The sequence below is a fragment of the Malaclemys terrapin genome, chromosome 10 (assembly GCF_027887155.1).
Source record: "Malaclemys terrapin pileata isolate rMalTer1 chromosome 10, rMalTer1.hap1, whole genome shotgun sequence".
In the NCBI taxonomy this organism is placed as follows: Eukaryota; Metazoa; Chordata; order Testudines; family Emydidae; genus Malaclemys; species Malaclemys terrapin.
The window spans coordinates 79,416,203-79,487,916 of record NC_071514.1 but is presented as its reverse complement, the minus strand read 5'-3'; the positions used below and the strand labels follow the sequence as shown (position 1 = coordinate 79,487,916).

At 48.8% G+C, this 71,714-nt stretch overlaps 1 protein-coding gene across 1 annotated transcript; it reads left to right on the top strand.

Moving 5' to 3' along the window:
- The first annotated feature begins 13,349 nt into the window (after positions 1–13,349).
- LOC128844916 (ATP-sensitive inward rectifier potassium channel 12) lies at positions 13,350–24,662 on the top strand. Its single transcript, XM_054043059.1, has 2 exons — positions 13,350–14,707; positions 24,445–24,662. Exon 1 carries the CDS (start codon positions 13,365–13,367, stop codon positions 14,676–14,678), a length of 1,314 nt encoding a protein of 437 aa, XP_053899034.1. The 5' UTR covers positions 13,350–13,364; the 3' UTR covers positions 14,679–14,707; positions 24,445–24,662.
- Positions 24,663–71,714: the final 47,052 nt, after the last annotated feature.

Here is a 71,714-nt window from a genome sequence, read left to right as displayed (position 1 = left end):
TCAATTCAGGGAGTGTTTCCAAGGCCTTGGGCAATGACACAAACCAATCCAGTGACCTATGGCGGAGAGCAGAGCGGGAACTCAGGCAGCTATTTCAGACCCAGGGCAGGAGGAACACATGGATGAGAAGGCCACCTGAGGCCAGCAAAAGGCAGGGTGTAGTGGAAATGAGCAGATGGGATGCCCAGCAGTGCAGATGTATTAACTGTGCAAGGGCAGAAAGCAGGGGAGGCCGGGTGCTGCAGTTTCTCTGTCAGTGATGCCCCAGGAGGCAGAGCCAGCCCCAAACTTCCCCTGTGCCCATGACTTAGCCATGCTTGGAGAGACAAGGAACTGGGATCCCGGGGGGGAAGAGGGGAAGAGCTAGGAAGGGTTGGGGAGTGGACAGACCAGAGGTCACCGGGCAGAGAGAAGCCACAAGAGATAAGGCTGCTGGGCAGAATGGCCACCAATGAGAATTGGTCCTGAACGCTGACATAGACACAGAACAAATCCATCTACGAAGGCAGGGAAACAAAGGCATGGAGCAGAAACGTCTGGGGGCTGTTATATGTGTGCCGAGTTGAAAAGGGAAAGACGGCCCCACTTACACAGAGAGACACAAGCTCACCCTTACTCTTGGTTAGTGGGTGAGTTGGTGGGTTGCAGCCCCAGGGGGGCTGTGAATGGCAATCAGCGGGATCATGAGGCATTGGAAATGTTATAATCTAAAGCAAAGAAACTCTCGCTCCTCTGGCACCCTTCCCCTGCATGGCCAAGGGTTCTCTATCCCCCAAGCGAAACACACCCACAAAACAATTGTGGAAGCCTTGAGACACCTTTTCACTCTTATCTTGGCCGTAGGTTCTGCAGTGACAATAAAGATTCCCCCCCGTTAGCCCAAGCAAAAGGGATTTGTACTTTTGGAACTAAAAGCCCTGGGTTCTATCTCCGTTGACGCCGTGTTGATTAGACAGCTGGGGTGTAACCGCAGTCACTAAGGGAAGGCACTGTCTCCTAAACAAGTGATTTTGCTGGCCTGTGTCAGATGAGAGCCCTAATATTGATCAAGCTCGCAAAGGTTCTCCTTTAGCTGCAGTGGGCGGGGCTGAATTCTCAGAGGAGGAGGAGCTGAGTTCTAGTTGTTCTGGGAGTCAGCCCAGGGACCAATGCAGATTTGGGGCTTTACTACAGTTCTGTGTATTGGGCGTTGCAGGGATTCCTGTGTGCTCAGATTTTCTTTCTCATTCAGGAAAGGGGCCAACCTACCTAGAACTGGCCTCTTCGGGTCTTTTTAATCCTCTGTCACTTGGCTGTCGAACAGAACAAATGCATCCAAGCCAGGTGCTTGCATTTAGGGGAGATCCTTCTCCTTCCAGAACATCTACCTCAGCCTAGGCTTGGTAGCTGTCTGACAACACCCCAATGGGCTCTAGGGACAGCACAGAGCAGGTCACTAATTGCCTCTTGAAACCAGTACAGCCCTTCTCCCAGGTGCTGTTCTCCCAGGGTCTGCGCTTCAGGTGTTGAGCGACCCTGGTTACCAGTGAAATTAACAGGACCTGCAGGGGCTCAGCCTCCCTGAGCAGTCGGCTGTAAAATCCCCTGGGGAGAGCACAGCTGCAAAGCATTAACTCCCCGCATGTTAAGATCTGGGAGCTCCAGGAGCCGATCCGGTCTTCTGGGCAAAGATGCTGCATTTGCTGAGCCTAGGCCAAGGCCCAAATCCCAGAGGACTGGTCACTGACGGCATTGCCAGGCTGGGAAATCTCCCCTCCCCCATGCTAAATCCCTTCTGCTCAAGGACAGTAGGCTCAGGGAATTTACAAGAGGTTGGGTTTAAGGCGATTACTTCTCTCAGGGATAATCTAGAAATTCAATTAAAACTCCCTGTGTCTCTCCTGGTCCGCAAGCAACGCTGAGGGGTGCCCTGGGCACGATAACCCTGGCTACGCAGTGCTGGGGCCTGTGGCAGAGAAGGGAGCCCCTCACTTTTAATGGGGCTGTGGGCAAATATCTGTGATCATTAGTGGGCGTTAGCGGATCTCGTTCTGCTCTGGCCATTTTCAGTCCCCTGGCCCTTCCTATGGAATCTTATTGGGCACTAGCAAGTGTACTCCAGGCCTGGGCAGCCTGCCGGTGTGGTTGGGAAGGGACTCCCCTGTGAGCAGGGGGGGTCAGATCTCAGCGAGGATCCGGGGCGGGAACTAGATGGGCCTGGTGGGAGACAGGCACCATTGGAAGCTCGGACACAGCAGCCTGTTTTGGGAGAACATTCCAGCGAAAGGCTCATTTAGCGATGTTTTCCCTGCGCTTCGGCGATTCCCACCACTGCTCGTCCAGAGAGCACAGCTGTTCCTGCTAGCCCTGCCGGCAGCCCCTTCCCTTGCCCCAGCCCTGCTCCAGATGATTTCAGACATGTATTCTGCTCGCTGCCTGCCAGCCACCCTGCTTCTGCCTATGAATGCAGCCTCTGGATAGAGCAGTGGGGCCGTGGGCAGATTGACAGACAGGCTTCCTGCCCTTAGGTAAAGGCTTTTCAAAGAGCCCAGCGGGGACAGAGCCAAGACCACCCAGCCTCCGAGCCGCATCTGCAAGCCATGGAAGGAGACGCCTGGCCTTGGGAAATCAACCCCACTCCTAACCTGCCAGGCCAGGGTACAGAATGGTACCCTGTTTGCTCTGGGCAGTGAGGGAGCCAATGAGGTCACTCGATGCCTGCCCGTAGGAGACTCTCTTGCCAGTTTATGGCAGAGACATTGTAAAGCCTGCTGCAGGCTGCCCCCTGCATGTGATCCAAGCTACGAATGTGGCTTCTTTAGTTTGATCCCCTGAGGGAAGCCCGTACTCTGTACACACACAGATGGGGGAAGTTCAGGTGGAAGACAGAGATGCAGGAGAGAAGGAAATGATGGATAATTTTAATGTAGTGGGGGTACCTCCGCTGTACCTTTCCTCCCTCCCCAGCCAGGGGGAAACATACGACAGCAGGGCAGACAGCTGTGGTCTAGAAGCTTGACCACGGATACAGGAGACCTTAGGTCTGTTCCCAGTCACTGATTTGCAGTGTGACCGTGGGCAAGTTCTTCAGTGGCCCTGCTTGTAAAATGGGGGTAGGAATGCTCACCCATGTGAGAGATGGAAAGGCACTAGCTGAGGGCCGGGGAGCCGTGGTAAGGACAGACCAGAAGGAGGGTCAGCTGGCCTTGGAACAAAAACCAACCCCTTGGGGTGACTGACTTATCTGCTGAGCTCATCACCGACATAGACAATTCAGGAAGAATCCAAATGTCTTTCTGTCAGAGGCCACCCCAGTCCAGACCCCTGGGGTAATTCCGCTCAGTGTATATCTGGGGGGGGGGGGTGTAGAGCTGATGTGAAACTCCTGGGTATTGGGAAGGGGCTGGGGGAGCAAGAGGAAGGATAGTGCAGTGGTTAGGGTGTTAGCCTGGGATTCAGGAGACGTGGGTCCAATCTCCACATCTGTGACCTGGGCAAGCCGTTTGGGCCCTGATTTTTAAAGGTGTTTATTTAGGTGCCTAAAGATACACATAGGCACCTAAATAAACGCTCTAGGAGTATAACTACCTCTAAACATCCTTAGCCTCTCTGTGCCTCTGCATTTCCTTGCCACGCTGCTGTCTACTGTGGTAGTGTGGGCTGCACAAAGCCCTTCGCTAGAGAGAGGGGAGGGAAGCGCGACAAACTGTGAGGAGTTGCTCATGCCCAGGATTACGTTTTATCCTTGTTCCTGCTGTAATTGATCGGTTTCCTCGCTCTTCAGGAGATGCTCCTGCCTGTCCCCTTGGTCTGCTGAGAGTCGTTTATCTTCCTGAGCACACCGGGGCCTGGCCTGCTCCCATCTGCCATTAATTTAGTGGAAGCGTGCAAACACGGAGTGGCGGAGGGAGCGAATTAGTCAGGTGGAAGTGCTCCCCTCGGCACCGGGCAGACAGCCCCCTGGCTGGCTGCCGAAGGATTACATCTTAATTGCGGAAGGTTGGCTGTTATGTCTCAGCTCCTCTGCTTTCACCCGTCCGTCAGCAAGCGGCTTGGGGGCTTCTACCCCTTTCCCTCCCCTATATTTAGTTGCTCAGGAACGCTCCACTCAGACTCCGCATCTGGCTTCCCTGATTTGCGCCCTAGGCTGAATGGGCACAAGGCGGTGGAGTGATTTGGATCACAGCGTGAGTGTCAAAGTTGGACTCGGCTTGGTACCAGGAGAGATCTGGGGACTGTTTGCTCTACGCACTAGCCCATGCAGATGCACTAAAGAGATGGGCAGGGCACGGTCATAACTGAGGTGCAGATTAATCCTCTCCAGCTCCTGCTAATCTGAAATCTGAGCATACGTTATTGTTTGCATTGCAGTTGCATCTAGCAGCTCCAGTCCTGGACCAGGAAACTATTGTGCTAGGCCCTGTACAAACATATAACTGCCCAGAGAGTTTACAATCTAAATAAATATGGGAAATCCACAGGGGAAAATCCATGCTTTGGATTAGCTCAGGGGTGGGCAAACTACGGCCCACAGGCCGGATCTGGCCCCTCAGGGATTTGGATCCGGCCTGCGGGTTTGGCCCCCGTGGCGCTGCGGGCCCCGCGTTGCTCTACAGAAGCGGCTGGCCCAACATCCCTGTGGCCCCCGGGTGGGGGGGGCAGAGGGCTCCGTGCGTTGCCTATGCCTCCAGGCACCGCCCCCTGCAGTTCCCATTGGCCGGGAACGGGGAACCGCGGCCAATGGGAGCTTCAGGGGAGGTACCTGGAGGCGCGGCAAGGGCAGCGCACGTGGGGCCCTCTGCCCCCCCTCCCCTCCCCTCCGCCAGGGGCCGCAGCGCTTCCTAGAGCGGCATGGGGCCGGGGACAGGGCAAGTGCGCCGCTGTCACCCTGGAGCCCGAGCCCCTCCTGCACCCCTCCCCCAACTCCCTGCCCTAAGCCCCCTGCCTGCACTCTGCACCCCCCTGCACCCCAACTCCCTGCCCTGAGCCCCCTCATACATCCCACAACCCTCCTCTGCCCCAATCCCTTGCCCTGAGCTCCCTGTTGCACCCTGCACTCCTGTGCAAACCAACCCCCTGCCCTGAGCCCCCTCCGGCAGTCTGCACCCCTCCTGCACTCCAACCCCCTTCCCTGAGCCCCCTCATACATCCCACAACCCTCCTCTGCCCCAATCCCTTGTCCTGAGCGCCATGCTGCACCCTGCACCCCTGTGCACCCCAACCCCCTGCCCTGAGCCCCCTCCCACAGTCTGCACCCCTCCTGCACCCTTCCTGCACCCCAACCCCCTGCCCTGAGCCCCCTCCCGCAGCCTGCACCCCTCCTGCACCTCAGCCCCCTTCCCTGAGCCCCCTCATACATCCCACCCCCCTCCTCTGCCCCAATCCCTTGCCCTGAGCCCCCTCCCGCACCCCCTCATGCACCCCAACCCCCTGCCCCGACCCTGCATACAATTTCCCCACCCAGTTTGCCCACCCCTGGATTAGCTGCACTGGCCACTAGAGAGCGCGGTTCTGCTGCTGAAAACACAGGGGCAAGAGCACTTTTCTGGCTGTCCTGTGAGGGGATTTGCAGGAGGCGCTTCCTTGTGCTCAGCTGACTTTTACCTACGACTGTTATAGGGCAAGTTAGATGACAGGCAGAGGATCCATCCTGTCAAAGCTCCTTTCTCATGGACATGCGAATGAGCCCAACTGACAGCACCGGTTTGGCTGGTACAGCCAGGGTCTGCATGGTTGGCACAGCTGTGCTAACATCTGGTGGAGCAGTCTGTTCCAAACTGGCTTCTAAAATGAGGGGTATCTCCCATTTTAGTAGGGGTATCTACTACAAAATAGACCCTGAGATGTCACTCTTGTAAGCGGCGGTATTAAGGGCCATTCTGCAGGACGTGCTCGTGATAATAATACTTAGTACTGGCGCTTTCCATCGTCCACCACCTCACACACTTCAGCTCTAGATCTCAAAACTCTCTTAAAAAGTGCGCGTCATTATCCCTATTGTACAGAGAGGGAAACTGAGGCACGCGAGGGGTTAAGTGATGTTATCAAGATCACTCCATGGGTCTGGGTCTCACCTACGCTAGGTTTACATCAGTGTGACAGGGTGTGCACAACCCACACCAGACAGGAAGGGGTTCAGACGCAGACATGGGCTCCGTTAGCCCCCTCCTGCTACACCAGCGCTGGGTGAGATGGGCCGGGAGGTGGACGTCAAAGGAAGGAGGGATCATTGGGGAGGAGAGCAGACAGGCTGTTCCTGTGTGGGGCTAGAGGTGGGCTGGGGATGGTGGCCCTTTGTTGGAGGCTGGACCTGGCCCTGCCCAGTCTGACGGTTGGTTTGGTTGAAGCCCAGGAACCTGGAGCTGGATGTTAACACAGGCCGGTGCCGCTGGGGGCCTGCTGGTAAAGAAGGGGGCTGAAAGCTGAGCCTGGCTGGCCTCCTTGAAGTGTCTTGACTGAAGAGCTAAGCCACATCTGTGGCTCAGGTGGGCTGAAGAGAATGTGGAGAAACTGAGGCAGAGCTGTTGCATCCGTGTCATGCCATGAGGGTGTGCGCTGGGATGGCAAGTCTGTTATACATCACTAAATGCAGCAGTGTTACCTCTGATTTACTGGTCTCCTGTGTAAGCGAGAGGAGACGCACGGCTAGCGCGGCCATGGCAAAAGCAGAATTCACCCTAGGGCTCCTAACACCCAGCAATTCAAGATGTAGAAACGCTCTTCTACCCCGTAGATGCGGTGCAAGGTAAGACAGTAAATCCTGTAGGCAGGCTCAGGTAATTATAACTAATGACCTCCTCTGCACCGAACACCTTCTCCAATAGCGCTGGGTGCTTAATAGATTGTAGCATTTACTCCCATTTAAAAACTATAAAATTAGCCGTTCACTTGGCAAATTGTTGAGACACTTGGTTGGAAACGGCTCAGCCATGGGGGGTTTTGTTTGGTACAAGGTGGCAGATGTCATTAGCTTTAAGCTTGGGCTATAACTTGATTTAAACTTGTAAGCAAACATTTCTGCATTCAACATCACTAGCCCTGTGAGAGAGCTAATGTTTCTTCTCTCAGCATTAATATTATGATTCTGTTTTATTTCCTGAGTGCTGACAGTGGTGTCGGCACTGTGCAAAAGACACTGCTTCCGAGAATTTACAATCTAAGGCCCTGATCCGGCAAACCCCTGCTCATTAGCTTAACTTGACTCACCAGGAGTAAACCCATTACAATTAAGAATAAGCGTAAGGTTTGTGGGGTCAGGTCCTAAATGATCGCTAGTGACTAGTGGAAAGGTTGAGTTTCTTCTCAAGGAAAATTGTGGCAACCACCAGGATGAATGGACTTTGACCAAAAGAGACACATGGCTTGTGTCTCCTATTGCATTGATCTTGCAAGGTACTGGGCACTTCAGCCCAATTCACGAAAGATACAAATATCATCCAAATCTGAGAATAACTTGTGCCTTGTCCCCACTGAACAATCTCCCTAACCAAACCCAGGCCCCTAGTCTTCTTATCTGGCGTTGGTCCCTCGTACCCTTTCCACCAAGCCACGTTCTAGGACGGGTGGCCAACCTGTTGCTCCGGAGCCACATGCGGCTCGTCAGAAGTTAATATGCGGCTCCTTGTATAGGCACCGACTCTGGGGCTGGAGCTACAGGCACCAACTTTCCAGTGTGCCTGGGGGGTGCTCACGGTTCAACCCCTGGCTCTGCCACAGGCCCTGCCCTCCCCCTCCGCCCCTTCCTGCCCCCTCCCCTGAGCCTGCCGTGCCCTCGTTCCTTCTGGCTCCTTCTCAGGCTCAGGTTGGCCACCCCGATCTAGGAGTTGCCAGTCCACACATTCCCATAACGGGGTCTACACAGGTAGCCAGCTGGTCTGCTCCCCTTTTTCTATATGTGGGGGGCAGCGTGGTAAGGCTCACATCCTGCTGCTCCTCAGTGTCTTGACACCAGCTGGGGAGAAGGCTACTTGCCTTCTCAGGAAAGGTCCCTGTGCCTGCCATTTTCATTTCTCACTGAGCAGGGTGTGCCCTGAGGTGCCCCAGAATGCCCCCCCACAGTGGGCTAGGGTTTTATCCAGTGAGTTTGTTCAACTAGGGAACCCCGCAGTCAGCTCCCCGAAAAGCATGAGATTCATGCTGCTTGGCACATACTGTGTTCGCCCATCCCTACCACATCCATCCTGCATACAGGAAGTGAGTCTCCCATGCCAGCAACGCAGGGTTCACAGGGGTGCAGATGGGCTGGACTGTCCAGAATGCTCAAAAAAAGGAGGGAGGGAGCAATATTCCATTTTGACGGCCAAGTTTCCCTTCAATCAAAAGGACAGTCTCAAAATAATAACACAGCACGTGCCCTTCTAATAAGGCTGCTTCTGATTGGTACCACTGGAAGAGTTGGAGAAACCTGATTTGCTTTTCACCCATCAAGGGTGTTGCTGACTGTTTTCGCACGTTAGTTAGCTTGAAGCTGGACCTGGTCAGTTTCACTTGTAGGGGCAAATTTTCAAATACTCATCACCCACAATTAGGGTTGCCACCTGTCCTGGTTTTGCCAGGCTGATCCTTTTTGTGAAGTAGCGCGATGGCCAGGAAACCTGTAAGGGAGCTCAGTACACACTGCCAGCTCTCCAGGTTTATGAGCTCAGGATCATCCCGGATGTCCTGGTTTTTTTACACCTCAGAGGTGGCAGCCCTACCCACAACTGGGGCCAGATTGACAAAAGCATTCAGCTCCCAATTAGGCACCAAAGTATGTGGCCGGATTTTCAAATGTGTTCGGTCCCCAGCAGCTCCCAGTGTCACATTTGTGGCCAGGTTTTCAAAAGAGATCAGTCTCTGATGTCCTGAGCTGTTTTGAAAACCTGGCCCTGATGGTGAGCACTGAGCTGTTTAGAAAAATGCTGGCCACAATCAGTTTCCCTGCCTGTGTTGCCGGCACAAGCACAAGGCTCCCCTGTTAAAATGTAAAAAGCGCTCCACTTAACAGTGACATTTTGTTCAATCTTCTTTATACAAAAAACCCAAGCTAAATGAAGTACTAACCACAGATAATCAAAACTGTGGGGGCACTTTGTATGATAAATCCAATTCAGATCCATTTTACTTTCCTTTATTTAGCTGTGGTTTAATTACACCACTAGATGCAATACTGAAGTCTTGGTATTGTTCAGCCTGATGTTGTTTTTTCCTCCCTTTATGAGCATCTTTGACTAATTTTTAATGGCTTGTCTTGAGGCCATTTCTCTTTCTGACCAGAATTTGATAACAGACAGGGTTTGATTTTCCATTGCGGGATTTCCATGGAATTGTTGCATTGGCATAAAACCAGCAGTGGAGAACCAGGGCCCAAATTCTGAAATGTTATTAGCTATTCTTTATGAGTCTTAGCATGGAGGTTTTCTAGGATTTTAATAGCTCCTGAAATGTATAAATAATTAGTAAATAGAGCAGCAAGAGCTCAATGTAGTAGCCTAATTGACATTCGCTTTAGGTAAAACCCTTTATTTCCTGGTATGACGAATACCTACTCCAGCATTTCCTAAAGTGTGGGTGCTTCCCCCTGGGGGGAGACGTATCGGATTAGCTGAGGGGCACAGACTAAGTCTCTCCTTTGTTCTCCAGGGTCTCAGTTTTCCTTTAGAAAAAAAAAAAGAGAAAACCTCTAGCTGTTATGGTTGAGAAGAAAACTTTGAAAACGTGACCCAAGTGCGACTGACACGGTGATGTCTGCCTGAGTCTGCAGGGAGCCTGAAACAGTAGCTCCGTGGATTGATCTACCATGTTCATTTCAGTGGGCACTAACTTAGATGCCAATGATGATGCTTTAAACACCAGCATTGTTAACTGTCTCACTGCTCATCACAGCATGTAAGCAAGGAGGAGACAGCTCAGATTAGGAAGATCTACACAATCTACTCTGAGTGACCACTCCATTTGTGTAGGCTTTTAACAACACATTAGGATGCTAAAGATGTGTGGGGTTGGGGAGGAGGGGGAGTGTTTGGTTTCGTTTTCCTGGATGGGAGCTCAGCTTTCAGAAGGTTGGGGAATGCTATCTCACTCTATTGACATTTTAAGTAACAATATCATTAAATATTTTTATCTTTCAGGAAGCAACACTCTTGTCTCTGCATCTAACCTGACCCTACATAGGGATGGTTGACCAGGCATTCCTATCCTTATAGTTTTCCATAGACCATGACCAGTGCATGGATGGAAAGGGAGATAGTGAGTGGGATTACATGTTTCCTGTCCAATGGAAGCTGCAATGTGCCATTTTACTGTGTGAAAGAAGGAGAGGAAAATACGAGGCTAGATTCTCCACTCAGTTACATGACCACATTGGCTCCCTGTAATTTAGTGGATGGGAGGCTAGACTGGGAGTTGGAAAGGGGGTTCTAGCCCCAGCTTGTCCACTGGTTTGCTGCTTGGGTAGGTTTCTTCCCTTCTCACTTTCTCCATCTGTAAGCTGCAGATCATGATATTTGGTAAAGCGTTTTGAGACATCTGGAAGATAAGCACCATATCAGAGTTCAGTATTTACAACCAGGTCTATGGACTTATACTGGTATAAGTGAGAGAAGAATCAGACCTGTTATATTGTATGGAATTATTTTAGTAGTATAGTCAGATTTCCTCTTCTTTTGGGCTGGTCTACACTGGGGGGGGGGGGGGGGGGGAAATCGATCTAAGATACACAACTTCAGCTATGCGAATAGTGTAGCTGAAGTTGAAGTATCTTAGATCGAATTACCTGGGGTCCACACAGCGTGGGATCGACGGCCACGGCTCCCCCATTGACTGCGCTACCGCCACTCGCTCTGGTGGAGTTCCAGAGTCGACGGTGAGCGCGTTCAGGGATCGATATATCGCGTCTTAACAAGACGCGATATATCGATCCCGGATAAATCGATTGCTACCCACCAATATGGCAGATAGTGAAGACGTACCCGTTAGTGGTATAGTCAGATTTGCTCTTCTTTTCAGAAGCGGTGTGTTATAAGTGTAGGATTTGAGAAGCCAGGAGCTCCTGAGTTCTAATCCCCCTGACACTAACACAGACTCCCTTGGTGACGTTGGCCTGGCTGCCTCAGTTTCCCCAACTGTAAGATAGGTGTAATAATAGTGATGTGATAGGGCTGTTGGAAGGCTTTGTTAAAGATGAAAAGTTCTAGGTGTTGTGATTTAGGCAGAGGAATTTTTTTTTAAAGCATTTTGATGACAGTCCCCAGCTATCTCTGTCTGCATTGCAAGGGTTCTCACAGACTGTTCTGATTCTGAACTGCTCCCAACACCTGCAAAGCCCAAGTGGCTTGCCTGAGGGTGCCCGCTGAGGATCTGCCGGTTGATAACACTGCAGATGCCTGGTGCCGTGTTTCTTTGGCAAAGCTGGGGTCCAAAACTGGACACCGCAAAATGCAATTCAAAGGAAATCGTTGGATCCTTACGAGATGGGTTGATTTAGCCACAGGCAGCTTGCGTCTGGCACTGCTCCTCTAGCTGTGATGCCGGGCCAGCCAACCAATCCCCAGCCTACAATGTGATGGAAAAGGGTGTGCTTGTTACATTGTATCCCCGGGCACCAGGACTGATTGCAGGAATCGACTGGATCGATTGGTCTAGCTGGCCCTGTGAGATAAACACTGACACGTACAGCTTGACCAGCTGAGCTCCATGACATTGCTCCTGTCTCAAGGCATCAGCTGAGCACTGGTGTGTCTGGAGGGAATAGGGGTGTCAGGAAGGATCCCCCACTCCACCTCTCTCTGTGTACTGTAGTGCACACAGGGCCGGCTCCAGGCACCAGCCCTCCAAGCATGTGCTTGGGGCAGCACCTGGAGGGGGGCGGTGCTCACTCGGGGAGAGCGGGGCCGCGGCCGGGCTCGCCGCCCTTCCCCCGGCGCTCCGGCCGGCTGGGAAGAGCGGGGCCACGGCCGGGCTCGCCGCCTTCCTCCCCCACCCCTCCCCGCTGGGGGGCGGCGGAAGGCTTTTTTGCCTGAGGCGGCAAAAAAGCCAGAGCCGGCCCTGATTGCACAATTGGCTAGTGCCCAGCCAGAATCCTCGGTACTGGTCTCTGGCCAGGGCAGGGTGCTGGACTAGACGGCTTGATGAGCTGACGCAGCATGGCAAATCCATGTTGTTGATTAGCAGGAGAGCAAGTAGCACCCAGTGATTTTGTGAATGGTGCTGCCCCACCGCCAGCGCCTGTTTGATTGTTGACATGCCCAGTGGATGAGTTGTCAGCACTAACCGGGACTGATCCGGTCACTGCCTCCCCCGGGTGTCATGTCACTGGGTGCTCTAGGCACTCGGACCCTTGCAGGATTAGACTTTGCTGATACCCACCGTCTCACTGAGGCCTTCTCAAACCACTCGCAAATTACGTTGACCCGCAACCACCCCCCTTCCAATTGCTCGGGCTGCCAGGTGGGTTCAGGCAGCTCCCTGTGGATTCCTTTGACCTCACGAGAGCTGGTGCTTGGGAAGTCAGGGGCTTTGTTGCTGTGCTGTGCTTGGGTAGATGGGAACTGATGGGCTGTTTTTTCAAGGGCACCTCCAGAAAACGGTGTGGGCTAGTGGATAGTGCACTAGACTAGGTCACAGGAGAGCTGGGTTCTATCCTTAGCTTAGCTGCTGGGTGACCCCCTGGGCCTCAGTTTCCCCATCTGTAACATAGGGATATGATCCTGAGCTCCTTTCTAGAGCACTTTGAGGTCTACTGATCAACAGTGTTATCTAAGAGCTACAGATTATTTATTAATATCTGTGCACACTCGTGGAGGAATGCATGCTGGCCTTCGGGCTTCCCTCTCCTCTTCCTCTCTTCAGTACCCTTCCCCCAGAGGCCTCTGTGTGAAAACAGAGAGCACTAGAGGGGAAGAGGCAGTTTTGAAAGAGCCGTCCTCCTGAATCTGCATGCATGCTGACCGGTCTTTGTCCATTTGCATGGCTTAGACTCTCAAATGTCTTCCCAGTTAAAGTGCTCACTTATGCAGTACAAAGGAGCAGTCTTTGGACCTCTTAATTTCTCTCTTTGAATTCATTAGGCAAGGCCCAGAATGCCCCTAAGAGCTAGAGTAAGTCACTTCACCCACCACTGAAATGCAGCCGCCTCTGGGGAGGAGCACACAGCTGTTTGATACAGCAACACTGCAGAACACATATTTGTTTCCATTTTGCCCTGCTCCGGTTCTGTGTCTGAATGGTAACGTGTGTCTTTGTTTTCTCATTGCAGAGTCTCTCACTGGATCTGTTTGGTGAAGTAGCAGCAAAGACTTTGCAGCCTTGGACTTCTCTTCTGCAACAGCTGTATTTGGGGGGGAGGGGGGCAGGGAAGGGGGGAGGGGAACATCAGAAGGAGTCAGCAGACCTTTCACGTTCTCTACATGCTTGACTCAGGGATGAGCACAGGCCGAGTCAACGCATACAGCATAGTATCCTCTGAGGAAGACGGGCTGAGGTTGACCACCATGCCAGGAGTCAACGGCTTTGGGAACGGTAAGATCCACACCAGGAGGAAATGCCGAAACAGGTTCGTGAAGAAGAATGGCCAGTGCAATGTTGAGTTCACCAACATGGATGACAAGCCTCAAAGATACATCGCTGACATGTTCACGACGTGCGTCGACATCCGCTGGAGGTACATGTTGTTGCTCTTCTCCCTTGCCTTTCTGGTGTCCTGGTTATTATTTGGGCTGATTTTCTGGCTCATTGCACTTGTCCATGGAGACCTAGAAAACCCAGCCGGGGATGACAACTTCAAGCCTTGTGTTCTTCAAGTGAACGGCTTTGTGGCTGCTTTTCTGTTCTCCATTGAAACTCAAACAACGATCGGCTATGGATTCCGCTGCGTGACAGAGGAGTGCCCGCTAGCCGTCTTCATGGTGGTGGTGCAGTCCATTGTGGGGTGTATAATCGACTCCTTCATGATTGGGGCAATCATGGCAAAGATGGCCAGGCCCAAGAAAAGGGCCCAAACGTTACTTTTCAGCCATAACGCTGTCGTGGCCATGAGAGATGGGAAGCTCTGCCTGATGTGGAGAGTTGGGAACCTTCGAAAAAGCCACATAGTGGAAGCCCACGTGAGAGCTCAGTTAATTAAGCCTCGAATCACCGAGGAGGGGGAGTATATTCCCCTCGATCAAATAGACATTGACGTTGGGTTTGACAAAGGCTTGGACCGTATTTTCTTGGTGTCGCCAATCACTATTCTTCATGAAATCAATGAGGAAAGCCCGCTGTTTGGAATTAGCCACCAGGACCTGGAAACAGATGACTTTGAAATTGTGGTGATCCTTGAAGGGATGGTAGAAGCCACAGCCATGACGACACAAGCTCGGAGCTCCTACCTGGCTAGCGAGATCCTGTGGGGCCACCGCTTTGAGCCCGTCCTGTTTGAGGAGAAAAACCAGTACAAAGTAGACTACTCGCACTTCCACAAAACCTACGAGGTGCCGTCAACCCCACGATGCAGTGCTAAGGACTTGGTGGAGAACAAATTCCTGCTCCCTAGCACCAACTCCTTCTGCTACGAGAATGAGCTTGCCTTCATGAGCCGTGATGAGGAGGAGGAGGAGGAAGAGGATGATGACAGCAGGGGTCTGGATGACCTGAACCCGGACAACAGGCATGAATTTGACAGGCTTCAGGCCACGATAGCACTGGATCAGAGGTCATATAGAAGGGAGTCCGAAATATGACCCAGGGCCCCTTCACTAACTGTTCTGAGGTTATTTTTCCTCTCATCTCTTCCCCTACCACCTGCTCAAATTATGCAGAACAATGCAAGTGCCATAGGAATGCTTGAGAAATTAGTATTGTTTGTAGTTTTAAGTTTCATTGCAATAACCACTGAACGGTCTGTGATAGGAAACCACAGCAGGCCACAGAGTGTTTTGAACTTCCAGTGTTGATAAAGCTATTAGAAAACGTACTGGAAGCAGATTCAATATGGCGGCACAGCTAAGGGAGAACACCGGGGGTGGGCTATGCAGGACTATCGTCTTTGCACGCAGAGAGCTGGTGATTTTGTTTTCTTTCACTCTGTGAAAATGAAAGCATTTTCATGAAGCTGAGCTCTGCGAGGTTCGAAAGGAGGAAATATCAGGAAACAAATCCTTTTTTGGTTTCGTTTTTTTTTTAACGGAACACAAAAATTATATATATTTCTGGCAGGAGATGTGGTTCAGTTGCACAAGACCGACACTTGAAAACACGTACCGTAAAGTACTCCTTTTTTAATTCGGGGCAAGGGAAATGAGGTTTTAATTTGTCAACTTCGTGCTCGGGAGACTGTTTACCAATAATAATAATGTAATAATCACACATTCAAAATGCGAGTCAATATATTTTTAAAACAAACAAGGCAACGATGAAGCCGCATGAATTGTTTTAGGGCAGACTCCCAGGGTGCTCAGCAGGCCGCCTCCTGGTTATTGGCTGGCAAAGCTTTGTAACCAGATCGCAGCACTGACTGGCTGAAGCCCAGTGGCAGTGAAAGCCAGGAGCACAATTACTGGCGACGTAACACAGGGAATGCTAGATTAGACTCTGGGATAAACAAACAATAAGAATAATAATTAACACGCCGATGGAAATATTTATCTGGGGGCTGGGGCGGGATTGGGCGTGGCCGCTGGGTTAACATTTTGGAGCACTGATATTTTCTTTTTTGCACCTTTGGCTAAAATGAGCTGGATTCTCGTTTGGGGTTAATCAGCTTTGCTCCGTTGAGTAGCTAAGGCGCAAGCGTTCTGTTCTGAGTCACTTGCAGGCAGTGGGGTTGTGACTGAGGATGAAATGTGGCCGCATGGGCCAGCCTTTAAATGGCGTAAATCTCATTGACTTCACATTTACACTCGCTTTGGATCTGACTCCGTATCTCCAGTGGGACCATTCAGAATGTTTATTTTTTTAAAGAATTGAATGGAAGTTCTTGAAGTCAGGTATTTCCCCTTTTTTCAGTGAACCTGATTCCCCCCCCCCCCCCCCCGCAAACAATTCAGTTGTTTTAAACATGAAAACCTATGTTCAATATATATATTTTTTGGTACTTTTGCACACAGCAAAATTCACAAGGAGTTGGTTGCCCTCCCTCGTATTAGCATCTATTCTATTCTTGAGCATGTTTGTAACTGATGAATTGCCCCAGCATTGGACAGTGCTACGTGCAAAGGCCAAAAAAGGGAACCAATGATTTCTCTGATTCAAACCTTATCTACTCTCAAACCAGGGGTCCCATGCCTTAGAGATGCAAAATTGTTCAGCTGTACACAGCTTTTCCCCAGCACCAGAATCCCTGCTTTGAATTGTTTCCTAGTCAAGCGCTCTTCCTCCAGCCTTACGGCATGTCATGTGTCGCTCCATATGGGTTCAGCCATGCAGCAAGAGCACAGAACAAATCATATGCAATAAACAGGGCCCACACTGCACACATTACAGGCTATTATTGATTACCGGCTGTTTGTTATTCCAAAAGGCACAAAAGATCATGCCTGTACTTGCGTGGGAGCTTTTGCTCCCAGAGGGAAAGGACCTCAGGGGCTCTCCGGCACTGTGCAGAGAAAAGATCCATCTCAAATCAGAATGAAATCATTACCGGGCCTATCATTACCTGTGTCCCAATGGCCTAAGGTTCATGTGGCCAGCTGTCACTTTCCTACATACTGAACTTCCCAGTGACAGCTAGTGGAGAGCTCAGAAACTCCTGCTCTAAAAATCCAGACTCCTGCCACTTCAAGTAAAGGAGAAACTCTAGTAGCTATTGGCAGTGTAGCGCCTATGACACACAATTGTGCAGCTTTTATTTTAGCCAACAGAGAGCAGCGGTGGGTGCACAGAACCACTAGCCAATTCATTTGCTATAGCATCCAGATCAGCGAAAGAGGCAATGAAAGGGAGGTGAAGGACCTGAGATATGGTCATCAGCCAAATCATTCATGACCCACACTCAGCTCTTGTTATCTTTCCAGGGCACTGCAAACCGTAATGAACGTAGCCTCCTCCAGTGCATGCGAGGAGTTAAGTATTGTCATCCCCTGCGGCACAGAGAGGTTAAAGGACTTGCTCAAGGCCACCGAGGGAGTTGGTGTCAGAGACAGGATTAGTCCTGTGCTCAGACCACCTGTGACTCTTGAGAGAGCTCCCACCTTTTCCTCAGCAGACCTGCTTCTCAAGCCAGAGTGCTGCACGGGCCCTCCTGTACCGCTGCGTTCTAAGCACTGGCTGGAACGTGCAACTTGGATGGTAACAATTCGCTCTAAGGAACAGGAGGGGTCACCAATACAGAGGTTACCTCTCCGGGGAATTTTCCTCCAAGTCGTCCTGGTACCATTTCCAGCGTCCGTGAGCCTTTCCAGCAGTGATTGAAAGCTCCATGCTGCTCACTCAAGGGGCTGCTTTATTTTTGGCTTCCTCTAAATGATGTGCAGTCCTGCTCTGTGGGGGAAGGGGGGAGAAAGCATCTGCTTCTCCTTGACAAATGTCAGCACTGCTGTGACTATTTTCGGCTGGCCTAGCGCATGGGCCTCCTGAATTCTAATCCCAGCTCTGCAAAGGACTTGACATGTGGCCTTGGGAAAGTCTCTTAATATGTCTCCCTCATTCCACCTGTAAAATCAGAGCGCTGCAGAGGGGAGATTGGAAAGATTAACTGGTTCATGTGACGGTCTCCCATGCTGCAGTGGTAGGGTTGCCAGTTTTGGTTGCACGTATGCCTGGAGGTTTCATCACATGACACCATCTTTAATTAAAGATGAGTCTTTAATTCCTGGAGACTTCAGGACAGGAATGGAGAGTTGGCAACTGTTGCGATGTCACTGATGTCATGGGAACTCTGAATCAGTATATGCCAGTGCAGGATGAGCGATGTTTGTCCAGTGCCCTGAAAATGTTTCAAAGCTGAGAATTTGTCCCCTGTGTAACTGGAGCATATGGACACACCATCAGAGATGGGCATGGCTGCCTAGAGATATAGTCACACCTGCCCTGCGAAGCCCCAGGGCAGAGGCATAACTTTTTTGTGTTTCTAAGGCAGAAAATGTAGATGTGATCCCACCCCCTTCCCTGCCCGGTTCCAGCTGAACCACACAACTTCCTTTCTTTGATTCGAGGGACAGTTTTGGTGCCTGCTTCTTGAGCAACAGTGGGGATGGGGGAGGGGAGGGCAAGGTTCTTTTCTTGCGGGTATTATTTATTTATTTTTCTTTTTTTCTAACATGCTTTTTTGGGGGTGGCTTTAGGTTCTTTTGAGAAAGATGCACAACTTTGCTGCTGTCGGGTTCCTTTCGTAATATGTATCACGGTCAATATTTGTATATAAAACTGAAAAGTGAGAAAAAAAATAGAGATGTCTTTAAGTAAATTATTGCTTTTAAAAAAAAAAAATTATATAATTGTACAGTCCCACCTGGGAGAATAGAATAATATATACATATGTATTTTTAAACTACTGCATAGGAGGATGTGAACTAGCTTGTGGAAAACCCATGCAGCCCTAGTGAATTGAATTTCAAAGACTTTTCCTCAGTCTTGTTCACACGCCCCCTACCCCGAACATCTCGCTAGTGAAGCACTAGCTCTGGAGAATAATGTTATATATAATGTATAGTTCTAGAGATGGAACGTGCTGTTACATAATGTATAGATTTTTTTTTTTTTTTTGCCTAACTGTGAGTGCTATAGTTGATCAGTCTTTTTACAACGATCAGGGAGCAATATAAGGATGTCCCTACAGTTTCCTCTAGGCTAACAAATAGTATTATTGCAGCAGAACGCAAACACTCAAAAAGAAAAGACGCCAAACAAAGTCTGGGTATTTGACGTTTGTAAAGAGGACCATCTCCCCCACCGTCGAGAAGCCTGCAATGCAATGAGCCGGCTACAGACTAAGAGCGCTCTTCGTGCGCATTGTATGTGTCGACAAGCCATTCATGCAAAAGTGTTTTGCTCTTCAAAGGGGTGGTCCTGGGTATGGTGGTGGGTGTGGCCAACCCATTAATGAACCGGGGGTTGCCTTTAAAAGGCGTGGCCTTCTGAAAGGGATGTGACACCACACCGCAGGGCTGAAGTGGAATAGGTCAGGAGTCACTGGACGGAGTTACTCTGGTACGGGTACATCGAAAGCAGAATTTGCCATGTGAAGAGATACTCTATCAACTTCAGTCCTGGTGTCTTCAGCCTGGATTCCACACAAATCTCAGCCCGACTCAGGGATTTCCTGACAGGCCAAGCAAGACAGGATTCTCCATGTGATTGGACAATGTTTGATCCAATCTCTGCCAAGCTTTTTGTGTTTCTTTGGTTGGTGTGTGGGATTGTTTTGTTTATTTGTGTTTAATTTCCTGAGTTCAGGGACAAGTAGGAGACCTTCATAGCCAACCAGAGACCGACACCTTTCTGGAAAGGGCTTTTTGAGCAGAGCAGGTGAAGTGGTGGGTAGGCAGAACACCTACCAGCCATTTCCTTGAAGCTTAAAACCCCGGTTATATCTAGTTAACTCCCTCGTGAGACTCTTGGTCCTCAGAGAATCTTTGACATCAGAGATGGAAAAGACCCACCAAGTCCTCTCTGTCATCCCGTCTGTATATAACTAACCCTCCCTTAGTCAGGGTTTGAGCAAACCTACATAAGTAACAGCTCCTTTGGAAAGGAATCATTTTGATTGGCTGGCTGGGACCCTGGGCCAGATCCTGCTCTCATTTTTGCTGGTGCAGCTCCAGTGAGGTCAATCCAGTTGCACTAGTGAAAGCAGAAACTGGTCTCTATCCTAAGATCCCTGGTTCAAGAGCACATTCCCTGCTTCCTCAAATACAGCTACACCCTGAGGCTTTGCAGAAGAACGGCAGAGGGAAAATTGAATCCCCATCCTCCCACCCAGGGGTTGGCAGAAGGTCTCCCTTCCCTCCTTGGATAGTTTCTGGGTGACTCTTAGCCCAGCTTTCTCCAAATGATAGATGATTCAGCTGTTGCTTGCATACAGGGAATGGAAACTGTCATGATAAGCCTTAGCTGCTTCTTATTTAATCTAGTGCACTTAGTCTTTGGGGCTGGGACAATCACTTACCTGTAACCTTTTGAGATTCGGTGCCTGCGTGACCTTCAAACCTTTTGTAGGAGACGAATTCAAAGCCACCTTTTCTATCTTTAATAAGGCAGAACAAATGTGTTTATTTTTAAACTTTCCTGCTCTTTTCTTTTCACTTGTGCTGAAGACCAAAAGAGTCGCTCCTCTTTTCCTTGCACTTCAAAAGGGAGCGCTGATGGGAGGAGTGTGTTTATAGAGCGTGTGTAACAGAGATAGGCCTCTCAAACCCCTCGCAATTCAGGGATGCTGGGATCTGGGGTGCGGCCTGTCCGGTTGTAGAATTAAAGCTCAGTTGTGAAATGTGGATTTGGGTTTGGGTCTAGGGAACCCAAACTCTCCAAAATGTCAGGTGTATTTAGATCTGGATATTCGTTTTAGGCCCATCTTCTAATAGCTATCAGAGCAGAATCCTCTTCGAGTCCCCCATTCAGCAAAGTGCTTTAGCATGTGCTTAAAGTTAGGTGCCTGGTTAAGTGCATTGCTTCATCCTGTGAATATGCCATGGGTGAATCAGAGCCATAGGGCCAACTCCTGAAGCCCTTACTCATGCCTTCTCAAGCTGACGTCAATGGGAGCGTTGCCTGAGCAAGGAACGAGTAAGGAACATCCTGATTTGGTCCATCGTGAACCATTTTCCTCCAAAGAGCGCAACTGGCAGATGGTGATGCACAGAGAGAATTCGCTGAATTTCATGTTCTTCTGTTCTGAAAAGAGCTTCGTTGTCTTTCACTTCGCCGTTTCTCTGCTCCACTGTCTGTGTGCCTGTGTGTATGTGTACACTGAAAAGCCAAGTGGAAGTTTTCTCAAGACCTTGCTGCCTTTGGCTAGTGCTTTAATGGTCCCCAGTTGACAATGAAATCTGGAACTGATTCTCCAGTGCCCTGATTCACAACTGAGCCTCGTGGAGTCACTCTCACTAGTGCAAAGTGAGTGAACAATCCCACCATTCTGACCTGGAGGCATTTGATGCTCACTTTGCACTGGTGTAGGGATTTGTCTAGACGGTGTGGCAATGCGCACTTAGAGGGATCTGAATTGTAAATCGCACCAATGTGTTATGCACTAACTGGCCCGTGTGGACCCTGCTGGCATGCAGTAAATGTTCCCTAAGGCATGTTAACATAGTACAGTTTCAACAGTACTACATCAATGCGAACTTCAATGCACACCAACAGAGTCAGATAGGCCAGTTAGTGTGCAACACGTTGCTCTTTAGAATTCACACCTCTCTAATGAGCATTGCTGTGCTGTGTAGACAAGGTGCCAGGTGCTGGAGAATCAGATACTGTATGCTCAGGCAGGTCAGTTGCCAGAGAACATTTGCTTCCTGGAAAATAAAAATTAAGTGGTGATAGAGTCCATTCTTGGAGGATTGTTTTTATATATAGTGGTTAGAGACGTTGCTGGGCTTTCTGGGCATATCTGTATCGGTTCCATCAGCACTGTTTGTTATGTGTTTCATAGCACATATATCTGAGATATATGTGACAATATACATAGAGAAGTAAAATGTATTTCATGCGACAAAACTGGCCAATTTTCATGTTCTTTTAAATATATATAAATATAAAAGTATCCAAAAGATATAAATAGCATAGAGAAAATAATCTAAATATGTAATAAATGTATTTTGATCTGTTTAAAATATGCTGTATATTTTAAAGTTCATAAAAAAATTGTCTGGTTGTATCGTATTTTAAATATATTTTATTACCTTGTTACTTGTCACATATATAATTTAAATGCGCAGCAAACTTGGTCAGACGTTGAGCAAAGATCTGGGCAAGCTATGCTGATCAGTAGGACGTTAAAATGAAGAGCATCAAGCCAGCAAGAGCAAAGAAGGAAGAAAGTATCTTAAGCTCTTCGTGGCGAGGTTTCCCTGCATCCTCTCTGTCGTAGTAGAAAGCCCAGTGATTGCTTGAAGCACTGATCTCTCAGTGGAAAGTTGGCATTCCGAGGTGATGGATCTGGTTCACGGGGGAGCAGCTAAGGGTTTAAAAGGGACTTGCTTGTGCTAACAAAACAGAAAATCCCCACGAGCTGAACAGATCTATCCACTTGCTGGTTTGATTGAGATAGCAAAGTTTCAAGGGCTGGGTTTGGGGTGGGGGAGGAGCATTGTCAAGCTTCGATGACAGGAAGCTGATGAAATATTTTTTTGGGACATGACGTTCTAAGTTTTTTAAGCTTTTTAGGAGACTGTAAAAATGGGACATGGCTTAAGAGATCTTTAGAACCCCAAGGCCCAACGATGGTCTCATTTACTGGTGTAAATCAGGAGTAACTCAATTGACGTCAATGTGGTTATGCCATTGTAGACGTGAGATCAGCATCGGGCCCTACAAAACAACAGGGAAAAGAGTTTCAGCCAACTCTTCTTTCCATCTTGCTGGAAGGTTAAAAATCTCCCTCACTTTCAGCAGACACAGGGAAGGGGTCACAGGAAGAATCAGTAGGGCGGAGAAAGGCAGCACAATGCCAACAAAGAGACGCTACTGAAACACACAGAAGAGAACCTACAATAGACTGGGTCTCCATACTAAGAGGAAAAGATGTGGAAGCAGAGAGGAGATTGGGAAATGTGTATTGAGCCAGAACAAAAATAGCCCAGCTGTGAAGATGGCCGAGTCCAAATCGCTATCCAAAAGTTTCTCCAGAGCAACAATATTCATTGTCCCACATGGCAGCATCAAGGGACCATTTGTCTGAAGTGTCCTTGAATTCCAGTGGGAGCCGTTTTCAGAGTGCACTGCTTCCATGAAAGGTTGTTACGTGACTTGAGCTCACATGAAAGCTCTCAAGATCTTTTAGCAACAGAAGGGAAATATGCTAGAAAGTAAATAATACATAGAGATTTATTACATGGTGGGCACAACGACACTGGGTCAGCCATTCTGGGTTTTCCTCTTAACTCTTGTACATGAGTTTTTGGGGGCCGGAGGGCACAGGGGTTGCTGATCTGATCTGGAGCCTTTGCCAAATAGGTCTGAGATCTGAATCCAGGCCAGGTTAGTAGTGTCCAAAAGTCAACATGCTTAGATGGCTGCTTGTTTGGTAGCCTGGTGATTTCAGTCCAGTTCCTTAGTAGAGAGCTCTGAGCATTACAAAAACCAGGGCCAACAGCTGGCTCTAATCAGCAACCTTTTGATCACCTCAACAGAAAGACCAAGAACACAAACAATTCAAGGGCTGGAGAAAATGCCTGGCAGTGAGAGATGTAAAGCACTCAGACTGTTTGGCTTATTAAAAAGAAGACTGAGAGGTGACTTGATTACAGTCTTTAACTAACTTCCTAGGGAGCAAATACTGGCTACTAAAAGGTTCTTTAATTTAGCGGAAAAAAGCACTGTGAGAACCAATGGTTGGAAGCTGAAGCCAGACACATTCAGATTAGAAATTAGGCACAAATTGTTAACAGTGAGGCTGATTAAACACTGGAACAAACTGCCAAAGGAAGTGGTGGATTCCCCATCTCTTGACCTCTTCAGAGCAAGACTGGATGCCTTTCTGGAAGAGACGCTTTAGCCAAAGACAAGCTCAGTACATGGGTAGCTGGGTGAAATGTAGTGATAGCCTGTGATAGCCAGGAGGTCAGACTAGATGATCTAATGGTCGCTTTGGGCTTTAAACTCTGTGAATGAATCTATGTCAACGAAACAGCTGCACGCTGAAGCCCCGAAGGGGAGAAGTGTTCAGGACGGCCGGTGCTGTACCTGTGTTGTGGATAAACAGAGAATTTCAGCCTCAGATCTGGCCCCCTTCAACAAAGCAAACATCCACTCCAAAGAGCTCTGGGGCCGGCGCTCTGAGTGTTTGCTTTTCTATTTAATCGTAATGAATAACGAAGTCGCTTGCACTATAAAAACCTAACTCCAAATAAATAAGCACCTGTCTTAATAGCACAGAAGCTAGGAAAGCCCCAGAGGAAGCTCACACTTTGGACCCAACTCGTCCCCTTGCATCTGTGTTGGAACAGGTATCTCTGCGGCATGGGGATGACTTACCTATTGAAGCAAATGTGCTGCAAACACATACTCTGCATTTCACTTTAACGCTACATTTCTGGGTCCTGGTGGGTTAAACCTGGACCCCATTTTCCAAAGCGGATGCACCAGTCGAAAGATGAATATGCCTATAGCAGCGGCAAAAGCTGGGTAACTGCACATCTAGTCACTGGTTCGGACTCCTAGCAGGCAGGGAAGTTAATTTAACTGGAGAGACACCTGATTTACATGTTCAATTGCAAGTTTCCACAGCGGATGGGGGTGTGCGTGTGCATTCGGCACATGGGTTGTTGTGGGAGTGGCAGGCTCATGCATATCTTTTGCAGCCACATCCACTGAGTCCTTGTTTGGTTCTTTTTTGTTTTCCCAATACAGATGTTCGTGGATATGCCTGGGAGGCTAGATGACTTATATCAGAGAACATGGGTGAAAGGAAGAGATTGAGCCTTTGAAGAAGGATGGGGTCCTTGTTCTGTAGGAGACAACCTGTGCCCCCTATTGTCACTCACGAGGGAGTGGACAAAAAGAACTTCTATCACCACATCCAACTTGCCAAGCACCATGGCCCCAGCAAATAAATTAAATGCCTATTAGCTGTTATACATGTGGTGGTTTCTTAAATATGCTAATAGGAAGCGTCTGTGTTCAGTCCAGTGAACCCTCAACAAGTTTTGAGGGTTAAGAATCTAATTACATTGCTGATCAAATGACTGTTACATGGCGAGCAGAGGCATTTGGGGCTATTAATTACACCACCAGAAAACCTTTTCAACAATCAAGGCCTGTTTGGCTGCTTAAACACTGACTAGGCAGAGAAGTTTTATCCATTTTCTATTAATCACCACCCTGCCCAAGGACCTTCCGACCTAGATCACAGCCCGGCTTCAAGTAAGTGTCGAGTGCTATTTATTCATGCACCACTATCGGTACACATAGAACAAAGGACCCAGGGCCTGATCCAGACGGGAGTCTTTCCTTTGTCTTCTATCGATTTTGGCTCCCATCCACAGTGAGTTTCAGGCAGGCTGGAGTTTGGATCAATATTGTTGTGGATAGCAGGGCTGACAGGCAGGCAGCCATTACTCGCTAACATATTGTAACTTCAGTTGATATTTTTTCAAGCCTTTCAGTCCCTGGAGATTCTGTTACTCCCAGGACAGAAGGGTTATGCCCAGTAAAGAATACTCATGTGATGCCAGGAACACACCTTAGCATCAGTCCTGACATCCAAGGGTATAGCATGGGAAGGGTTAAACTGCAGCTTTTCTTGGTATGCTCTGTCTCATGCCCAATTCGCTAAAAGACTGAGAAGGCAGAAGTGGCTGTGTTAAAGTGAACAGGCTGACCAAAGAGAGCTCAGTGTCCTACTGCTAACTGCAGGGCAGGATGGCAGAGTCCAGCAACAAGGGGAGAAGATCTTTTGTTTTAATCTGTGTTTAACTGTGTTGTCTTCCTGTGGGAATTATCATTAGAGCCAGTACTGGGGCTCTTGGACTTAATGCACCAGACAAAGTCACCCAGGAAATGCCCCCTACTAGACCAAGGTTGCTGGAGGGGTGCGGGGAATCTTTGTGGAAGGAACCCCACCAGGGAAATCCACAACTGAATTCCCACCACCAGGCCTTACAGAAGGGAAGCGGGGGTTGCAGCTGATGCGAAAGCCAGACGCTTCTCTCAGTCACTCCAGTGTAAATCTGGAGCGACTTCATTGACCTGCGTGGGAATTCTGGATGCACCAGTGTGTGTCTGAGACAAGAATCTGGCCTAACCAGCAAGCACACAGAATGGTGTGATATGATCAACAGCATTTCTCTGACCAAAGAGTCCTGAGCTAAATAATAATAATATAATTAGTAACGTTGCACTTTGGGCGGGGGGGGGGCGTTGTCAGGAGGGCAGGGAATAAGGTTTATTAAATTTCTCCCTGTCTTGAGATTGGCTTCCTCTGTCCAGCCTGGAGACAGGTTGAAGGTTGCTTGTTTACTGGGCACAGCTGTGTCAAAGAGAACACAAACCAGAGCTTTCCTTTTTGCCCCAGCCCTATTTGTTTATGTCTTTGCAATGCCTTCTGGGAAGGCCCGAACAACCTGTTGTGTGAGGATCTTTGTATCTACCCTAGGGTATGATACCTCTGGGATGTTCAAGGCATGTCTCACATGAGGTAACCATAGTAACGCATCATCAGCTTCTCTCTGCTTCTACTGTCAATTTTGTTTTTCCTCTTGTATTAAGGTGGAACCTCCCTGACTTTCTTTTTCTCTCTCGCTCTCCTCCCCTTCTGCCTGCACTACCAAAGGCAAGAAAAACAGCCGGGGCTTGAGTCGCCATTTCCTTACACTAGTTTTACCCCGGCATAATTCTGCTCCTACTCCAGATTTGCCCTGGTGTATTTAAGAGGCAAATCAGGCAATTAGAGTCCTTTGCCATGATAATGAAAACCTGGCTGCTTTAATTTCTCCATCCAACCTTAAGAAGCACTTAAGTATGACTGGGACATAATTAAGGGTTTCCCTTATATTTGTTGCTAACAGGTCACTGTCAGGGTAAAAATCTTCAGTATGCTTTTTCCATGAAAACGTCCCTTATTTCTATTAGTAATAACCCTGTGCATTATTCAAATGGAAGGAGTTTTAAACATCTAATTTAATTCCCACCCTTTAAGTTCTTTGTTCAATGCTCACATTTAATTTAGCTTAGATAGAGAAAACAGATGAATCAGTTGCTCTTTGTTTCTTGTCAGTCTTTAGTCAGTTTTGCTGACAGGTCTCCAGGAATCAGCAAAAGGCTGCAAGGTTTGGGTCTGGTGCACTGAAGGGGGAGTGTTTCTTTGTTTGAGAAAATCTGTCTCCCTTCGAATAACTTTTAAAAAAAAATGCAATGGAAATATTTCTACTGGTCTTTTAAGTAAAAATTAAATTTGGGCCAAATTTGCCCCGCCAGTACCCCTTTCAAGAGAAGATCAGGGAAACAGTAGCCAATCAGTTATCATGGAGGGTAATTCCTGTGTCACTTACAAGTTGCCATTCACTACTCCACAAAGTGGACTCAGTGCCCTTTAGAGTTTTTAGTTTTTCCTTTTAGAAAGGGAAGATTATAAATGGCCAAGTTAGTTATGTTGGTAAATGAATGTCTGTGCACAGACAGCTGTTTTCTCCTCTCCTTTTTCTTAAGGGGCACATCTGCATTTGCAATGCCTGTTTAGTACTTTCAGAGCAACTTTCATCTTCAAAGCACTTTACAAACAGCAACTAATAACTCCTCACAACATGCCTGTGGGGTAGACAAGTAGCCCCCATTTTACAGAGGAGGGAAACTGAGGCAGGGGGAAGTAATTTGCACAAGGGGGCATGAGTGTCAGAGCTGAGACTTGAACTCAGGGGTTCCTGGCTCCCTTGTGTGTTAACCACTAGATCTTGTTGCGGTGTAATGAGAGAAATACAACACCAAAGATGGGGTTCCAGGATAAGACCATAAAAGCAGAACTCAAAGGCTGTTGTTGTTTTTTTTAAAAAAACCAAACTGTTTATAAAGAGAAAAGCATTTCTACTTTGTAACTGACCTGTCCATTGGGGTCCTTGGCTGGCTCAGTTCTTGCAGACTGCTAGATAGCCCTATTTAGGTCAGACGATTTTTAAGGGGGGGGATGGGAGGTTGGTCTGGAGGTCCTGAAGATTAGAAAAGTGGAAACCGTTTCAGAGTTTGACTTCAGTTGCCTTGGGGCTGAGGTTGCTCTGAGGCACCTTTTGCCACCGGTTGTATTAGAGGAAGCAAGACATTAAAACTTGCTGTGTATCGGATTCTGAGCCACTCCTTTACCAAGGTGACAGGGGAAGGGAATGGCATCTCTTGGACACCTCCCAAGTCTCAGTAGCTCCTAAAGCCATATACTTCCAGATTGTCCAGCAGTCCATACCCAGCACCATGTGGCTTTTCATTTCATTTCTCCCTCCTTACCACCTGCCCTTTAAAACGTCTCTTCACCGCCCCCACTCGCTATCCCGTTCCGCCTGCTGGCCCTGGGCCCAGGGCAGGGCAAATGGAGCGATGAGCCTCCACACCTTGTGGGGGGGGAAAGTGCTGTGGGTGCGCGTCTTTGGCGCTAGGTGTGTTTTGTGCGCCTCAAACCCTGCTCCGCCCCTTTTCCACTTCCGTGGGTCCCTGAGCACTAAGATCTGCCAGTAACTCTTGCCGTTGAGTTTTCCCGTGTTCTTAGAGCCATCCAGGTAGGCGGTAGCCTTCTGTTTATAGAGACACCCTCTTGATACATGGGCCCTGAAAGGACATTCAGTTATTCAGCTGTAATGTGGTTCACATAATATCATAAAATTACCCCTGGCCCCGCCCTTCAGTTATTATTCTTTGTTTTAGTGTTTCATTGTTTTAGGGAGGAAGGGGGGCCTCTTCACATCTGCAGACCGATGAGGGGGCCATCCTCCAGGCATGCCCCCTCCCCCTGTGATTGTGGCACTCGGACCTTAGTTGCATTCACACACAACCCCCCCTTAGCCCCCACCCACCAAAGCCCTTTGGGCGCTTTCTCATTAATCCCCTCCTGCTTCGTTGGTTCACAGTGTCCACCAGCACAGAAGTTTGTGGTTGTACCAGAGAAAACGGATGTTTATTTCTCTTAAAGGGATGATTGGTTGACCTTTGACCTCTGTAGAAGTCTTCCTCTTTTGCCCGGTTTACGACTTACATGTAAACACAAAGATGATCCTTGTTTTTTGGGAAGTTTTATTTTAATGCTATGGAGATTTAATAAATAAAAACAATTCTAATATGAATGAAGTGGTTGGTGCTGTGCCCTTTGTTTGAAGGTCAGATCCTAGGGTGCTGAGCAGGTTCTAATGTTAACTAACACAAAAACATTGATTTCACTGGGTGCACCCCCCGGCCCATTGGAAAGTTGGCACCTGTAGCTCCAGCCCCGGAGTCGGTGCCTAGACAAGGAGCCGCATATTAACTTCTGAAGAGCCGCATGTGGCTCCAGAGCCACAGGTTGGCCACCCCTGGTCTAGATAGCCACTCCCCGGCTCCATTATTTCCAGGTGGGGTAATGAGCCACCTGCTTCAGTGATTCAGCAGAAGCCAATTACCGTTCCCCAACAGGCTCACCGCCTGCTACCAGGGTGCGGGGTGTTTGAGGCAAACGTATCCATTCCCCTTGACTGCATAGACACCTGCGCACGCACACACACACACACACACACACACACACAAGCTCAACCTCTCTGCCAAGGGCTCCTGAGCTAGTTCAAGAGTTATCTGTTTTGTAGACAGGTGACTCCCAGACTCTTGTGCATGTCCAGGGGACTCTGAGTTTAATGCTAATCCCAAGAGCCCAGTGGCAGGTTGGATGAGCTTCTTCTCATCCAGTGGAGGATGAATGGTGGCTTTATAAACGGTTGTTATTAATTATTATTACTACTGTAGTGCCGGGGATCAGGACTTCATTGTGCTAAGCACTGTACAGACATGGAACAAAAAGACAGTCTTTACCCCAGGGCTTCTCCTCCTCTTTTCCAACATATGGACTCCACCAGCCTGAGTCTCCTTCCACTTGTAAGTCCCAAGAGGCGCTCCAATGGAGCAAAACCCATGTGAGAGGAGAATCAGGCCTTCAAGACTCGTGACTCTGAACTTAAATGCCTCCTGGAGACTAGGGGAGCTCAAATACGAACTGAGTGTCGTTCTGAAGAAAAAGCCCAAGCCACAATGTCCACATTTCTCCAAAGACCAGGAGAGTTGGGACCCAGGGGTTCAGTCCATGTTGGGACCCAGGGTTTCAGTCCATGTTGGGACCCAGGGTTTCAGTCCATGTTGGGACCCAGGGTTTCAGTCCCAGCCTTTCTCTGGACAGGAATGAAGATAACTGATACAATTTCAGCAGCTGGGGAGCAGCTCCCATTGAGCTCTTGTTCTGACCAGCAACCGCTTTCCCTGTCCATGGTCCTGGTCTTGGAGGTGTTTGATGCTACAAATATTACTGGGGCAAGTTGAGAGCTGCAATGAGCTGAGGCAGGTTTTAATGACAGGCTGGGACATGTTTGGGTTTGTTTCACCATGGGAGATGCACGACACTGTATGAACAATACACGGTAACAGCGCAAATGGGAGCAGTGGGGCTCGGCCCCACAGCCCCCTCGTCCTGTCCAAGAAACTGCACCAAGTGACATCCAGTCCTGGGCGGAGGCCTCTGCACCAGGACCCTCACTGACTGGGAAGGTGATATTGATGGGCAGCTGAAGGCTGAACTGGACATTCGTGCCAGATTGTGAGAGGACTGGGAAGTCTGCCTGGAAAACCATAAGGTGCTGTGTCATTACAGAGTTGGAATGAACCTGTTCTACTGGAGTGCAGCAACAGGCACTGGGCTGAGAGATACCGACCCGAAGATCCTGGGAAATGTGGGGGTTAAGGGCTGGATAAAGGGGCAGGGAATGTAACCTTGGTTTAGTTGGATGGTCCATTGGAGGCTGTGGCTGGCTTACCTTAGACTTCCAAAGGTGGCCGAGGTCGGAGCACCGTAGGGCTAAGAGGCTCAGCAACCAGAGGGTTGAGGTGCTGAGGCAGGGAGTTTTGTGTTGCTCCCCCGCCATGGCTGCCAGCTGATCAGGAGAGGTTCAGCCAGTGTCTGAGGCAAGCTCTGTTTGCCTCTCCCAGCTGGTGGGTAGTGGCAGTCCCATGCTGGCAGTTTGCAGGGAGGTAGGCTGTACATGGAGGGAGAGGACTACATGAAGACCCCTCCCCAGCCCATGCAGTGCAGGATTTTAGACCCAAACAGATTCTCTTCTCGGAGTCCTCCACTGTTTGGCTGGGCTGTGCCCAAAGTGTGGGGAGACACTAACTACAAAAACTCATACATCTAGAGCATCTTCTCTCCAAGGATCTCAAAGCAATTTACAAATGTTAATGGCCTGAGCCTCTCAATAGGTAGGGAAACTGAGGTATGAAGAGGCTAAGTGACTTGCCCCTGGTCATGCAGTATATCAGCGTCACAGCTGGGGAGTAGAACCCAGAATGCCTTAATGCTAGTCCAGGGTGTTAATCACTAGGCAACACGCCTGCCACCAAACACATGGGAAGCAGAGGGAGACTAGAAAACACCAAGCAGAAGAAGCGGGCTGGCACTCGACCCGAGCAGCTGCGGCAGATGCCTTGTCTGCTGACGCCCCAGGCAAATATGGAGCTGGTAATTAAGAGATCACCAAGGTTAAACACAATGCCCTGCGTGAGGCTGGCATTTTAATGAACTTTGCTAGATTACTGAGACATTTGTACACCTTACAATGATTCAATAATTGTTTTCTTGCCCCAGGCAACTGGAAGCCCAAGACCCTCTGCCTGGCCGGGTTCAGATGATTTCCCTCTCTGGCGAGAAAGCAGTAGTGCCCTGCGGCTCTGCAGAAGTCTAGACCCAGGGGTGCTTGGGACTCAAACCTGCCTCCAGCCCCTACACTGACTGCTGTGGGTTGAAAGAGGCTCTTTATTCAATGTGACATGCCTGGTAATTAACCATATGCTGCAATTCACAGGCTGGGCTAAGCACCAGGGGTGGCTTCTATATCACCCTATTGTATATGTGCTTCTCTCTCAAGCGACTTTCACCAAGTGCTCGTCCCCTCGGGCCTGGCCCCCAAACATGGAATCTGGCTCCGTATTATGGCACCGGTCTGCTCCCCATGGGTTCCCTGGGACGCAGCCGCATAGCTTACTCGCAAAAGTACACTCCCGCCGGCGTCAGCCCTGCAGAGCCACCCGAACTCCCACGCCATGAGCTGGGCTCTCCTCAGCTTTACGCACCTTCAGCAAACCGTCCCCAATGGCTGCGTCCTCCCATGCTCAGGAACGCAATGAACACAGCTCAGTTTCCCAGCCTGGGAACTGGGCCAGCAATGCTGGCAGTGGGCAAAGGCCAGGAGTCACTTGCAAAAGTGAAGGAAAATCACCCCCGAAGCACTACAGGGAGAATAGGAGAGTTGGCTCCTGTTCTAACAAAGTCACTTTCCTGCCGACAGCCGGGCTTTGGAGACTAGAGATGGGCTCAGACCACAGATTTTTTTCTGGATTTTGGGAAAGGAAGGGTTAATCTAGGGGGTGGGGGTTCAGCCCAGTGTAGAGATGGGGGCCTCTTGCAATAGCCAAATTCTGAAAAATCCCTATTCACACTTTCCCCACCCTCCTTCAAAGGTTGGGGTGTTCAGAGCAGGTGCTTTTAAGGACCTCTCCAAGGCAATGGAAACTCCCCAGTTTTTCGCTATACACACAGATGTGCTTGGCCAACCTGAACAACAGAGCCGCAGGGCTGCACCAGACAAACACTTTGGCACCTGCCATCATCTGCTGGTATTTAGGAGCAGTTAATAACTCACTATCCATGGTGCACTGGGGAGAAGAGAGCCTAGAGCTGGGCAATCAAGGTTAAATGCATCAGGGCGTTCGCCATGTGGCAGCCTGTAGGTTGAAATGAATGTGCAACGTTCCGAGCAACCAGTGCTGTGTGTGAGGAGCTGGGTTGGTGGGAACCTGTCCCACTGCCATGTTCTGAACGAGCAAGACTTCCTCTGGAAAATCGCTCCATAAGGCATTGCCAGAATGAAGCAGTGAGGGGGCGAAGGCGAGAACAAGCTAAATGGTATCAGCAGGAGACAGTAGGAGCATTTCAAGCTGAGAACACCACTCACATGGCAGGGGAAAGTCCAGGAGGCCTCCTGAGGCATGGGACAAAAGATTAAAACAAGCACCTTTAAAGACAATGGAGGAATCTGTTCATGCCTCAATTAATGCCATTGATGCATTTATGCAGCACCTTCGATCCCAAAGCACTCCTGCAAATTGTCTCTCCTAGGAATCCCCTTGGCCAGCATGAAAAATTCCAGCCAGAGCTCTTTGACAGTACCACCGTGCACCAGTTTAGGACAGGAAGTGAAGATGCATACTTTATGCCAATAAAAGCCCAGGTGGAATTCTAGGAAGGTAAGAATGTCATGAATACAAAAGACCCAGGTGTGAAGTAAGGGCCAACCTTGAGCGTCAGGGCTAAATGTGGGCATGCTTGGCTATCGACTTGGTGTGGGCATGATAGGGCATAGCATACAGCCCTGCCAGTGGGCTTGCCCATCCTCAGAGCCACAGAGATCTTTGTGTTGTGCCCAGGAGAGCATCATACAGAGAGTCTCCGAGTCAAAGAGAACTGGATTTATAGGGAACTTGAATCTGGGGATTATGGTGCCACAGCCTGACCAGCCAAAAAATGTTAAAAATCAGAATATCTGTAGCTCAAATCCAGCTTAAGAGTCAAACCAATGATCCAAACCATCTGCCTCGCCTCTGAAGATAATGCTACTTTTATTGTTTCCATAAGCTGCTAAGCAGCTTTTCAGCAAGAAGAAATCCTTCTGCTAGGGCATTTGTTGCTGCAGGACTGCATCCTCCCAGGCTGGCTGAGCCAGCTGAGACCCTGTACATCTTGGGGCTTCCTAGGGGCAGGGAACAACCCAGTGGGATAAATGAACTGACGGACGCCATAGGCTATGTCATGGTGAGTGCGACAGCATTGGAGGGGAGACAAAGACTGGGGCAAAGACAAAACTCACCTGCTGCACCGATGAATTTACCAGGTCGGTCCAGAGTATGGCCATGTAGAGTCTCAGACACTCTGCCTGGAAAGGAAGTGAGTGCTCACCGTGCCATCCTGGGATAGCATTCCAGAGCCATCTCTGTCTCCCTAACCTCCCCAGTGTCATTCTCCGCCCCCCTTCCCCTGTTGTCCGCACGCCACCTCCACCAAACCCCTGCTTTGTAGGGACTGAGATGGCCAGACCTCCTTGTAAACAAGGTGGGGCCAGATCTTCAGCTAGGATAGATCAGCAGAGCTCCACTGAATGTCAAGGGAACTTCACCAGTTGACACCAGTTGTGGATCTTGCATGCTAGTGACTCCGGAATGGCATGAACTTTGTCACGCTGTGTTTCAGTAAGTGGTGGGCAGCCTGGGTGCGTGAGCTCAGAGCTGGTCGACATTTTTCAACTGAGAAATTTTCCCAATGGAAAAATGTGGTTTCCTCAAAATTGACATGTCCCACTGGAAACTGTCGGTTCTGATGGAATATATATATTTTTTATTTTCCATAGAGATTTCTTTCGGTTTGACTCGACATTTCAAAAATGCAATTACGTTTTGCATTTCCAAGTGGCGATATGAACTGGCATTTCGACTGACAATTTTTTTAAGTTGTAGCATCGGTTCGAGATGAACCATTTTGGAAAGAAAAATATGTGTTTCAAAATGCTCGGGATATTTTGTTTCAATCAAAAATGCCAAAAAAGGTTTGTTTCCAAATAACAAATTTTCAGAACGTTTCATTCTGCAGGAAGTTTTGATATTTCAATTCCTCATCCTGATTTGGAAGGAAGATGTCAGAATTTCCCATGGGAGTGAAATCCCATTTTCTGACCAGCTCTAAGGCTAACTCCAGCTGACTGTCATGTGACTTATCCCTTCCTTCCTCAGTGGGAACTATCCCTGGCAGGGACAGTGGTGTATAATAAGCCAAGGGAGGCTAAGTCTCCTCAAACAGGATGCGGTGCACCTCCCTTTGGAGATGTGCCGCCGACCCACCGCCTTTGAGAGTGCAGACACCTGGCCCATGGCTCCACCTGCGCTCCGCCCTGAGGCCCTGCTCCTGCTCTTCTCCCATGGCCCCATCTGCGCTGCTCTTTTTCCTGCCCCCACTCAGCCCTTCCCCCCAGTCCCTGCCGTCACTCTGCCCCTTCCCCCAAGGCCCCCACCACCTGCTCCTCATTGAGTCGCTCCTCCAGGGGGGCTGGAACAATTTGTATTGTGGGGGTGCTGAGAGCCATTGAACCAAACTGTAAACCCTGTATGTGATGGAAATCACTTCAAGCCAGGGGGTGTGGCAGCCCCCCACCCCCGCACTCCTAGTTTCAGCACCTAGGTGCTCCTCTCCTTCATCCCCTCTCCCCCGAGACCCCCCGCCTGCCGCTCGCTCCTCTGCTCTGCAATGGATTGCCAGGCTCCGTGGAGGGTAGCCACTCTGAGTTCAAATGGTTCAGCCCACCACTAAACATCTGTGGCTGCTGAGTCCAGGGTCAAAGCCAGGTCTGCAGAATCCATTTGGACTGCCCCAGTCCAGTGGCGAAGTGAACCTAATACAGATAGAGCAAGTGAAGCCCAAAGCTGGGAATCAGCAGCTGGGCCTTGGTGCCATTGGCAAATTACTGGGTCATGTGCTCTTGAGCAATGCCAGATGCTGACCTAGGTATGTCAAGCAGGAAATCCCGCTCCCCGCGGCACAAGTCTGGGCAGGTCCTGGCAAAAGAAAGACAAGGACTTGATGGGCCACAGGTTGTGTCCATCCCAATTTCCTATGTTCCTGTGGACACCTGAAAAATCAGTAACACAAAACCCAGGCTGCCCTGCTGCTAATTCTGTCTTTGGCGTCAGCACTTTGCAGCAGGAACAGCACAGCCAGTGATCCTTTGGGCATGATCACCCGTGGACGCCCGGCCGCTCTCCACCGCCACTGACCAAACAATCTGGAACGGCTACAGCAGAACCATTCTGACAGCGAAGGGCTGTGCTGGGCCCATCGTTCCAGTGAGGATAATGTTAGTTCCAGATGACTGAAGGGTGAGAAGCACCCGTAACCCTCTTGCTGTGCCTCTCAGGCCTTCTACGAAGCCCTAGCTCACCCTGCGAGGGTACTGGAAGCACATGCTGAATAGGGCGGGTCAAACATTTTTTCCCTCTTCACTTTTTTTCGAGAGAAAACTGGGTTTTGGATGAAATGAACATTTCCACAGACGGTTCCGGCTCGCCTTGGAAATGGTCAATTTTTCTTCAGAAAAGGGAAAAAAAACCTTAAAAAAACAAACACGTCCAGTCAAAAACTGGGGCGGGCGGGGGATTTGCAGTTTTTGGTCCTAACACTTTTGGGGTTTAGCTACAAATATTTGCCCAAAACCAAAACATTTAAGGTTTTCAGGGTTTTCCAAGAGAAGCAGAAATTTTCTGCTGAAAATGAATTTTTTGTTTTTGTTGAAATTTCCTGTGGAAAAAAGCCCATTTTCCCACTAGCGCGAATGCTGATTCTATGAGCACAGAGACCAAGCACCAGGTTTCTACATGGGTTGTCTTACTATAATACTCAGATCCTTGATCCTACACTGATGGATGCATTAGAAGTACCTGAGATAGACATTGGGATGGGGAGTTAAGTGTATTGTGGCAGCATAGGTGATGTCGTGTCCACAGGGAAAAAGCACAACTTGAATGGGCCTGATTTTCCATCTTCAGTGGAACTACTGACAGATCTTGTGGGGCTCACCCTCTTGAGCAATGGCAGGTGCTGACGTAGGTGTACTTGATGTTTCTGTCCATCCCAATTTCTTTGGCTTCTGGGAACACCCAGTAATGCTAAACCAAGCTTGCCCTGTTGCTCATTCGAGAATTGGTCTAAAAAAATTGGGCCAAATCCTCCACCTTCAATGGAGCTCTGCTCACTTACATCAGCAAGACATGAGAAGTAATTCTTCCGCTCTACTCCATGCTGATTAGGCCTCAACTGGAGAATTGTGTCCAGTTCTGGGTGCCACGTTTCAGGAAAGATGAGACAAATTGGAGGAGAGAAGAGCAACAAAAATGATTAAAGGGTTAGATAACAGGACCTAAGAGGGCAGATTGAAAAAAAATGGGTTTGTTTAGTCTGGAGAAGAGAAGACTGAGAGGGGACATGATAACAGTTTTCAAATATATAAAAGGTTGAGCTAGGAGCATGACAGCTGGCTGCCCTGGTGCTATGCGGGGTGGAGTTGATTCCAAGGCCAAGGGCCTTTGCCGGGGAAAGCGAAGCGTCACACCAGCTGATGTGCACACGCACAGAAACTGACACAGGGCCTCAGTCTGACTCCAGAGGAGTCACCCAGGAGGGCGGAATTTGGACCACAGCCTCTGAGAGAACCCTACACAAGTCGCCTCCACCTACCAGCTGAATGCTACTCTCGGGAAATAACAAAAGAGGAGGCTAAGTGGAACCTGGCCTCTCCCTCCTGGCTCGGGTATTGTGGAGCAAAGTCTCAGCTGCCCGACCCCAACCGAGCTCCCCAGAACCCTGGATCTGGCTCTGTCATTTGAAGCCAGTGCGATCCCATTTGCTATTTTTAGCCAGCCCGCTGCCTGAGTAAAAGCAGAGCTCACACTAGCTTTTGTCAAAAAAATGCATTTTTATTATCGTGTGGGAAAAGATGCCTGGGTGTTTTTTTTTCCCCTCTAACTTGGAGATCTCCCAAGGCAAACACTGTGGGTAACTGGAAACTGGGATGATTCACCAGTCCCATGGGCAGATGGTACCAAGGGCTTCTGTTCTCCAGCTCTTGACAGATGGCAAATGCCCCTTTTAGGGCTTAAAATAAAGAGCCCATCCTAAATTCACGGAGGGCTCCATTTTCCAAAGAAGGTGTCTCTCGTGAGTGCCTGTTCAATTTGAACAGACACTGCTTTCACCTGCAAACTTTGCAGCTGCACATGCAGATTGGGTACCTGGGCATTGAAGCACCTGTTTGGAATCTGTAGCAATAGGTTGGTTTATGGTCCCCACCAGAAGAGGCTGAGGATACTTGAGGTCCCCGCCTTGAACCCCAGAACTCAACCGCCAACGCTCCGTGTTTGCTCCGTTCCATTCCTGTTCGGTCACTCATCCACATGGCTCTGAGGCTGTGTGCAGGAGGCACCTCCTCCCTACAGCATCTGTCATGCTATGCCCTTGCTTCAGGGACTGTCAGACGCTGCTGACGTTGGGAAAGACGGGCCAGGAGGTCTCCTACAGGGTTCCTCTGTGGTACTGGAGCAAGAGTGCACTGCTTGTATTTTCTCACCTGCCCAAGGGCTGATCCCACCTAGGGCCATGGTTGGGTGTTTACACCACATGGCTAACAGCAGGCCTCTCAATCCCCATATGGAGAGCCCAGGAGTCAGCTGTCCTTACTGAGCAGGGGCAGACCCTATTTTTAACTATTTTCCCAGCCTCTCCCCCCAAACAGCTCATCCAATCCAGCGAAGGGTCATGCCAGGGGAAGCCCTTATTTTCTTATCATGAGGTTCCCATGAACAGCCTTCAAATATTGAGCTCTATGGCACTAGTCCTAATGGGTATGTCTGCACTGCGATTAAAAACCCGCGGCTGGCCCGAGCCCGCTGACTCCTGTTTAACTGTGAGGCGGGAAACACTCTCATTTCCATCCTGCACTAAAAGCCTCACGCCTAGACCTCGCGCCAGAGTAAATCCAGAGTCACGCCACTGACGTCAGTGGCACAACACTGGTGTGAGCGCTGTGTCTCTTAGGCACCGTCCCACAGTGTTAAGAATGCTAGTGGATGCTCTTCCCGGGCCAGGGCCAGAGATGCCAGGAACACAGAGTAAGAGAGAGGGAGAGAGAGCACGAAGAGCTGCAGCCACGCTTCACTGCCGGGGCGGAGGAGTTGGCGCTGCCTGGCCTGACTGTGCCCGGCTATCGCTCAGGGCTGGGGAGGCATAAGGAACTACACTGCTCTCCTTGTGACGTGCACTCCCAGCCATTCAGCCCAAGCTGCGGTGCTGTGTCACAGTGCAGGGAAGGGCTTTCCCGCAAGTGCGCTGCAAAAATACACGTGAGAGAAAAGCCGAACGAAAAGATCAACTCCCAGGGCTGGAAAATAAAAAACAACCCTCTGAAGCAGTTCAGCTGTTTGGGGCCTTGGTTATTTCTGGTCTGCCGGCAGCACTCACTTGGTGTATTTTTCACTTGCTTAGGACAAGAACCAGGAAGGCCAAAGATAACAGCTTTATGTCCCCATCCCTAGCCTCCTAACTCAGGGAGGGCTTCATTGTACTCCCTGACATTGGCAAACAGCAGACTGGCTGATCCACCTATCCTCAGGGCCAGAGAGAACCCCACCCCAGTGCTTTTGACCGCATGGGCCCCAAACTACTAAAGTGTGGGTGGCTTGGATGGAAGGGAACTCAGTCTGTGAATGGCTTCCCCCGCTTGCTTCCCTTATCCAAGGGGAGACTGGTCTGTGACGTGGGAACAGAGCTCATGGCCTCCAGTGCCGTAAATTCCAGCTGGTGAAGCTAACCAAGGCCTCCTGGTTGAATCTGCGCTACGTGGCAGCCGTCAGGTGACATCTCCTCCCACAGAGGAAGGATCCAGGGTTTGCTAGTGGTTTCTTTCTTCTTTCAGGCCACTGCTGGTGAAGACTTCCACTACTACGCTGCCTGCCCCACCCCTCTTCTGGGGCCTGCTGTCCAGCATCTCCATTGGGTCGCTGCTGCAGCCAGAATTCTGGGTACAGTAGGGAGCACCCAGAGAGGATGCCAAATATCACCTGTGTCTAGCTTGCCGCTGCCAACGCACCGAGCCATCTCAGGACAGAGGAGGATTCTTGGGCCTCCATCAGAAAGAAGATTCTCAAGCCGGGCTGCAGCCAGAATTGACTGGGCCCAAAGCAAAGTCCTCCAATGTCTCCTGCAATGGCCCCATACTGTAGCAGCTGCTGCTAGGGTGACCAGACAGCAAATGTGAAAAATCGGGACAGGGGTGGGGGGGTAATAGGAGCCTATACAAAAAAAAGACCCATAAAATCGGGACATCTGGTCACCCTAGCTGCGGCTGGCATCTCCCTCAGCTGCCCCATCATCTCCTGCCAGGAGAGGAGACTCCCCTGCAACAGGTAATTTCATTTTCCCCTTTCACTCAGCCAGACACCTACACTATCCCAGTCAAGCACCCATGTTCATCCATACTTGTCCCCTCTCACTCCAAACACCCCTACCTGGCCACACCCAAATGTAGCCACCCAGGTCCCCACACCGACCCCTCTGATCTGCCTGAGACTGAGCCTGTTGGATCTTCGGGGTTTCACTGGGGATGCAGGGAGGGGAACACACCAAATATCTTCAGACGATTGTGCTGTTGCAGGGCAGCAATCTAGAAACCAGGCGATATTAACACATGGACTCCGCATCAGTCAGGTTGCTCTGGGTTCAGAAAGCATTTAATTTTGAGGGTGGAAGAAGTAGGGGGCAGCTGAGGTCATTCCTTCCACTTCCCCCTCTGGGGTTAGGGGATCTATCTCTTGGCTCAGCTAAGTCCCGGCCCCAGAGATCTTTCTGATCCCACAGATAAGCATTAGCACAGAAGATTTCAGAAGCGTGGGCAGATGGGTGAGGCTTGGCACTGAAGGGTTCACCCTTTAAACATCCCACAACCCGCCCCCACCCCCCACACACAAAAAATTGTTCAGCTGTAAGTGCAGCTAATGGGCTGCAACCCATGCTCCTCCAGTAGCCTCCCACACGCTCTCCCTGCTTCTCCGAGCCAGCTGAATAAGCACCCGAGATCCTGCTATTCATGCCTTAGGGGTTGTCGGGGGGCAGGGAGCTGGAGAATAGGCGGGGGGGCGGGTGACACCATGTTGATCTTTTGCCTGTGGCACTGCACTCCAGCTCAGGGCCACTGGGGCAAACGAGGTTGGTGGTCTCAGCCGACGTAACCCCGAGAAAGGCAGGAGGAGATCACGCAGGACCTCACAGCACCAGTGCGCAGGGATCAGCCAGAAGTGCTGGGGCCAAAGAGCTGGAATTCAGGCCAAGCTTGGAGTCAAAAATAAAAGGCAGGACCCGCCCCAGTGAGTAGCTAAACCGGCCATGGCTGCAGCTGAGAAAGCAGAGCTCTGGCAGCAGAAACCTGGGAGCTGAATCAACCTTGCAGTCTCAGAACTTAAGCCATGTTGCGAAGGACCCAGGGTCACAAGGCCTGGCCTGCCCTGACAGGCAGCTCCACGATTATCCACGGGTACCCTACCAGCCACAGCACGGCATCTCTGCAGACAGTGGGTCTCCCCCAGAGAGCTCTCCATGGGCTGATGGATTAGGAGCTTCCCTGCAGTCAGATCACAGCCCAGACAGTCCAAGGCAATTCCAGTGGGAGAGGCGTGATAAAAGCCACTCAAATCACAGTTTCCCCGGCTTTAGCACCTTTATTTGTGACTCTGAGGCTGCACGTCGGGAGACCAGCAGGCTGGATCTCTGGAGCCTGCCTGTTTGCCGTGTTGTTGTAGCCAGGTCGGTCCCAGGATATCAGAGAGACAAGGTGGGTGAGGCAACATCTTTTATTGGCCCGACTTCTGCTGGTGAGAGAGGCAAGTATCAAGCTTACCCAGAGCTCCTCGTCTGGTCTGGAGCTAAAGAAGCGCTCTGTGGAGCTCGACAGTTTGTCTTTTTCACCCAGATAAAAGATACGACCTCACCCACCTTGTCTCTGTAAGAACTCCCATTGGCTGCCAGCGTTACGACGCTACCAATCAATGCTCACTGTCCTGAGGATGGTCGGTCTGGGCAGCAGTGGTGGTGCTTGAGGGACCTCTGAGCCTGGGTCCTGAAGAAGCACTTGTGGTGTGACCATGATACCAACAGTGTGCTCTCAGCCCAGCTCCCAGGGTAGCAATGTCTATGCCCAAAACCATTGCTACATTTGGAACATCTTGTTGGCAGTTTCATTGAAGAGGCCAGGACTGAATGGGACTGGGATGAGGTTTACAAACCTCATGCTAAGGCCAAGGCAGGAGAAAGGCTGAAGCAGTCCTGGCCTGGGCCAGACCAGCTCCGTTCCTCAGGCACTGTTGAGCAGGCTCCTGGGGAAAGGAGCAGTACAAGGAGAGCTCGAGCATCCCAGGCAAGGGGGAGGAGAGAAGTTGTTTCTAGGAGGAACACTAAGGAGTTACTGACACGGAAGTTGACCCAGCTAATCCCAATAGAAGGGGCTCTGGACTCACTGCACTAAAAGAGAGATTGGAGCAGCAGGCCTTCACCACTGAGCCTGCTGACCGCACAGATAACCCCACTACAGGGACACAGAGACTGACCTACTCTCTCACCCCTAGGCGTGGTCCCTATGAGTCAAGGTTGGGGGACAATAATGGGCATGGAGGGAGCTTTTCCCCTCCAAACCCTGGACAACAGACCACCCCCATAAAGCTCACCCACAAATGGGCATCAACTGTACAGCCCACTAGCACCCCTCACTGTCACATTTGTTGCTTCCATCTGCTGCAGCTCCTCCATTTGTAGCTATTGTTGTTCCTCTGACAACAGATCAAAAACTCAGGAAGCCCAGGGCTGGCTCTAATTGGATCAAGAAGGATGCTCTTCTCCACGGATCCAGAACCGCAGAATCAATCCGTCTCCTGGATTTAGTGTCAAAACTGCATCATGGGAAATAGTATTGATCTGACAAGGGGAAGATTTAATAGGAGGGCTCCCTAATGAGCCAAGAGACTGATTTAACATTATTACCTAAAGGTAAATAGAGCCACTGGGAACCAGTTCCTGGAGCCAGGAACTTTGCCCTGGGTGTTACAGAGAGCTGAGAGCTCGGTTGCAAAGGCTGAGAGGGGGTGGGGGGCACACGTTATCATCTGAGATGAGCACTCAGGCTGCAGATTCTGGAGCTGTATTTGCACCTGCACTCTGCCCATGCTCAGAAACAGAGTTTTCGTTTGGGCCCTGTCCCAGGGTGAATGGCCCCTTTAAGGGGACCATAACTGCCTCTCAGCCTGAGCTATAAGTAACTGCCTCTCAACCAGAGGGGGTGGGACTGTTGGGGTCAGGTGTGAGCCGGAGGAACACCTGGGCCTCATAAAAAGGGCTGTGAGAAGTCAGATTGAGGGAGGAATGGCAGGAGGTAGGCTAAGCTTTGGTAGGAGGCCGTGATGGTGGGTCTGAAGCAAGGTCCTGGGGAGAAGTTACCAGAGTCCCCTGGGAGGGAAGCCTGTTAGGAAAAAGGGGCTCCAGGGAGAAAGCCCTGGGGGTCAGTGCTCCAGCTAAAGGGGCAAGGAGGAGCTTTGCAGGGCTGAGGAACAGGGCAAAGAACAGGGAATGAGAGGCTGCCAGAGGGACTCCAGGAGCAGCCTGAAAGTCAGTGCTCTATAATGGAGCAGCACAGGCTTAACTGTAGCCTAGAAGGGGCTGAGAACTGAGCCTAGAAGGTTGGCTGAAGAGTAGGGGCAGAGGGAAGTTTGGACTCTTTGTTGGAAGGGTTAAATTTGTTCAATGACTTGGCCAGCAGGCCATGCCGCATCACCAAAACCAACCCATGTGGAGAAGGTCAAGGGGACCCCCATGGGGAGGGGGGGAAACTGAGGCAAGGCTGCTGTTCTAACTCCTGAGCTACGGGATACTCTGACAGGGGCCTCCCCTCAGTCTCTCGTGGTGAAGCTGTTCCACTGTGGATAAACAATCAAAACGTGATTGGAGCCAAGGGACGGGGTCTTTCTCTTGCTCACTGACTGTGCCACTTTGGATAAATACTTAAAAAGCCCCGCTCCTAATCTACGGCTAATGAGAGTAATTCAGATTCCAGAGCCATTAATGCAGCACCTTTCACCAGACTTCAAGAAGAAGGGCCTGTTGCTCCAAACTCTTCTCCCAGTGTCCTATAACATAAGTGATACTCACACCCGGAGGAAGCAGCCACATGCACATGATGATCTGATTGGCCCATGCCCTCATATGTGTTTCTCCCACTGCTGGCTATGAGTGGGCAACAGCACACATGGCATCTGCATCATTCTCCTCATCAGCCCTAAGCTACTAATGGTATAACTGGAACACACTCAGGGGGGTATGCTATTGCCAATCATTCACTGTAGCTGGGATGACTGGCATATGCCCATAGGGATGTGTCTATCCCCAGCCATAAACAGATATTGCCATAAGCATTGGCATAGCATTCAGATACCACGGTGATGGGCCCAGGCCAGACAAGACCCCTCCAAGAGCAGGGCTATACCTAGCTCTGAACAGGCCGTAGGTATGCTGATACGTGTCAGCCCAGCAGGCTGTGTGCAGGGACTGGTGGTGAATGTTAATTGTCAGAGTAGTTCAGGTTCCCCTTGCCTATGGCAATGTGTGATATTTCTACTCTTACCAACTGCCAGAGTGCTGGGAAGTGATGACAGGGCCCACCAGAGCCGGAGCTAGTGTTGTCTTTTGTTTCCACACCTTTCTCATAAAGCTGATTGCTCCTTCGGGAGCTGTTTTCTCCGAGGGGCCCAATTTACCCCTCCCCCCACACTCCAGACGCACACACACTGCTGCCCGGCCATCATCAGCTGGAGCTCAGAAAGTGCTGCACAGACCTCGTGTGCATACACGCTGCATGCAGTGCACGCACACGCCGAGGCCAAGCATGAGTTAAAATGGGGGGGGGGGATATATTAAGCTCTCTCATCCTTCTCCCTTCTATACTCTTCTGCCTTCCTATGACATCTTTCAGCTGCATGTGCAGTCTCAAGCAGACCCCAAACTGGCCTGTCTCCTACCGAATCTGGAGTAACTACGGCACCGCTTGCTCACATGCAGAGGAAAAGTGGATCACCAAGTACAGGGGCTGGAAGGAGTTTTTCTCCTCTCCAGCACCATGCCAACCGTCGCATTTAGTCAGGACATTGCAGGGTTAATGACCTTTCTCTGGGAGCACCCCCCCCACACACACAAACATGGAACCCCCAGACATACACACTCATCCAAACCCGCTCCTTGCTCCTGCCTGACACGCATAGCATGCATGTACCCCGCCCCCAGGTGCAGAGACTCGACCATCACCCGGAAATGACCAGGGAGGAGAGCTGGTGGGATGGGGGCAGCCCTCTGGCCTGTGTAGCTCACCACATGCAGCAGGAGAGGTGCAAGGATGTGCCCTAAACTCAACCATCTCTCCTATTGCGAATGCACTCAGTACAGTAACAACTCATGAGCGGAGCAGCAGTGCCAGAAGGAAAGGGAAGGGGAAAGAGAGAGAGAGAGAGAGATTGGAGAGTTGCTGGCCTCCCAGATTCTCTGACAGGTAAATTTCATTTGCTTTTAAAGGCAGAACTAGGAATCTTTACCATGACTATGTGGATTCTGGGATAATAGGCCAAGGCCAGGGAGCAGCTGCCCCCTGCAGGCAGCTTGGGATCTTACGCCTGAGTGGATCACACACCTAGACTATTAGCAGTCCTCATGATGAAATAAATCGGTACTGGAATTCCCTTGCAGCCTTCAAAGCTGGAATGAGGCGGTGGGGGTTGAACGTTCACTTTAAGGGCAAATCAAAAATCCTCGGGGGCTTCAACTTCGCAGTTCATAGAACAATCTGCCAGTGAGAGGAGTATTTAAGAAGTCTTGGCGGGGAGAAACAAGAGAAGCCGAAAAGGACTGTGAGGAATGGATGACTGAATGAACGCCTGGAAGGGGGCCTGGGTTTTCCAGCCCCTAAGCTCACACTTTTTATTTTTGCCCAAGCACGTTTTGCACGAGGCACCTGTTTGATCATTAGAGGTTGCTCAGTAAATGATCCTATTAAAAAAAGAACGGGATCAAATGGAAATTCCAAAGGCTGGGGGGGGGGCAAATCCCTCTACAACTGACGATGGGGAGCAGAGGGGATGCTGAGCTGAATTCAGTCAGAGCTCTTTGGAATCAGGAAGAAAGACTTCACTTCTTGCACAGTGTCAATAAAAGAAGTGCCTGGGAGGGATAGATTCCTTCCCTTCGCCTTGAGGCTCGATCTGCTTTGATCCTGAACTATCTGTTGAGTCTGTGAATCCTGCTGGGGATAGATGGAATCATGATTCTGGCACGGGACGCCAGAGGGTGTCCTGTCAGGGTAATTATGGGGGGGTGTAACAGGCAAGACCAAGCCTTCCCCCCGCATAGCATTTGGCAGTGCTCCTTTATGTAGAATCATAAAAATATTGGGCTGAAAGGGATCTTTAGACATCATCCCAGCTCAGCCCCCTGCACTAAGGAAGGACCAAGGAAACCTAGACCATCCTTGATGGGTATTTATCCAACCTGTTTGCACAACCTCCCCTGGAAGCCTATTCCAGTGTTTAATTACATGAGCCTGGCTTCTCCAGCCGTGCCATACTCCCAAAGCATCAGCACTGGTTATATTATCCTTGGGCTTCATTCTGATCCCACACCAGTGTCAAGCGGGAGAAATTCCATTCCAGTTCCCCCGTTAAACCTGGTGTGAGTGAGATCAGAGCTGAGCTCCTAGGCGTGTGACTTGACTCCAAGGCTTTCTGGTCCAGAAGGAAGAGTGCCATTGGCTGAGCTCTCCTGACGCTGATGTAGTTACGCCACCTTTGGAAGTCGTTAGTCAGTTTGTAGCTACTGATCTGGCTTTGTTATTCATGCTACCAGAGCACAGCCAAGTGGGCTGCCTGGCTATACTGACTACAGTTCAGCAGGGTGCCCAGACATAGATTTTTGCCCACAGGAATCTAGAAATAGTTTGCTATTTTCCTGCTATGCTCAGTGGAAAGATAAAGTTGATGATCAGTTCTCGTGTGATAATGAGAGGAGCGAGAGCTGAAAATGTAGATAGAATTACATGGCCAAATTCACTAAGGCACCATGCCAGTGGCTTCAGCTGAATGGCCCCCCTCTCACACCAGGGTGGAGTTTAGCCCAGAATATTTAGAGGTGGAAAGGAGCTGATAGGGACATCAGCTCCATCTCCCTCTCAATGTAGCACTATCTCCTACTCTTCATTTTCCAGCGTATTGTCCAGTCTAGGTTCCAGTGTCCCAAATTATGGGCCTTCTACCATTTCCCTTGGGAGATTGTTCCACTCCCTAGGAGAACTTATACTCAGGAAGTTTTCCACAATATTCCCCCTATATTGTCTCTTCATTAAGCTTCTTTGCATTATTCCTGGTCATTCACCCTAGGTTTTAGGAAGCAGGAACAAGGCAACCCAGCCGTCTTTCCAATGGTTCCAGCTTTTTGACTTTGCTGACCTGGCTTTGCACCTCTGTCTGGACAAGTAAAATGAGTTTGCTTCCTCTGTTTTGTGCCTCAAAAGATATGTAGAGCCACATTTTCAAAGCAGCACCAACCTAGCTTCTAAATTTGCTCACCCAGCATCGCGGGTGATCAGAGAACTAGGTTCTATGCCCCCAAACTACATTTGGGTGCCCAAGTTGGATAGTCAGATACTGAGCTCCCCAAACAGCACTTTTCAGTGCACAAGCAGAGTTTTGGGGGTCCCCACAGTTGTCTGTCCATCCAAATATGGGGTAGTGTCATTTTGTGGTGAATGAGTTGGAGGCTGCTTTTGAAAAATTGGCCCCATTATTTGCTTTTCAGAACCACCCACAAACTGGCAGGCTGTGTCCAGCAAGGCCAGCTGGCTGAAGATCTGGTCTGAAGTGCTTTGGCCGAGCTGTGTTAGTGGGAGCTAGCGTGACAGCTGGCTGCACGAGGCTGGCTTCTAAGCTACTAGTCAACACTATTAGTCCCATTTCACAAGCACCACAAATGTAAAAACAAGCGCAACCTTCCCATTGGTTTATCTATGAAGCACAATCCGCTACACCAGCCCCCTGAAAGCCCTGTTATTTTCAAGAAACCAATATCACCCCAAAGATAGCTTTAAAGACTGTCAGAGAGCATGTGTCCTTGTTTTGTAACAGGTTCCAAACGAGAGTATTGTAAAGTAGCTCTAAAACTGAACAAGTTACTGTTTAACTAAGACTGTGGAACATGGCACATGTGTCTAGCATAGTTAATGGTTTCATCCTGTTTTCAAATTCATGGAGCATAGAGACATAAAAATGGGAGAGGGGAGGAATAGCTCAGTGGTTTGAGCATTGGCTTGCAAATCCAGGATTGTGAGTTCAATCCTCAAGGAGGCCCTTTGGGGGATTTAGCTGGGGATTGGTCCTGCTTTGAGCAGGGGGTTGGACTAGATGACCTCCTGAGGTCCATTCCAACACTAATATTCTATAAGACTAATGATGCAAGTTCCTTGAAGTGTACTCTATTTATACAGTTTGTCATAAATGTAGGAATTTATCTTAGGTAGTTAGGAGTATTAATCAAATCCTGTGCTTAATATAACTCACTGGGAAGTAGGTTAAAAGGGTTGACTAGTACAGATCCATTGGGAAGGAGACCTTGGTGAACTGGCATGAAGGTAATTGACCCATTTGTCTTGTGAGCTAACTTTGGACTGTTTTTCCTCTGTTGTGTTAGCAACACCAGAGTTAATAACCAACTGGCACCAGTGAGGCCCTATTCTGAGGGGCCCTTAGTCAGAAATCTAAAGTCAGCTTCCCAACATAGTGATTAAGTCTAAGTGTTATTTTCAATTGTGGTTGTGTAATTTGATTCTAAAAACCTAAATGCTTATATCGACCAATTTTCAAGTTTGTCAGCCAAATCATAGTCCACTGCTATTTTTGTCTTCTTATATCCTATACTATTAGTTTCTGTTAAAGATATTTAATCAAACTCTATAAAATTAAAATTCAACTCTGAAGTCCTTTTCTTAAGTTAAGCAATCAAAATTAAATGAACACTCAGACGGGTAATCTGAACAATCGGTTAAGCAGTTGCTTAACTAAGGTTTGTGTAAGAAAGAGAGGGCATTAAACCTCACTTATTAGTCTAACTCCACTGACTCATGCGCATGACAGATACTAGCCATGGCAATTCATAGCCTTTTGGAGGGCACTCAGGTACCACAGTGAGGGCACGGTACAGCAAAGGAAAGCTTGGCATTGGCGTGAGATCAGAATCAGGCCCCGTCTTTTGGCTCAGGGCCATTTCTAGTAAATATATTTCTATTCCAGCAAATGCAGTATAAATGGATTTTCTCCCCCGGCGTCCCACTTCAAGGACACCGAACAGCCTTTCTTCCACTAGCTACGACTTTGCTTCCTCCATCCTTTGAACATGTTCCTTTGATTAAATAACTTCCACCCGCAACCCACAGAGCTCGTTATTCACACTCCAGATCAATCCCATCACAGCGGACTGGCTGCTGGACACTGTTGGTTGTTGCAGAGATTTCCAGCCACCCTCGCAAGCTTCCTTCAAAAAAAGGAAAAGGGAAACCGTAGTCTGCACCAATCCCCTCTGCAAGCAGAGTTTTGACATTTCGTGTGCAGAGCAAGGAATACAAAGCCATGCACTGGTCTGGCTCAGCCCCTTCATCTAGTGACCATGCAGGGGATATGAACTCATCTGGAGCTCTCCAGATTGGCTGAAGCTGGGAGCACCACAATGACAATGAGCTCAACTGTCGATGGCACCAGAGGCCTTTCATAATACCCTTAAGCAACCCCTTCTGTTTGGTGCATGGGGTGAAATTGCTGGGTTCTCCAGCTCCCCTTGGTGGGAAAAGAGGGCCATTGCAATACAAGAGATGGGATAACTGATTGGAAATGAGCCTGGAGGTGCATGCAGAAGAGCTAACACTGGTGGAAGGAGAAGGGCTTCAATCATTGGTCCAAAGCTTCCAAGTAGGAGAGATGATAACGTCTCCCTCTCATCTCCTCCTGGGAGCTCTGTGCTGCACCCACAGGCTGCTGCTAGAACAGAGATGGCTGAAATCACAAAGTTCAGATCTTGATCCAGGCAGCCCCCAAGTTCTCCAGTCTGGTACTCTGGTTTAGCCTGTTGGGTAGAGATGGGGGCAGTTGTGATGTTCGGAGCCTTTCAAAATGTCACAGGCGTGGAAAGGCCCTTTTGGTAATAGAATCTCACTCCCATTTCCACCCCCTGATTCATGTGTCAGTTGTAACAAGTAATTTTCATGGTTGTTGGGCCCCGTGCTTTGGGGTTGGTCCCAGAATGTTGGATCGCTGGCCCTGTCCATGGATTAGATGAGCTTTGGGAGTCACTGTCAACCTGTCCCTTTCCTGTCCATGCCCAATCCTGTGCAAACTCTTTGTTGTTGACCTATTTTTTCCCTAAGGCCTCGGGGTAGATCTCTCATTTCCAATGGGAGCTAACTTCCTATTCTCCCGCCCTCCCCAGGAATGGGCGAGGGTCTCATGACTGTGGCGATGTTGACGTTGCCCAGAGGAAAAAGAAGGGTTCCTTTTGATGAGACAAGAGCGCCTCCACTTCTGGAGGCACGTCACATCCCTCAGAGCTTTCATCCTTTCTCAGTCAAGAGGTTCACTGCCAAAGAGCAGCTCCGGGGGCAAGCACATGCCACAGTGCTGCCGCCCCATTTTGGGAGTCCTTCAGCGAGGGTGAAAGAAGGTGAGGCATAAAGGACTCTTAGTGCTCAGTTCACCTGCTTTCACAGTTGTGAGCTACTTATAAGCCTGAGGATTTCATTTCTCTGGACTCTTTAGCCATCGCTACAATGAAAAGAGCTTTTTAGTCAATTGAACAGCGTAGCAAGAGTCCCAGGGGCCCCCGGTAAGCGGGGTTACCCTACGTGACTGCAGGGTCGTGGGTGTTAAATACCTGTCTTTCATGGCCCAAAGGGCTAACAGGGTCATTTCTGACTCTTTGACCATGGAGGAAAACTTTGTTCTGGGAGAAGATTTGCTGTGCCTTAGGCACCCCAGGAGCGTCCCACTCCAGGAGGAGATTAGTCGTTATTTCATGCCATAAATGAAGCTGCCAACAACCTGGCATCCCTAAGGCCCAGATCCTCAAAGGGATTTGGCACCTAACTCCCACTGACTTAAATGGCAGTTAGGTGCCTAGATACCTTTGCAGGATCTGGCCCCAAGAGCTCAGAGAGGCCAGCGGTTTACTAAGGGCCCATAGTGAAGCCTCCACTAGCCACAGGACGCCTGGGGACCCCTGGAGAAGCTGACTGTGTCTCTCCCCTCAGCCAGCTGCAAAGTGCCACATTCTGTCCTGCCCCTTCCACCCGCAGCCCCGGGAGTGTGAAGGGCCAGTTCCCAAGGCCACTGCATTGCAGAGTGAAGAACCTGACTCGGCTGGGCTGACAGCTGGGAACCAGCACAAACCGTCTCTGTTCCCTCAGCCCGACGGCTACAGGGGCAGCAGCTGGGGAGCTTGGAAGAGGAGAGGGTGCAAAATGCCATTTTCCATGACAAGGGCCAGGTCAGGCCTGCTCCCAGCAACTGGCAAAGCAGCCGGGGCCATTTAATGAAAAAACGTAAACAAAACAACCGCAGCAGCTCAGCAATTCCCCCGTTTCTCAGCAGCACCGGGCCAGCTGCTATGTGGATGCTGCGGGGAGCTCCAAGGTAACACATTGGGCTTTTTTAAACACTGCTCTTTCTTCCCTCTCATGATGAGCTTTCCCCCGAATGCACCAGGGAGAGAGAGAATGATCTGACCGGTGGAAAAACTTCTGGGGAGGAGGGAAGGGAATTAATCAGTGGAAATATGGATTAAATGCTGACCTCACAAAAAATCCAAAGGCTCGGTCGGTTTAGCTGAGTCAGGCATGGTGGGAGTGCACTGGGGAGTGTGTGTCTGAGTCCTGGCCTCTCGGAGAACGGCAGTCGCAAGGGCACGGGGCAGGTGTAGAAAGTTGTTGACTGACTGCTGTCTGATGCCATGTAGGCCCCATTATGCAGCTGGCGTTAGTCTGATCCCAAAGAGTGACAGGATCTTGCAGTTATAGAAGGTCTTTCATCTCAGAGGAGCCTAAAGTGCTTCAGAAACTAGTGACACAATGCACCAGTGAAATGCAGCCACCTCTGGGGTGGAGGGTGGCAGGCAGGCAAACGCTATGCAATATGGCAACGGGGGACAGTTGGGACAAGGACTCTAGGGCAAATCCTTCTATTTATGGACAGTGCTCCAGGATCTCTAGTGTCCTGGCTGATTAGACTCTGGGCTTTCCTGTTTGCAGCAGGCACAGAACTCAGTTTGTCTACCTCAGAATGAACAACAAAACCCACCCCACCTGCTGCAGCAGCTCCGGGCTTATGCTCTGCTTCCCCCAGCTCGGCTTCAAATAAAACGCCTTCAAATCATCTCTCCTCCTCCCTTTGCCTTTTGTCTACTTGTTGCTGAGGCTGCCTGTGAGCACGAGCCCTGCCTCCATGGAACCAGAGTGTGGATGACACTTACAGGCCGCCAGGGACAAGGGGGTGGTGGCATGTGCTCGCCCTGCTGCATCCTACATCACATGCTGCCTTAAAGGTCCTGAAATCTCTGTTGAGCGCCTCCCAAAGCCAAGCCCAACCAAATTCCCTTGGCGCTGCCACAGGAGGGGAGAGATGTGCCTCAATTGTTTCACGCCGCCAACATTATTTAAAGGGCCACTGTCACACTCGAGCACGCTTACCATACGGCAAAGCAGGTGAATAGCAGGTGCCACAGAAATGGCTGTTTCTTATGGCGAGCCATAATAATAACAATGATAATAATCACTAATAATATAGGGGCTTTCACCTGAAGAGTCAAAGCACTATCGTAAGATAGGTGAACAAAGCTGTCCCCATGGGAAACCGAGTAACAGAGAGATTGTGGGTTGCCCAAAGCCACATGTAGAGCTCGGAATAGAACTTGTGGCGATAGGGGCATTTAACTGTTACAGTGATGGGCACCCTAAGAGTCCATAGATAGATAGAAAGGGGATGCAGTGCGCACTGCATCCCATGCACATCCCAAAGCGCACTGCAGGCACTGCATCCAGGTGCACGGTGCGCCCTCTGGGCTACATCTCCCTGGCACCATGCCCAAACGTCACTACCCAGGAGCTGTGGAAGAGTATGGAATTTCACGGTTCTAATTCTCCATTGTCCCAAGACCACAAGGTCAAATAGGAAGCAAGTAAACTTTCCTCATGCGTCCTTTCCCACTCGACGCGCAGCGGATCCTTAACACCAAGAGACATCTTGTTTATATTTTTGAAACCGGGTTTGAATTAACTGGCTGTGACAGGAGAGCTCCTATTTATAGTGAGGAACTCCTAATGCTTCTCATTCAATGTCATGTTGGCAGAAAAAGTCAAGAAGAAAGCAAACATAAGCCCTGAATTCCGACCTTAAGTAATGGGCATTTCTGCCAACTCCCTAGACAGAAGGAGCATGGTGATTAACTTCATGTTTCACAGCCCATCTCCAGATCATCTCACAAAAGTTCAGATTATAGTCCAACGCTCCTCCCTCGAGTCCCTTCCTTTAATCCTCTGGCGTGGAACTGAGGGCACTACTGATGCATTTCAAGTATGGAACGTATGTCACCAGACTGGAGATGCAAGAGAGTCCTTCACTTCTAAGGCAGGGATTCTAAGGCCAGGTCTACATTAGAAACTCTTGTCGGTACAGTAATGTGGTTAGGGGTCTGATTCTTCACCACGTCTTTATACCCTTTGCTGGTACAGCTAAGTTCATTCAGGGAATTGGTATAACTATAGCTACACTGGCATAGCTATACTAGCAAACCTTTTCTAGGATAGACTTGGCCTAACACAGCCTCAGCCCAGTTCTCACCAGGCAGGTGTGGGCACAATAATGAAGACTGGGGTCTCATTTGGCACTCTCATCAGAAAAGCTAAGACCAGCCTTCGGAGAGTGGGTTATTAGGAGCAAAAGATTCAGGGAAGTCATCTGCTATAGTCATAAGCAGCCAGGTATCCAACTAAGGCGCCATGCAACCCCTAGCCGTGCCATTGGTTGGGCTGCACAGTTGCCCAAAAGACCAGAGATGCTCAGCTAAAGATCCCTGAAGGTAGCTCCAGTGGGAGTGTGGCCTACCAGCTGCTCCCTCAAATCTCTTTGCTGATAGCTGTCGTGGGGGACAGTCCCCTGGAGAGCTTCTCAGGTAGCTGTGCTGATGATTTGTTCTTCCATGGCCGGCGTTCCCTGCTAAGCTGAGATTCATTCAAATGCTAAGGAATGCTGGCTGGGATTCCTGGAAGCTGTAACGACATCTCCAGTTATACGCAGTCCTTCCAAAACCCGCTGCACATCGGCAGCAACTAGAGGAGCTCTAACGTGCGTCTTTATGGGCTGAACTCTTCCAGGAGACGGAACGCAAGCAAGACATCTCCAGCGAAAGGAGGCAAGGATGAGTCAGAGCCAGTTGCCCTTTTCCCAGTGGTGCAATTGTACCAGGCCCTGACAGCGTCAGCTGGCTTTTATCGACACGCCACATCGGAGCTGTCAGTTACGAAGACAATGGAAGGTGTGTGGAGGGGGAGGAATTGAGAATCTCTGCTCCACAGGCTTCCCAGAGCGATGCCAAAGTGGCGAGCAAAACGGTTTTGATTAGCAGCCTGTTGCCATGAGAGGTTTAGCAGGGACGTCACTGCCTGTGGCATTGAATACAGCTTTCTCTGCCTCTGCTCTATGGGGAGACATGGCTGATGGAGGTGAGAGCCCAGAAACCCATGTGATCAATGGATGCCTCACTCATGCAAACATGCACTCACACATTGACCCACTGGGTCACTTCTGGACAGGTGCTCAGCCCTGCAACTCCTGCTGCCCCCAGCGGGATTTCCAGGTGGCTAGTACCTCCCAGGATGTGGTTCGCTGCATAGGCTAGGCCTGGGCAACCTGATCTTTCCCGGTTTGTAACCCAGTGGAAGGTTGCGGCTTGCATCACAGAGTGCTGGGAGCCACAGATAAAGAGATGGAAAAATTCAGCTCACGCTCAGATGTTATTTGTGTTCCACTCAGCCGTGACTGTGAAGAAGAGAGAGGGGAAAAAAAACAGTAGAAACAATAACATGGAAGATAAAGTGGAGAGACATTTTACCGGGCCGGTGATAACTATATCTTGTAAATGGACTTCTTGTGCCAGCTAAGCTTTTCTTTGACGGGATGGGAGGTGTTCTTTTATCTGTAATGCATATCACAGGGTCCCCTGTCCTATAAACATGCTGATAACCATACCCCATTGCTGTAGTATCTGAGCACTTGACAAGCATTTCTCCTCGTAACGGGCCTGTGAGGTAGGGAAGTATTTTTATTAGCCCCATTTTACAGATGGGGGACAAGGCAGAGTAAGTGATTTGCCCAAGGTCACATGGAATCTGTGGCTGAGGCACAAATAGACCCCAGATCCCCTGAGCCGCAAGCCAGTGCTTTAACCTCAAGTCAGTCCTTCTCCCTAACTACTGGTGATTCAGCCAACGGGCATGTGGCTAACTGAGCCATTAGGTGAAATAAATTGGTTTGGTCTCAGCTAGACCAGGCCAATGGGGTTTCTAAATTAAACCATTCTCAATAGAAATGATGTGACAGGGTGACAGCAGATATCTATAGGATCAAAAGCATAACTAGAAAACAAAGACCCTGAACAGACACGGCAGTCTGAGTGGTTAATGAAATTCCAAGGTATTGCTGATGCTGGATCCCCACAGAGGGAAGTGGCCACGTGCTTTGGTATCCCACCCAGGCCATGTTTCAGAAGCCTCAAACACTCGACACATAAAGGTTAAGAGGCTCCTGGGTGCCGGTGGGCAGAGGAAACCAGCCAGATGTCCTAAGAGCCCCACAGCTCAGCGTGCTCTTGACCTGTGAGTGTCCCTCCAGTGCCTCAGGCAAACGCCTTGTGAGAGCTGAGTGGCATTTCAGCCTCTGGAGCTGACACCTGGCGGAAGTCCGATGTTCCGTGTCAGGACAAACACCGCAATGTAAGCAAAAAGAGAGGAAGTTTAAAATTTAATCAGAACAGAAGCAGAAAGTGCTGTCAAGATTCCCCCCTCCGTCAACCCTGGCCATCATGCAGGATTAAAACGCACAGGCTTACTCGGGCAGAGCAGGGGGAGGCAAGGAGAAGGCTCTTTTCCAGGATTCAGCACAGGCTAAGAAAAATCCTACTGCCCCATAGCCTGGGAAAGCCCATGCTGCCATTGGACAGGTATAGGGTGACCAGATAGCAAGTGTGAAACATCGGGACAGGTGATGGAGGGTAATAGGAGCCTATATAAGAAAAAGACCCAAACATCAGGACTGTCCCTATAAAATGAGGACATCTGGTCACCCTAGACAGGTATAATATACCATCCACTGAGGTGTGTGCCTGGCGAATAGAAGGTAAATTCTCAGGGCCGGCGAGTCAGAATTTGTCTCTCTTGGATGTGGTCATCAGAGGCCAAGCCCAAGCAACCTTCAGGGCATGATCCGAAGCTATAGGGTGTCTTTCCATTGACTTCAATGGCCTTTGGGTCAGACCCCCTGATTCCAGTGTAATGAAGAATTTGGTTGGGCTCTTCTTTTTATGGCTGACTCTCTCTCCTCCCCGTGCCCGGTGATAGGCGTTACAGAAGTTAGTCAGAGGAATAGATTGACAGTCCCGTCTGACCTGAGGTGGTGAAAGAAAAGCTGCCTCCCACTTCACTTTGCTCGCCACCACAGAGCAGGTGAAATGATGGTTTGCTAGCCTGGCCAGCTCTTTTATTAAATCCCCCTTTCCGGCTGCCCTCGGGTGGTTGTGCTTCATCACGCAGCAACAATGTGTATGTGTAACCAGCCCAGGATAGAATGCCAGGCCTGTGCAAAAGCATGCAATAAAGTCACCCTCTAGTGATGGTACGCTACCAAGGATACAAAGAGGAATGTTTCACGGGTTACCACTAGCATTTGGTATTAATACTTCGCAATTGGATAATGTTTTTTATCCAAGGAGCTCAAGGGACCGTCGTTCATCTTGTCCCAGCCGGGTAGGTATGCTGCAGTGCAAAATGGATGGACGGAGCATGGAAATCTTGCTGTTGTTTCTGCAGCTGACACACAGAATGATCCCAGACAGAAACAAACGAAATAAGTATGGTGGGGATAAAGGGGTGAGAGCCCTTGGCATGGGGAGAGAATGGTGGACCCTGCTCTGGGGGGAAGGATGGAATGGGGAGCACATAAAACCCCTGGCAGGTAGAGGAAGGGAGGATGCGGAGACAGCCTGGCATGGGGGAAGGAGGGAATGGGGAGGCACACAGAGTCCTTGTCATGAGGGAAGGGGTGGGGGTTGCAGGGAGTCCCTGAAATAGAGTGAGCTTGGGGGGGGGGCATCCAGGGAGCTTGTGGGAGAGGATGAGGAATGAAAGGCTGCTGCGGGTTAATGCAATGTACTTGGCCACCAGAAGTGACTAAGTGTGCCGCCCCCTAGTCATTATTCCATTAAATGTGCCCTGAACCTGTGACAACAGGAAAAACATGGCGGGAGACCCGAAGGCCCAGATCCACAGCTGACGGCCACAGATGTCACTCCACTGATTGTAACGGAGCAACGCTGATTCCCACCAGACCGAGACCTGGGCCTAATACTGCAGCATTTGACATGGGACCCTGCAGGGCGGAGCCAGCCGGGCCATTTTCTGCAGCTTTGTTTTGAGTGAGGAATTGTGTAAAATACAAGCAGAGTGCCAAACCGGCGAAAAGTCTCTGGAGTTTGGAAGCCAGAGTGTCTGGGAGCTGGCTCAGGGGACGAGGTGTCAGGACTCCTATTTTAGGCTCTGGCGTGTGCTAACTGTCACCTTGGGTACATCACATTCGCTGCCTCGTTTTACCTCTCTAAAACAGGTACAGTTATTCTCACCTACCCAGGGGTGTTGTGAGGTTCAATTAATATTTGTGAAGCTCTTGACAATCCTTGGATGGAAGAAATTATACAAGTGCCGAGTATTATTATTATCTCTTCCAATTCCAGGGAGAACATCCCAGCAGCACTCGGCCTCCTCTCAAATCTGGCGGCAGGTCACAGCGATTGGTGGGTCTCGTGTGCGTGTGACTGTGAGTCACCAGGTATTACTGATCTTCATATTAATCTATTGTTACAAATGACTTGGAGCTGCCTACAGATAATCCTTCAGAATACTGAACAATGCACAGCCTGCATACCTGAAGAGAGCCTCCTCTGCATGGCAGATTCATTGCCATCGTAACTAGCATAAACAAGAGCAATTAAGTCAATTTCAAAGCTTCATCTCCTCCCTCTGGGGTCTTAATGAGAGCACTTTCAATATGGGGGGAAGAGCAGGAGCATGCGAGGGATGAGAGTTAAAGTGCGTGGGCATGGAGGCCTGAGAGAGTTTTAGACTTAGATGATATCTTCCCTGACATTGAACTGTAATGTTACGGTCAAGTTAGGAAATAGGGGGAGCAAACCCTATTCACATTTATAAACCTCTCTGTAACAGGATATCAGATTCTAGGAATGGCACAGAGATGTAGAGTTTTTCTGCTGACTCACACTGATAGCTAGACCAGGTGGGTCCTATTAGCTCCATTCCAGGTATATAAAAGGGTTCTTATGCCTCTCTGAGGCAGAAGGATGCGAGAGTGGGGTTTGGGCTATGTGGAGGAAGAGCTCTAGAAACAGGTAGTTCAGAAAGAAGCTCAGGCTAGAGTTTACATTTAGGAATAAGAAAAGCAAAAAGGAAACCCCAGGAATGTGGTGTGAGTTTGGACACTGCCCCTGTGTCGCAGTAGGACAGGGACTCTACCACTTTTTTCTAAGCCCCTTTCCAAGGCAATAGATCAAAGCCACATGCCTCCAGATGACTTGAGCTCTTCAAATCAATAACTGAAAACCTGCTGTTGAAATCCCCCTCCCCCCTGAGGAAGAATCAGCAAAGGGAATGTCTCAGCCTTCCCAATGGAGAACCAGCAGGAGAGGAGTGACTCTATACTTGAGTGATTGGCACTAGCTAAATACCACAGGTGGAGAGAGATGAGCAGCCTCCCACAACCAGACCTCCCCCAGTGGAAAAAATCTGCCAGGTGATAGAATATCAGGATTGGAAGGGATCTCAGAAGGTCATCTAGTCCAGCCCCCTACTTAAAGCAGGACCAATCCCTAAATGGTCCTCTCAAGGACTGAACTCACAATCCTGGATTTAGCAGGCCAAATGCTCAAACCACTGAGCTATCCCTCCTCCCTCCTAATAGTCTGACCCCTTGCAGGGGGAAGGAGAATGAATGGTGCAGTCTCATGGAAGTCATTACCAGGGTTTTAATACCATGATCTAGAACTGCAATCTCTATTGGATTTTCAGTTGACTCCCTTTCCAGTGAAGGCAGAAGAACGCCAAGGCAGAGACTTAGCCTTTGCACAGTCACAGGTATAAATAGCTCTGCTGGAAGCATAACAGGAGCTCAGTAACACAGTAGAGCAAATAAGGGTGTCATAGATTCATAGAGTTTAAGGCCAGAAAGGACCATTAGATCATCTATCTAGTCTGACATCCAGAATATCACACCCCGGGGAGTTTCATCCAGTTACTCCAGTCTGGAGCCCAATAACCCATGTTTGACTCAAGCACATCTAATCCCTGTCACTGATATCACAAATAGATCACAAAACACACCCAGAAGCCAAGCTGGTCCCTTCCAGTCTTGATTACCAGTAGCTGTAGAAGTGATTTTTTTTGCCTGAAATCTTGGGTGCTATTATGTATTTGATTGTCCAATTAAAATAAAGCAGCTGGTTTGCCTTTTCTATGATAAAAAGAGATGAACCAAACCTGGGGCCTTTTATCTGAACCTCCTTGAATGCTGGGGTTTTGGATAAAATGGAACTGAGGTCGGAACCATACATGGTTTTTGCATCAATTTTGCTAGCCTGAAACCAGAACTCCTGCTGTTTTGCTCTTTTCTGGTATGACACACCCCTGACTATACAAATCAGGAGGACACCTAGAACCTTAATTAAATCCGGGTGTTGTATAATTATGAATGTTCGATCCAACCGATCGCTGATCCCCACAGGGTTGAAGGGAAAGACTTGTCTAAATGAGCAGTAAGTGCACAGCAAGCCGGGGCGGAATTTTACATTGCTATAGAATGTGCCGTACATCAGTGCAAACTAGGGAACTTTCAGTGCACATCAGTAGCGTCCACATGCACAGTTAGCGCACAGCACACTGGAGCACTGTAGATTAACACCCCAGCTTGCCGGGCACTAACTGCTCATTCAGACAGACCCTAACGTTAGAAGTCCTGCAGAAACTTAATTGCAGTCCTGAGGAGTTTAGTTGCATTGCAGGACTGGAGTTCCTCTCCTGCAGAGAGCAGGAGCTCTGTAGACGCAGAGCTTCAGTTAGCCAGCTTCTGAGGATCAAACAACTTTCAACTAACCAGGAATTTCAGCTAACCATGCTTCAGAAATATCCAGGAGGTACTGTAGCTGCGGTGTTCTTTGACTGGGATGGGTCAAGACTGAAACCTTTTATCTAACCACTTTCGCCTCCCATCCAATTAAACTTCGCACCCAGAACCAAACTGCATATGAGGTTTTAGTTGTGCTAAACCTAACTGACATTTTGTGGGCTTCTCCCCACCAAGCCAATCCCATCCTCGGTTTGACTCATTGCCCTCTACAATCGCTGTCTCTAACCCCAGTAAAAGGGACTGAGATGAAGACCCCGAACACTCTGAGAAAACAGGAACTATAGTGAACAGCACTGATGGCACTAAAGGAGCATGGAAATTAGTCAGTGTGGCGAGAAATTCCCCTTGCAACAGACAGGACTTTCTCTAGACTTCTCCCATATTCTGTTAAGAACAAGTTACAGCCAAGCGCACGTGTGTTAATATGACTTTGATTTTGACGAAAGAAGAATTCCAATCAAACACCCGAGACATAATATTTGGACATCTTTGAAGCTTGCTGGTCATTTTTCAGTGCCTATTCACGCCATTGTTAATGATAGCAAGTCGGAAGAAATTCATGTTGCTCATAAAAAGAAAAACACAACAACAACGGTGCTTTCAGTTAAGCTACGTGTGCTGGACACAAGGGCCAAATGTTTAAGTCCTGGCCTCCAGCTAGATTTGCATGCCTGCACAAAGATGCATTGTGTGGAGGGACAATGCGTTGCTGGGTGAAGAAACAAGGGCCCTATGTAAGGGCTGAGATGTGAAAATAAGTTGGAGTAAACATTGGAGGGAGGTGAGACTGGTTGCAAACTCACTCCATATTTTTTTCCATGCAGTGCCTTCAGTGGGAACTATTGAGTGTTCAGCACTTTTGAAAAATCAGGTTCTTCGTTTAGGCACCTAATGGTAGATTCCTGGATTTTACTCTGTTGGCCTTTGAGTGAGGGACAAAGGGATCAGAACTCCTGAGTCTGTTTTCTGCTACTGTGTGAGATCAGGCAAGTCGCTTGGGACTAGACTCACAAAGGAACGCAGGCGTTACGACGCTCATTGAAGCAGGGACACTCGATCCTACATCTCCCACATCTAAGCACCAGGCTGTCGAGTGGTCCTTGTGCTTGTTCTCTCTTCCACTCTCGCTCTCTGGCCCAATGACTCTTTAACTATTTCATCCAAAGTGAAACAGCTTCACCAGGAGAGACACATCGGAATATCCCAGAGTCCAATGGTTACAGCGCTCAGATCCCTATTCAAATCCCTTCTCCCACTCTGATAGAAGGGGGAACTGAACCAGACATCTCCCACATCCTAGGTGAGTACCCTGAGCCTGCCTAGCGGACTGGCCCTGCAGGTGAGTTGGGCAGAGGAGAACACTTCACTTCCCCAGGTCCATGCATTGCACTGGGGCTTAGGAGAGCAGCTGAGCGAGGAGTGGGGGTTATGAATACCAGTGGTGTCTGGTCCTGGGATTTAGGCACCTAATGTGGCAGTTAGGCATCTAAATCCCCTAACCTCTCTGTGTCTCAACTCCCTTTCTGTAATAGGAAGACAATAGTGACCTCCCTCAGAGGGAGGGAGAGTTAATGAACAAATGCTTGTCTGACACTCTGCTATCCGGAGGGGTGAAATATTATTATCCCTCCCTAGCTACAGGATAAAAACTAGGAAGCTATTATAATTACCAGTGGGAATGCCATTCTGATGGCCTCATTGTCACAAATTAACACCATGTGTCAGAATTCTAATGCCACATCCCAGTTAATGCCGTCCCAAGCGTTGTCCATTCGGCGCGGCATTGTGAGATCCCTCCTGTCTCCTTCCCTGACATATAATCGTGGATTTCCCAATACAGCAGGCTCCCTATTTCTGAGATTCTTCGCGACGCTAACAACAATAGCAGTGCTGTTTTGCTCACATCCAAATGATGGAAGGGGACGTGGAAAAACTGATGACATCTCTAGAAATTTAAAGCGTCAGCTCACACCATTCCAGACGGGAAGAATTTCCTAGCCAAAAGAAAACCTATCAACATCTCTGAGTATCACTATGAATTGAAGTGCTACTGGCCGTTCCAAGTGCACTGTTTATGCTCAACGCTCAATCCAGGCATGAAAGAACTTTCCTTTGGAAGAAGATACTTGGAATTCTTTAATCCTTTCCTGTGTTGGAAGGTGAATGAAAGCACTTGGCTACCCTAAGGCTATACAGGGTTTCAATCAATGCAGCTGTCAAACTGATGGTTCATATGATAACTGACAATGTCCTTGACATGTGGCCAAATGCCGGCTTCCTTACCTCAGTCGGAGTTTTGCCTGAAGAAGGACTGAATAAAGACCCCGGGGGTTGGCCTGTGGCTGTTATTAGTCCTGTCAGCATTAGTTACTGACACGGGATATTTTCCCACCCAACTTGCTTGAGAATGTTTAGAAATGTCAAGTGTAAAATCTCCCAGGATGCAAACATGAAAGGGTGTCCTATTTGGCCAATCAAATGAGAGGATTTCAGTCCTCCCCTTTGCTTTGATTGACTGTCCTTGATTAACTGGAAACAGCCTCACAAATGGGGTGTCATGTGACCCTTTTGCTTAGCAATGTGGAAAAGAAAGGCCCGCCCGCAAGAATGGGTTGAGTGCATATTTGGCACTTGTATGAAACAGGCCACAATGGGGTGGATGAGGTCTGTCCCATGCCTATTAAGCCAGGGGAATTTTCTTTCCCATCCAGTGCACAAGGCTACCACCCTCTCTCCATTCAAATCCTTCTTCAAAACTCACCACAAAACCAACTTCAAACCTTCTTCAAAACTTCCATGAAACCAACTGATGCCAATCTATGAGAGTACAAATGCTGTCACCCACCAACTGACACAAGAAACCCACTATGCTGTAAACTACAGCTCGTCAGGTATTTTTAGATGAAATATTTTTCATCAGAAAATGCGGATTCATTGACACTGAAATAGTTTGGAGCAAATAGTTGGTTTCAACGAATTTCCTGTTTTGAAAAATTTTGAAAAAAAAAGTTTTGAAAAGTTTTGAGATGCCCTGTTCTGACATTTTTAGAGGGGAAAAAGCTCTCTTTTTGGGGTACAAAATGACTTTTAGTTTTGAAATTTAAGTTAATTTACAAGGGGGGGAAATGTTTAAAAAGTCTACATTTAAACCAAACATTTCCAAATTCTTAAAGTGAAACGTTTTGATTGACTGGATCCAAATTTTTTTTTTTAATTTTCATTTTGTGAAAATTTTCCAGATTTTAACTTTTCATCCCAATTCACAATGGAATTTTTTTTTTTTTTTAAATCTTGAAAATCCGCATGAGATGGGAAGACACTTCCCGCCCAGTTCTCCTCTAAAACAGAATCATCCTCTGGGTCACCCAGGCCATCTGGTGTCTGATAAATGCTGTCTTTTTGTTTAGAAAAGGGCAGGGACCACTGAACTTCAGGGTCAGTGCCACTCTTGGTATTAAGTAACACCACCGTGCTTGACTCATTTGTCTTCTACTTCTACCGCTTTCAAGGTCTAACATTCACACCCACCAAAGCAACAAACCATGAAGGTGCCAGACTCCAACAACCTAGTGATATTCACATTGCTTCTGTCCATCCATTTATGCTGAAACATTAAGAAAAAGACTGGGGTTGAGCTAAACAAAATTACTATTTTTAAGGGGCAAGGGATAGTCTATCTAATCTAATCTATCTATCCATCCATCCCTAATCACTATCGTATCTGAGTGCAGAGCTTTATATACTGTAGTAGCAGCTCATTCTAAATGCTTTAAGATCTTCAGATTCATCCAGGAAAATTCACCTTCCAGTTCATCAGGGAAAACAAAAGGACCAAAGCAAGGGGGAGGGATGAGATCTGCTCATCTGATTGGCTGGAAGGGACCGTAGGATGCCTTCTTGTACACGTGACCAGGGGGGTTTTACATTTAACATTTCTAAATATTATCAAACAAGCTGAAAACAAGTGGGAGGGACTATAGCACAGTAAGACCCTATCGGTGTCAGACTTTCAGGGGCATTCCCATCCCTTCACCCTGCCATCCTAAATCAGGCAATGAGTCTTCAGCTGGAAACTGTACCCTATCCCCCATCTACTGTCCAATCGCTTCCTTCCTGCCCGATGATTGGAATCCCACCAGTGTTGATTTCACACCTGCTGGTAGTGAATACCCCAGGTGACCTTTCCGACCACAGCTAAAGCAGGGAATTTCTCGGTGGATAGATATGCATACGTGCATGCAGGGTAGAGGGAACGGGAAGGGGCCTCGCAATGCTGAAAATGGATTAAAATAGCTCTTGCCCTGGCCGTTGTGGAATATTAGACTCCAGCAATGAGGCAGCGGATGTTTAAAACAGATTGAAATGTCTCACTAACAGGGGAGGGTGGAACACAATGTTATCGGATCCCTTCCTCCTTCCTAATCAGCTCGCTCCCTTTGCCCAATTCACTGCGTGATGTCAGTGATTAAAATAACAGGACCAGAAGCAGAGGCCAATAAGCGAAAGGAGAACATTTCAGTGAGAAAATAGCTCCTTGAGAGGCAGAAACTGGGATAAAAAATACTGTACAGAAAAAGTATGACAATGGAACTGGGTGGGGTTTTTGGTAAAATATTGTATCTTCTGGCCTAATTATTCTCTCCCTTCACAGTGTAACTCATCCTAACGCACCTTAGGGAGGTGCTCAGATACCATGGTGATGGACGCAGTCTAAGAACCAGAATAGAATAGAACCTGATTGACTTCAGGGATGTTACTCCTGATTTACAACTGATGTGAGACAAGCACAGGTACTCAGCTACCATAGTGGTGAGACTGGCATGAAACACATGATTAACTAGACCTAGTCCAGATTAGAACCGCAGCCTTACGTGCAAACTGATTATTAAAGTAGATTTATGGGACCAGATTCTCTGCTGGCATAACAACACTGAGGTCAATACAGTCCACAGCCAGCAGTGTGTGACTCTTCCCAGTGGACTATAGCCATACCACTCCAGTCTATGATTTTGGCAGAACAGTCTTAGATTTAGCCAGCATGTGGATGGGGAAATCTAAGTGCTGTAGGAAATTATGATGGTAGTTCAGTCAATGGCACTCTTCCCTCAGAGCCGCTACTGGACCAATGCCTCAGCATCATGCGGCCCCTCTGCTGAGATGCCCCGTACAGCAGATGTCCAGGCCTTGCAGATTGGCTTCCCACTGGAGGAGAAATCAGTGATGTGGCGTATGGGTCTATTCTAGGTGTAACGTGTTTATTTACACATATATACACCAGATCTGGAGCAGCACTGGTCAAACAGCATGCAGGGAAATCTCTTCTTTCAGGGATCTCAGCCCACCACCAGGAAATAAGTCTGCTTCAAGAATTGACTCCAATCAGAGACCAGGGCAGAGAGCAAACTCTCCAGCTGCTCACACAGCTCCCCACGCCCTCTAACTTTGCATGCAAAACTAACAACTACAAGGCACATCTTCCCAAGACTGAACACTTGCTCGCCCAGCAAGTAAAAGAACCCGGAGGGCTCTGTGTAGCAATGCCAATCAGCGATACTGGTCATAACAAGAGTGTTAGGGGGGCACTGGGCTGTTGTAGGAGCCACCTTTCAAATGAAACATTAAACTGGGTCTTTGCCTGATTCCATTGAACTTTGGGCAAGAGTAAAACTCCAGGGGCCTGACCAAATTCCAGCCTGGGTAATTACATTCCGCCAGTCTAAATTCCCCCTACAGTTTCAACGGCTGACATTACTCTTCACTTCCTCTGCTAAACAAACTATGTAGGATAGTGTTGCTTGTGCAGAATGAGACTATTTCAATGGGAGGTGAGAGATCCTGATATATGGATAGTACGTGCTGTATAGCCCCTTCAGATCCGTCAGGATGAAAGGTACTATGTCAAATGTCAAACTATTTGTAACCATTATGCCACTGGCTTGGTGACCTGCCCTTGTGAGTTTCAAGAGAAAATTTATCCCAGTATTCTGGGGCCCCTATCACCCTAATATCAGCATGTCTCACAGTCATCAAAGACTTGACTCCCCACAAGCCCCCTGTAGGGCAGCCTCACCAGCCCCATTTTACAGATGGAGAGCTCAGACGCAGAGAAAGAGGAGAAGGAATCTTACCCAATGTCATGCAAGTCTGCGGCTGACCCAGGAATTGAAACTGGGTCTTCTGAGTCCTGGTCCAGTGTCCTGACTCACAAGACCCTTCTCTCTCCCTGGCCCCATGTTGCAGTAGGAGTCCTCAGCCCCTTTTTATCTGATCTTCGCATCTGGAGAGCCCAAAGATTTCAAACCAAATTCTGCCCCGACTTCCACCGCGTGCAGCCCCTTCCACCGGCGTCCGTTGCTTTGCACAAGTGGTAAGTCAGGCAGAATTTGAGGCTGGGGGGTAAATGAGGTGGCAGCAGTTCACACATTAGACTGAGGCCCTGCCGAGCAAGCTTCCTGCTTGGAGACAAAAGTCCAGTGCCACACCGGGGCCCAGAGGGAATGACCAAAATGGTCCTTTCCTGCCTCACAGCACTTTCACAGCACTTGCTGCAAGGATTTCAGATTTCCACCCCTAGAAGTCTGCTCAAGTACAGCAGCGTGGCTGGGCCATGTAAACGGTTAGTTCTCTGCTCCAGCCTGGTGATGAGCCATGATTGGATTGGGATTGGGGAGCTGAGTAGGGGGGACACAGAAAGAGCAGGGGCTGCTGTGGTGGGCTTAGCCAAAACCCGCTATTCAAACAAGCAGGAACAATACTCGGTATCTGCAAAACACAACGACTCAGCTACGTGTGGCTACAGGATTTAAGATGACCTTTTTAAGTCAAAGCTGAGATCCAGTCCTTTGCTGGCAGGTGTCTTGCTCCAACAGGGGTGAGCCCAGCTCACGTGAGCTACAAACAGCTGTGCACGTGTTTGGATTTAGCTCTGCCTTCAACTGACTCCGCTTAGAAAAGGTTTGTTTGTCTTGTTCTCTTTGTGTTTACAACTGCTTGACCAAGCCAGAGAGTTCATTGGCAGCTATGAACAGCTTGGGCTTTCCTTAGTGCCGCTCTCCAGTGAAACATCTGGTTGCAACGCAAGGTCAGACGGGTCTGAAATGGACGAGGGTTTCAGATTCTCTCTGCAGAGATGCAGCCTGATGGGAAAAGAGCCTTTTCTGGGCATGTTTAAGACATTAGGCTGGGAAGCAGAAACACAAAAAGAAACAGACATTGCAAAAAGCACAGAATCAGAGGGTTGGGTGTATAGCTGGTTTAAAACCAAGACCACCCTCATTGCCACACAAACTGCCAGACTTTGTTAACAATAATTCTCGTTGTTCCTGTGTGTACAGGGTGTCTGACAGATGCTCTCGGTATGCACACTTGCCAAGGGGCTATGTAAAAACACCATAAGAGAGGCTCAGAAAAAAGATATACCCCAAATCAGAAAAGACAATCAGAGGACTAAAAGAATGCCACTGTGGCAAGACAGCTGAGTAATAGAGGCTGTTAGAGGTGAAAAGGCACCTTAAAATTTGGAGGTTAAAACCTGGTGAGGATAATAGGAAGGAGCACAAATGCTAGCAGGTCAAGTGTAAAAGTATCATACAATAGGCCAAGGAAGGATCTGAGAAGCAACTTGCTAAAGGCCCAAAAAACTAACAGTAAGAATTTTTGTAAGTACATCAGAAGCAGAAAGCCGGCCAGACAGGCAGTGGGGCTACTAGACAACAAAGGTGCTAAAGGAGTGCTCAAGGAAGACAAGGCCATTGTAGAGAAGTTAAATGAATTCTTTGCATCCGTCTTCACTCCAGAGGAGGTGGGAGAGATCCCCACAGCAGAGCTATTCTTTCTGGATGATAAATCTGTAGTACTGTCCCATGCTGATGTGCCCACAGAGGACGTTTTAGAACAAATTGATAAATTAAATACTAGTAAGTCACCAGGACCAAATAATTTTCACCCAAGAGTTTGGAAGGAATTCAAATATGAAATTGCAGAACTATTAAATTTGGTATGTAACCTAGGGCTGAAACAAACTTCTGTACTAGAGGACTGGAAGGTAGTTCATGTAACGCTGATTTTTAAAAAGGACTCCAGAGGCAGTCCTGGCAATTACAAGCTGGTGAGCCTAACTTCAGTACCATTAAAACTGGTAGAAACTAGAGTAAAGAACAGAATTATCAGACTCATAGATGAACAACCTTTGTTGGGGAAGAATCAACATGGATTTTCTTAGAATTCTTTGAGAGTGTCAACAAGTATGTGAACCAGTGGATATAGTGTACTTGGATTTTCAAAAAGCCTTTGACAAGATCCCTTACCAATGGCTTTTAAGGAAACTAAGTAGCCATGGGATAGGAGGAAAGGTCCTCTCATGGATTGGTTAAAAGGCAGGAAGCAAAGGGTAGGAATAAATGATCAATTTTCACCATGGAGAGAGGTATACAGCAGGATCACCCAAGGCTCTGTACTGGGACCTGTGCTGTTCAACATATGCATTAATGATCTGGAAAAGGGAGAGAACAGTGAAATGGCAAAGTCTGTAGATGATACAAAATTATCCACGGTCGCTAAGTCCAAAGCTGACTGCAAAAAGTTACAGGAGGATCTCACAAAACTGGGTAACTGGGCAACAAAATGGCAGATGAAATTCTACATTGATAAGTCCAAAGCAATGCACATTAAAAAAAATAATCTCATCTATACATATATAATGATAGGTTCTAAATTAGCTGTCACCACTCAAGAAAGATGTTGAAATTATTGTAGATAGTTCTCTGAAAACTTCAGCTCAATATGCAGTAGTGGTCAAAAAGGCCAACAGAATGTTAGGAACTATTAGGAAAGGGATAGAAAATAAGACAGAAAATATTATAAAGCCACTATATAAATCCCTCGGTCACCCGATTAAATTAACAGGCAGCAGGTTTAATACAAACAAGAGGAGGAAATACTTTTTCACACAATGCACAATTAACTTGTGGAACTCATTGCCATGGGACGTTGTAAAGGCCAAAAGTATAACTGGGTTCAAAAAAGAACTAGATAAGATCATGGAGGACAGGTCCATCAATGGCTATTAGTCAGGATGGTCAGGGTTGTAGCCCAATGCTCAGGACAACCCTAAACCACTGACTGCCAAGAGGGGATGACAGGGGTGGATCTTTCCAAAATTGCCCTGTTCTGTACACTTCCCCAGAAGCTCTGGTACTGGCTGCTGTCAAAGATAGGATCTTGGGCTGCTAGATGGACCATTGGTCTGAGAGTTGGTAGTTCTCATGTTCTTTGTGTAGGAAGGAATTTCTCTTTCCTACTGTCCAGACATCACCTCAAATATTTAACTCAAGCACTTAACTCTTCCTGTTCAGCCTCTTTCTATTATTTTCTTCTTATGTCTGCATTAGAGCTGCATGAATCAGGCAAAAATAAATAACAGTATTATGTTCAGCTCATTGATACCCTTGCACTCATATTAGGACTGTGAGCTCCTTGGAGCAGGAACTGTCTTTTTGTTCTGTGTTTGTACAGCACCTAGCGTAATGGGACCCTGGTCCATAACTGGGGCTCCTCGGTGCAGTGATATGCAAATAATAACAATAACAAGGAATACATATTTTTGTGAGTATTCGGATGGCTGCCGAGATTTCATTAAAACATTCATAAGTCCCAAGAGTTTAATGCATTTTAGCGGGAAATGATTCTTGGTCTGCAAATTCATACTGGCAATATGAAACTGGCTATTTTCCTGTTTAAAAAGTTGCATTCATCCCACCCAGCAGCGGAAGCAATATCATGTGACCAAGATGACCAGGCACATGCCACACATAGCAAATAGTCGGCAAGAACAGCTCATGAACGGACACTCGGATAACTGTTCGTCCAAGGTATCTGATGAGCACGTACATAAAATACAAATTGAGTCATGAACCATTCACAAACAGAGGAAAGGGCCAAATTCACATCTAAAGCTATGCACAATGAATAATGTGACCAGCTCGAATAATGATCCCTGATATAGAGTGTGGTTTTCAAGGAGAGAGGCCGATGTGATCTAGTTGTCTGAGCACAGGACCGAGTAACCAGAATCTCCAGGGTTCGAATCCTCGCTCCGACACTGATTCTCTCTGTGGCCTTGGACCAGTCTCTCAACCTCTCTGTGCTCCAGTTAGAGAATGAGGATAACACCACATATTTCCTACCTCACGGGGGTAATGAATTATTCAGCTAGCTCTTGTTTACCCCCTCTAGCGTTATAACCAGTCTCTGATGTCTTGTGCAGCAGCTGCCATCAGCCAGAAAGCTGTTGTCTCTTGATGGCGCTGAACTTCACGGGCTGGGTAGCTGGGCGTCCCGTAGAGAGACCAGGGTTCTGGAACTTGCTCCTTCTAGCAGGTCAGTCAAAGCGGGAGTTGGTTTATGGCAGAATCAGCTTACCTACTGGGTATGGTAAGTGACTGAAATTGGTTTATGTTGCGATGGGGTCCAGATACCATGGCAATAAGCATCTTTTGTGATAAACAATATCAGCTGCAGTCCCCACGCCATAGAAATAAAGGGCTGAAATTGGAATTTGGAAGCTGACCAAAATACAGAAAGATCATTGTTTTCTAATTTGCACAATCAAATATCTAATTGGCATATGCGGTTCAGGTATCCCCGCTTTCCAGGGGACGCTGCCCTGCGAACAAATGCATTCACTTTCAAACCCTTCACTGCATTAAAAGACAACCACATACACTCGTAACTTTCTACAGAACCAAACAGATCCACTGAAAGTAACACAAGGCATCCAAAAGAGACTCCAGCTCTGGTCTGCTGATATCTTCATATAACATTGTAGGGGGAAAGCTTAAGCCCTTGAGAATATCATCTTCCCCAAAAAGTGGGGTTCCTGGGGAGGCTTCAGGGATGTATTCCCTTCCCTACAAGAAGTTGCGAGATCTGGCTCACGTCTCAAAAGGGGATTTAACTTGGCCTCTGTATTGGTTTCCCCATATTTTGGAGCCTGCTGCATTAGGAGATGGCATGTTTGCATGCCCATATGCTTAGATTTGCTCAGGAAAAATTAGATAGCTTGAGGGTGCAAAGCCAGGTTTAGGTCACCGGTGTGCAAATGTAGCTACTGCTTACGAAAATGTGGCTTTAAATGTGTTAAAGACAAGGATGGCAAATTTCAAGTCATTGTACATGTCTTTCTTTCTCTCTTTCTTTCCCTTCCCTCCTCTCCCTTCCCCTTTGGAGAGCGTTTTTCCCCCTGCCCCAAATCTCAGCCTGACTCTAACAGCTGTGATAAGACCTTGCTGCTTCCAGCCTCAAACCACGCTAGCTGACGGGTTTCTAAAAGTGGGAACCCAGTCATGACATAAAGGGATCCGATCAGTAGGGGATCCGGATGCATCTGTTCTAAAAGGACAGTATATAAATGTCATTCACTTCCTTATCTAAGGACTCGTGTCATCCTGACTGTCCTCCAGGCTGGAGTACTTGCTTTGGAATTCAGTTAATGTTGTATCTCACTAGCCAGCTAGAGGGTGACTCAAGGTATATGTTCTCCTTCTCCCTCCTGCGAGCGGGATGTGAACTCCAAAGGTTGCGAGACTGGAGTCTGGGACCTGGGCATTTTTCCCCCCTCTTTCTTTGCAGCACTAATATGTGGCTGTGTTCATAAAACTGGCCATTTTCTCCTTCATTCTCTAACTTGGTGTTGCTTTTGGCCCTGAATGAAGCCTCCTTTCGTATGTAACATTCCCGGTGCGGGTCTC

Excerpts from the sequence above, each read along its gene's own strand:
- LOC128844916 (XM_054043059.1), top strand. The coding sequence starts at position 13,365 with ATGCTTGACTCAGGGATGAGCACAGGCCGAGTCAACGCATACAGCATA.